Source organism: Theropithecus gelada, chromosome 12 (genome assembly GCF_003255815.1).
Source record: "Theropithecus gelada isolate Dixy chromosome 12, Tgel_1.0, whole genome shotgun sequence".
NCBI classification, from domain to species: domain Eukaryota; kingdom Metazoa; phylum Chordata; class Mammalia; order Primates; family Cercopithecidae; genus Theropithecus; species Theropithecus gelada.
In genome coordinates, this window is record NC_037680.1 from 93,224,561 (window position 1) to 93,294,036 (window position 69,476).

Genomic DNA, 69,476 nt, shown 5'->3' on the forward strand with positions numbered 1-69,476 from the left:
ATCTATTGTTGCATGTTTGAATATTAATTGAAACTGACAATTTCTATTGCTACTGGAAAAACATCCTACAAAATAAATGTGATAAATAATACTTACATAGTACTTAAATATTTTAGATGTTGTTTTTAAGTCTTAAGTGCTTAAAATATTGTTATTTATATGCTCACAACAACCCTATGAGGTAGGGATTATCAGTGTCTCCATTTTATAGATGAGGAAACTGATACACAGAGAGGTTAAGAACCTTGGCCGGATGGGCCGGGGGGGTGGCTCACGCCTGTAATCCCAGCACTTTGGGAGGCCAAGGTGGGCAGATCACCTTAGGTCAGGAGTTCAAGACCAGCCTGGCCAACATGGTTAAACCCCATCTCTACTAGAAACACAAAAATCAGTCAGGCGTGGTGGCACACACTTGTAGTCCCAGCTACTTGGGAGGCTGAGGCAGGAGAATCACTTGAACCCAGGCGGTGAAGGTTGCAGTGAGCCGAGATCACACCACTGTACTCCAGCCTGGGTGACAGAGCAGGACTCCATCTCAAAAAAAAAAAAAGAAACTTACCCGAGTTTACACAGCTAGTAAATGGTTGCATTAGTCAGGATAGACTAGCCTATACTACAATAACAACCTTCTCAAATCTTAATGGCTTAAAACAACAGAGGTTTAATTCACACTCATTAGCTATTCAAGGCAGGAGGCTCTAATCTCTAATCCATACAGTCACTCAGGATCCAGGCTGGTGGAGACCCTGCCATATTGCAGCCTCACCATTTAAAACATGAAGAAGACAGAAACTGAGGAGTCATGTAGGTTTTGTTCCATTGCCTCAGACTAGGACTAACACGTCACTTCATCTCACTCACAGCTCACTGCCCACAGCTAGTCACTTGTGACTGCGAGCTAAGCTTCTGTGTGTGAAGGAAGGAAAAGAGGATGGGATAAAGGTGAACATCAGCAGGCTCCACCGCAGTAGTGTGAACCAAGACTTGAGCTAGGTCATGCGGCTTCAAAATCCTTGCTCTTAATCACACCAAACTGCCTCTGTGAATCATCATTTCCTTCATCCAGTGCCCAAGAACATGCAGTCCGATGCCCTCATCCTTCAGAAGAACTTGAGTAAACTCAGAGAAATTAAGTAGAGTGCCACAGCATGCCCAAGGCCACACACCCTGAGGTTGGCAGTAGGTCCTGAGTTAGAGTTGTCATTTCTTGGTTCCTTGGAAGTAGTGGAAAGGTAAGGTTTTGACATACTAGTTGCATGACCATGGGCAGGTCACTTACATTGTCTAAGCATCATTTGACACTTGTAAGAATTAAATGAAATAGCACCTGTAAAGGTGTCTGCATGGACTTAGCACTGCTAGTTTTGTTCCTTTCTTCCTGTTGTCACTGCACTTCCCTGCCTGTTACCCAGGCCATGCAGACCAGCCAGGCCTTCGACTTAAGAGTGCGGATAAGATTCCAAACCCTGTGGCTGGTTTCCATGCTTTCTTCCAGGCTTCTGAGGACCCCTGTGCTCTGGTTTCTTCTATTTCTTTTCTGTTACTTTTCTGTTACTCTAGAGCACACTTGCTGGAAGCAATATGCATCCAGTTCTCCCTCTCTTTCCTCATTACACTTTGGGGAACAACTCCAATCCCTTCCAACCAAGTAGTCCCTTTGAATTTCTCCTTCCTCTGCAAACATCTTCCCATCTTTACAGAGGGAGGGACGTAGTGCTTTCCTGACCTCACCCTAAGGAACTCTAAACATCATACCCTACTCCTGCAACATGCCAAAAGACATGGGCGCCTCTCATTTGCCTAACGCAATCATAATGGCAGGACTGTCTCTGGCTGAAGGTTGTATACCAGGCAGTGGGTTAAGGATTTCACCTTGTTTTATTTACTCTTATTTAACTTTTTTGTTATTTTTTAAAATTAGAGGCCGGGCGTAGTGGCTCACTCCTGTAATCCCAGCACTTTAGGAGGCCAAGGCGGGTGGATTACAAGGTCAGGAGATTGAGACTATCCTGGCTAACACAGTGAAACCCCGTATCTACTAAAGAATACAAAAAATTGGCTGGGCGTAGTGGTGAGCACCTATAGTCCCAGCTACTCGGGAGGCTGAGGCAGGAGAATGGCGTGAACGCAGGAGGCAGAGGTTGCAGTGAGCCGAGATCGTGCCACTGCACTCCAGCCTGGGCGACAGAGCGAGACTCCATCTCAAAAAAATAAATAAATAAATAAATAAAATAAAAATAAATAAATAAATAAAATAAAATAAAATTAGAGACAGGGTCTCATTCTGTTACCCAAGATGGAGTGCAATGCTGCAATCCTAGCTCACTGTAACCTTGAATCCCCGGGCTCAAGCATCCTCCTACCTCAGCTTCCCGGGTGGCTAGGACTACAGGCACCCTCCACAATCCCTGGACAATTTTTTAATTTTAATTTTTTCTAGAGATGGGGTCTCGCTGTGTTGCCCAGGCTGATTTTGAACTCCTGGCCTCAAGCAATTCTGCCTTGGCCTCCAGGATTGTTGAAATTATTGGAATGAGCCACTGTGCCAAGCCTAATTTACTCTGTTTTTTTTTTTTGTTGTTGTTGTTGTTTCGAGACGGAGTTTTGCTCTTATTTCCCAGGCTGGAGTGTAGTGGCACAATCTTGGCTCACTGCAACCTCTGCCTCCAGGGTTCACGTAATTCTCCTGCCTCAGCCTCGCCAGTAGCTGGGATTACAGGCGTGCACCACCACGCCTGGCTAATTTTGTATTTTTAGTAGAGATGGGGTCTTACCATGTTGGTCAGGCCAGTCTTGAACTCGTGACCTCAAGTGATCCACCTATCTCAACCTCCCAAACTGCTGGGATTACAGGCATGAACCACAGTGCCCAGCCTAATTTACTCTTTGCAACAAGTCTCTGAAACAGGTACTATTATCACCCCTTATTACAGATGAGGAAACTGGGGCTGAGAGAGGTTAAATAACTGGCCCCAAATTACATAGCCAGTAAGCAGAGGAGGTGGACATGAATCTAGGCAGCTTGGTCCCAAGGCCCTTTTTCTGCTTAACTCCTACCTGCCTCCAGGGCCTACATTCTATTCTGTTTCTTTTCTTTTGTGTCCTTTCCATTTGGTCACTGTGGAGTCATCCAACCTGATCAGCAACTTCTAGATGGCAGGGCTACACAAAGCCTAACCTATCATCTGGGAGGAGGCACTTGGTTAAGATTTTCTGAAGACAAAGATGATGACAGTGATCGATTGAGTGGTTGACCTGCCCCTTGATGGTTGTTCAGAAAATCACCACAAAGCACATTTTCCATTCTTCATCTTTTCCGTAATGATGTTCCCCAGATTTCCATTAGGGAGTTTCTTTCCAAGGATCTGGGTCAGAAAAGCCAGAGGTCCTCGGCCCTGTTCATTTTGTTTCAGGGTTCACCAAGGAGGAGGCTATGCTGGTCTTTGGCAAATCCCAGGGGAATGTATAAAAACTAGAGGACATTTCCTCTGCTCAAGCAATGCTCTTATCCTTTTGTGCTTCTTCCCTTCCTCTCGAAACAACCACTAAAACTCAAACTCAAAACTCCCCCATGAACAAAAAAGCATATGAGCCATTCATGGTGGCATGTGCCTGTAATCCTAGGTACTTGGGAGGCTGAGGCAGGGGGATCATTTGAGCCCAGGAGGTTGAGGCTACAAAGTGCTATGACTGTGCCTGTGAATAACCACTGCATTCTAGCCAGAGTGACATATAATAACCCCATCTTTATTTAAAAACAAGTATGATGGCTGGGCGTGGTGGCTCACACCCGTAATCATACCTAGACGTGGAATTTCTGGGTCATAGGGTACACATGTGTTCAGCTTTAGTAGACACAGCCAAAAAGTTTTGCCAAGTAAATGTATGAACGTATACTCCTCTCAGCAGTACCTGGGGTTCCACTTGCTTCCTATCCTTGCCAACAATTGGCACTTTCCATCTTTTTTTTTTTTTTTTTTGAGACGGAGTCTCGCTCTGTCCTCCAGGCTGGAGTGTAGTGGCCGGATCTCAGCTCACTGCAAGCTCCTCCTCCCGGGTTCACGCCATTCTCCTGCCTCAGCCTCCCGAGTATCTGGGACTACAGGCGCCCGCCACCACGCCCGGCTAATTTTTTGTATTTTTAGTAGAGACGGGGTTTCACTGAGTTAGCCAGGATTGTCTCGATCTCCTGACCTTGGGATCCACCTGCCTCGGCCTCCCAAAGTGCTGGGATTACAGACGTGAGCACTTTCCATCTTTTCTCAATTTACCAGTTCTGGTTGAACACCTTCTTTATTCACAGTGGGCTATTCACAGTGGGGTTTATATATGTATGATAACATAGGAGGAATTTTTAAAATACAATTTCAACTTTTATTTTAGATTCAGGGGGTGCATGTGCAGGTTTATTATATGTGTTGTGGCGTGATGCTCAGGTTTGAGGTATGAATGATTCCATCACCCAGGTAGTGAGCCTAGTAGCCAACAGTTAGTTTTTCAACCCTTTCCCCCTCTGTCCCTCTCCATCTAGTAGCCCCCATTGTCTGTTGTTGCCATCTTTATGTCTATGAGTACCCAGTGTTTAACTCCCACTTATAAGTGAGAACATGTGGTATTTTCTGTTCCTGTGTTAATTCGCTTGGGATAATGACTTCCAGCTGCATCCATGTTGCTGCAAAGGACATGATTTCATCCTTTTTTTTTTTTTAATGGCTGTGTAGTATTCCATGGTGCATATATACCACATTTTCTTTATTCAGTCCACCACTGATGGATACCTAGGTTGACTCCATGTCTTTGCTATGGTGAATAGTGCTGCAGTGAACATATGAGTACATGTGTCTTTTTGGTAAGATAATTTATTTTCTTTTAGCTATATACCCAGTAATGTGATTGCTGGGTCGAATGGTAGTTCTGAGTACCTTGAGAAATCTCCAAACTGCTTTCTACAGTAGCTGACCTAATTTACATTCCCACCAACAGTGTATAAGTGTTCCCTTTCCTCTGCAGCCTTGCCAACATCTGTTGTTTTGTTGACTTTTTAATAATAGCTATTCTGACTGGTGTGAAATGGTATCTCATTGTGGTTTTGATTTGCATTTCTCTGATGATTAGTGTTGTTAAGCATGTTTTCATATGTTTATTGGCCACTTGTATGTCTTCTTTTGAGAAGTGGCTGATCATGTTCTTTGCCCACTTTTTAATGGGGTTATTTGCTTTTTTGCTTGTTGAATTGTTTCTGGACATTAAACCTTTATCAGATGCATAGTTTGGAAATATTTTCTCCCATTCTGTAGGTTGTCTGTTTACTCTGCTGATAGCTTATTTTGCTTTGCACAAGCTTTTCAGTTTAATTAGGTCCCACTTGTCAATTTTTGTTTTTGTTGCTGTTGCTTTTGAGTCGTCATAAATTCTTTCCCAAGGCTGACGTCCAGAATGGTGTTTCCTAGGCTTTCTTCTAGAATTGTTATAGTTCGAGGTCTTACACTTAAATATTTAATCCATCTTGAGTTCAATTTTGTATATGGTGAGAGGTAAGGGTCCAGTTTCATTCTTCTGCATATGGCTAGCTAGCTATCCCAGCACTATTTATTGAATAGGTACTTTCCCCACTGCTTATTTTTCTCAACTTTGTAACATTATGTCTGAGTTTTCTATTCTGTTCCATTGGTCTATGTGTCTGTTTTTGTATTAGTGTCATGCTGTTTTGGCTCCTGTAGCCTTATAGTATAGTTTGAAGTCAGGTAATGTGATGCCTCTGACTCTATTCTTTTTGCTTTAGGATTGCTTTGTCTGTTTGCACTCTTTTTTGGTTCACATGAAAAATACAACAATTAGCTGGCCATGGTGGCGGACACTTGTAATCCTAGCTACTCTGGAGGCTGAGGCAGGAGAAGTGCTTGAGCCTGGGAGGTGGAGGTTACAGTGAGCCGAGATCGCACCATTGCACTCCAGCCTGGGCAACAGAGCGAGACTCTGTCTCAAAAAACAAAACAAAACAAAAAACCCTGCTTATTGTAAGTTTTTATTTATGTGAAAACTCATCCACACCAGTAGAAGTCAGGACAATGTTTATCCTTGCAGGGCATAGGGATAATAACCAGCAGGGGCATGAAAGGGTTTCCACATGCTGTTAATGTTCTTTTCTTTATTATTAATTTATTTAGACAGCATCTCACTCTGTCATCCAGGCTGGAGTGCAGTGGCATAATTACAGCTCACTGCAGCCTTGACCTCCTGGGCTCAAATTTGACTTTCCCACCTCAGCCTCCTAAGTAACTGCGACTACAGGCATGCACCACCAAGCCCGGCTTATTTATTTTTATTTTTATTTTTTTTGTAGAGACAGGGTTTCACCATGTTGCCTAGGCTGGTCTTGAACTCCTGGGCTCAAGTGATCTGCCTGCATCAGCCACCCAAAATGTTGAGATTACAGGCGTGAGCCACTGTGCCTGGCCAATGTTCTTTTTGATCTGGGAGCTGGTTATATGGTGCCGTCAATTTGTGGATATTTATCTAGTTTATCTACTTTTTTTTTGCATGTGTATTTCAAAACATTTTTTAAAAACATTCCTCTCCTGATGACTTGGACAAAATCTCATCTTGGGTCGACTTAACTTGAATGCTTCTTTTAGATTGTCTCATCTTTCTTAACTTGGGGAGAGTTTACCAGCCTCAGAAGTTTCAGCAGGCAACATTATCCAGCTCAAATCAAATAACATTGTTTTGTTTTCATTGTGTTTATTTTTATGGTTACCATCTATAGATGACCATCAATACTGCATTTCCATTTATGGTAGTGATACAAAGTTTCTTTTAAAAACGATTGTAAGCAAAAAAAAAAAAAAGAGTGAATTGCCTTACTTTAAAAAAATTATGTAAATATACAGATGGTACCTAGTTACAGTAAACCATGTAAGGGTGGGGTTTATAAAACATGGTTGAGATGGAAAAAGGCAGGGATTAAGGGGAAGGGAGAAAACCAGTCTTAGCCTGTCCCCATCTCTCAGCCAGTCCTCACTGCTGGGCACAGACAGGCTCTGAAGCCTGAGGACATAACTTTGCAGAGGACTCATGAGAAATCTAAAGTGAAGAATGCTCCAGGACCAATGGGATGGGCAAAGCAAGAGACACGGGGCAGAGAACCTGGATTCACTCAACAAATATTCTTTGAGCATCTCTGTGCAGGCACTGTTCTAGCCCTGGGCCTACAGTAATAAGCAAAATGGTTAAGTTGAGGCCAGCCAGTAACCAGCTCTGGGTCCTGGGCTGAGTCCCGCTACTTCTTTAGGCTTCAATGGATTGAGGATGCTCTGTGATTCAAGCCTCCGTAGCAGCTGGCCTGGCTCAGGAGAGGTTAGGAAAAGCCTTAAAAAGATGGGATTATTTTGTTACGTGTTTGTGTGTATTTAGGGTGGGGAAGGGTAAAATTGGCCATTAATCTGGGAACTAGGAGAAAAGAATTGGGTGTGGCCTTCAGGCTCATTGGAAAGTGAAATCTCATTGAGTACTTTGCATTTGTCAAGTCAGCATCACTTTGCCTGCTCATCTCCACTGCTCTTGGCTAAAAGATCAAGAACTTTAAAGGAGGTGGAAAGAGAATGAATCTCAAAAGGTAAGTGAGCAGCTGCATGTGAATGAATGAATGAATGAATGAATGCCAGCCACTCTTAGCCTCTTAATAGACTCATCACAGCCTTTCATCCCCAGCTCCTGGGCATTGCAATTAAGACAGAAAGAGAATGAGGGGCCCTGCCAGGAATATTTTGAGAGATTGAACTTTTCATTCACTCAACAAATATTTATTGAGTGCCTATCTGGTGCCAGGCAGTATTTAGAACTGTGGGCTGTCCAATTTGCTAGCTACCTGGCCACACACGGCTATCAATCATTTGAACTTTGGCTATTTCAAACTGAAATGTGCTGTATAGCATACACGTCGGAACTTGAGGATTTAGTATAAGAAAAGGAACGTTAACTCTCATTAATTTTAGTGTTGATTACACACTGAAATGATACTATTTTGGATATACCGCCAAATTAAGAATATTATTAAAATAAATATCACCTATTTCTTTTTACTATATTTTAATATGGCTACTAGAAATTTATAATTGCACATGTGCTCAAGTTTGCGGTTTGCAGTAGATTTCTATTGGACAGTGCTGTTCTAGACCCTGTCCCTACCCTGCAGGAGCTCAGTGGGTGGGGCCAACAGAAACATCTTACAAAGCAGGCAGGAGACACCAGGGAGAATGAAGCTGGAATGATCACGATCCTTCCTGTGTTTTTTTCATTTTTATTTTTTTTCAGATTGGTACTGTACATAGTGCTTTTTACTTTGTTACTTTTTTTTTTTTTTTTTCAGATCGGCACTCTACATAGTGCTAATGATTTCCAGAAGTCCAGCTCTGTCCGTGTCTTCCTCTGCTCAAACATGGATGCTGTATCCTTACTGCCTAGCATATTAAGCCAAACCTCCATACAGTCAACTGGATTTTCCTGCCTTCCTGCTGCTCTCTGCAAGCATCCTGCACTCTGGCTGAAGTGGACTGACTTTCTGATCCCCAGCCTTATTTTCCCATTTCTCTCTCTGTGTGCGTGTGCGTGTGCGTGTGCGTGTGTTTTGAAACTGATTCTCACTCTGTCACCCAGGTTGGAGTGCAGTGGTGCGATATTGGCTCACTGCAACTTCCAGCTCTCAGTGATTCTCCTGCCTCAGCCTCCCAGGTTGCTGGGACTACAGGCGTGCATCACCATGCCCAGCTAATTTTTGTATTTTTAGTTGAGATGGGGTTTCACCATGTTGGCCACGGTTGGCTAGCTGGTCTTGAACTCCTGATCTCAAGTGATCCACCCGCCTCGGCCTCCCAAAGTGCTGGAATTACAGGTGTGAGCCACCGCGCCCGGCCCCATTTCTGTGTTTTTGCTTCAGGTGTTCCCTCTGCCTGTGCCCTTGCTAACAGTCCATTTCCTCTGGTAGAATTACAAGCTTCAATTTCAGTTCCCACTCACCCAAGAAACTCCCCTTTCCTCAACCACCACATCACCTCTCTACCAAAATATTTCTTTTATTCAAAGCCTCTGATAAACATTTATTTATTTATTTATTTATTTATTTATTTATTTATTTATATTATCTTACCAAAGTCTTTCCCCATAACTCTTCCCAGCTTAGTGTCTTAAGACCAGGAACTTGCCTTCCTGGAGGCATCTAGGTCACCTTCAGAGTCAGGTGGCCACTGGGTTAACTAGCTGTTGAATCGAATCAAACAGGCTCTGAGCCTTAAAGTTAGAAAGAGCCAGAGTGGAGGGGTCTGGTTGGGGAAGAGGGGCGCTGAGGTATAGGGAGATTAAACCTGCGGTGGAGGCAGCTTAATGGTCCATCTCTCACCCAGGGAATCTCTCTGACAGGGGTCTTTGTTAGGGTCACAACCCAGGAGATGGTTGATGATTATGGCTGAGTCCAGCCTGGAATGATGGGGGTTGGGGGCGGCTTGGGTAGATGACTCAGTAAACCAAACAGAACAATGAAAGGAGGTCATCCTTGTCCATCTGCATTATTGAAGACAGCCATAAATGGCCTTACCCCAGAGCGGGTCTCTCACACCTGGAGAGCTGATTGACCTCTCCAAGACCCCTGCAAATGGGTGTTCTGGGATCTGTCCTGCAACAAGTGCCTCGAGATTTGTAGGTGGGGGCCCAGGGTGCTAAGGGATTATTTCAGCAGGCGGAGAAGGGAGGGGGTCTGGGGCAGAGGAAGGGGGCAGGTTTTGCGGGGCATTGCACTTAGGGTTCTCATAGGTTGTAGTCACGAGCTCCCAGGTTTGCAAAACTGCAATAGTCACTAAGACCATTTGGGGCTGTTTGGGTCTAGCCTGGTCTAGACGGGTCTGAAACTCCGCAGGAACCACCCAACAAGAAGTCATTGTTCCAAGCCACGTGTCAGTGGCGGGTGATACCAAGGGATGGAAGGAGTTGGTGTGAGCCGACTGAAATCTACTGGAAGGTCAAAACGGTGCCGTATGTCCTTTGTGTTCACCAGCGGTTAGCCCAGTGCCGGCTACATGGGAAGTGCGCAAACGAAGTCCTCGCGAACTGAACTGAGAGCAGACAAAAGCACGCGCTCTTTTCCACCGCCACGCCGGTCCTATCCAAACCCGCGAGTTATCCGTATTCTCCTCCAGGAGTCAGAGTCAGGGCCAGAAGAGTGTGGAGGGACGTTGCCCGGGAAGAGTAGGCGACCCCCAGAGCCCGCAGCCAACGCTGGGGTGGGCGAGCGGGCGTGCGCGCACGCACTTGCCGGCGCGAGGGAGTGTCGGGGGGAAGGGAGTGGTCTCCAAAAGGGGGAGGGGAGAAGGCAGGGGGCGGGGAGAAGCCGGCCCTTTAGGACCCGGCTGCGGCGGCGAGGGAGGAGGAAGAAAAGGAGGAGGCGGCTCCCGCGCTCGCAGGGCCGTGCCACCTGCCCGCCCGCTTGCTCGCCGCGCCGCACTGCCGACCGCCAGCATGCTGCCGAGAGTGGGCTGCCCTGCGCTGCCGCTGCCGCCGCCGCCGCTGCTGCCGCTGCTGCTGCTTCTGCTGGGCGCGAGTGGCGGCGGCGGCGGGGCGCACGCGGAGGTGCTGTTCCGCTGCCCTCCCTGCACACCCGAGCGCCTGGCCGCCTGCGGGCCCCCGCCGGTCGCGCCGCCGGCCGCGGTGGCCGCGGTGGCCGGAGGAGCCCGCATGCCATGCGCCGAGCTCGTCCGGGAGCCGGGCTGCGGCTGCTGCTCGGTGTGCGCCCGGCTGGAGGGCGAGGCGTGCGGCGTCTACACCCCGCGCTGCGGCCAGGGGCTGCGCTGCTATCCCCACCCGGGCTCCGAGCTGCCCCTGCAGGCGCTGGTTATGGGCGAGGGCACTTGTGAGAAGCGCCGGGACGCCGAGTATGGCGCCAGCCCGGAGCAGGTTGCAGGTAACGCGGGCTGGAGCAAGTAGTTGGGAGAAACTTGGAGGGCAGCGGGGAAGCCCGACGGGCGGCTGGACCTCACGGACTGTTTTAAGGGCGGCAGAGCGGAGACTTTGGACCAGATCAAGGGGGACTGTTGCGAGCGGGACCGGGAAGTCAGGCCCAGGGAGGGGAACTGGAGTTAGAGCAAGTGGAAGAGCCGTGGCGACTCATTTGGTGGGGATGAATGGGGAGAGGAAAGGCATCCCTGTTGCCATAGTCTTACCCGCGTGGAACGGACCCAGACTTCTATTCTGGAGGAGGGATTTGCTGAGAAGGGGGACGGTGGTCAGATCCATGGGAGTAGGAACTCGAATCTTATTTGGGGCACTACTTGAGGACCCAAGGGTCCTGGTGGGATCGCTGCTGGGAGGCCGAGGCTGCGGGGTGCCAGTGACGCCAGGAACCTTGGAAGAGGAGGTAAGCTAGGAGGAGGCACGGGCGTCCCCGGCGTCCCAAGGGACCCTTCCTTCAACTGGGGTTGTGAGTTAGAAAGAAAGGACTTGGTACTTTGTAGGATGGGTCGCTTAGGAGAAAAATGAAAACGAACCCTACTGTTTCTCCCTAGGGAACGAGCAGGGCTCTTGCTACCACGTTGAATGGAAAAATAAAAGGGAGGCATTTGGTAGGAGACCCCTAGCAGCTGAATCAATGTAACTTAAGCCGGATCGCCAGCTGCATTCCCGGGACGGGGGCAGCCAGGCTGTGCAGTTTCGCATCTGGGCCCCAGATCGAAAGGCAAGAGAGATGCGTTGCCACCCCCCACCCCCGCCCGTATCCTAAATTGAGGGACCCCTTCCTGTAGGATAGAATGGGGACCCGATATTCTTTGTTCGGGGGCCCTCATCCCTCCCAAAAAGTTATTTGAGGGACACAACCAGTCTCTAAGGAGGTCACTTTTTTTTTTTTTTTTTTTTTTTTTAAATTACGAAAGCCTCCTGCCCCAGTGGTCGGGAGGAAGCTGTAATTATTTTCTTTCCTCTTGGAGACAGTGGTGAAAAGTGTCCGCTGCCTGCTGCTGTTGCTGAAAAAGCAAGTGAGTCTAAGTTTATCAAACTTAAAAAGAAAAAGTGAAAACAAGAATCTTGCTTTTTAGCTTCTGAGGTCTTCGTAAGTCCCCCACCCCATGCACCAGCCCGCCTCCCTTCTCCTGGTCTGCTATTGTTTTTTCCCCTGTTCTCCTTGAGAATGGAATTAGGGGTCAGAGTTGAAATCTTTCTTCTGTTTCTTTAGCACATTTTGATCTGGAGTACAGAGCAAGTTAGGGCTTCCTCTGAGTGGAGCCTCTCAGTCCCTTTCTTCTTCCTCGGCTCGCTTCCTTCCCTAGCCTGCCTGCAAGTTAACCCTTCCCTCCTGCTTCTCTTAGAAAGTAACAATGAAAGGAAAAAGCCCCCACGAAATCCTTTCACTGCGGGGTGCCTGTCCCCTAGTCCTGCGTTCCTCCTCATCACCCCTTGTGGTCCACCGGGGAGGTGCTGTGCAGTTTCTGAGCTGAACTCTGACAAACTAAACATCTTCCTCAGCAGGGTGAACTTTTTGAAAGGCCTCTAAGTTCATAGGATGGTTCGGCTGCTGACGGTTTTAATAAAGTGTGTGATGCCTTTCCTTCTTTAACGTTTTACTTTTTTTTTTTTCTTCTACTCTTCGTTCGTTTCACTCTAAGCCTGAAAACCAATTCTACTTCCCAAATCCCTGAAGCCGGTTAGGGTCTTTAGCCAGGAACAGATGCGGCAGATTTTCTCCCATTCACTTTTCCCTGGAGCCTGAAGGGGGTGGGGGGGAGTTGTCAGGGGAGGCCAGGGACAATGGGGTGAGTTCATGGGAAGAATGTCACTCTGGATTTTCTGCCTGGTTATGGGACTCCCTTCCGCCAGCTTGCCCCAGCTGCCTTCTCCTCCCCAGTGCCCAGACGCCTTCCGCATTTTTGTGCACCAGCCTGGGAAGAGGGGATGTTAAGCAGGGGTGGAAGGTGGGGGGCGGGGCTGGAAGCTGAGTGGGTGCACTCAAAAGAAGTGACCAATGTCAGGGGTGCCTGAGAAAGAGTCGGGCTGGGGGAGGGGAGCACTTCGGGAAGGAGCCTGAGGGTGCAGGAGGAAAAGGGGTCAAGGTTGGAGGCTTTTGTGCCGGAGAGGGTCTTAGGCTGGGGCAGAGACTTGGGGTCACTGGATGGAGAGTGCTGGGTCCGAGTTGGGTGGGGCCTGGCCCAGACGGAGATCTTAGCACTGAATCCTCTGCCTCCCATTCCATCTCCCGTCCCCTCTTCTCTCCCCTCCGAAGAATGAGCACCCCCCTCCAGCCTGCATTCCTCTTTGAGCAGGTTGCTTTTGAGAATTTTAAACATACCCTCTTATTTCGAGGCAGCGAACCTCAGCAGTTCCGGCTTTGCTGTTAGCTCTTTTGTCTTTGTTCCCGGGACTCAGGGGCTGTGTTGCTGCTGGCTTCCTGGGGATGGCAAGGATGCAGGGGTGGGGGTGGGCACATCAGTGGGTGGAAGGAGTGGGTGGTGGTGAGCCTGTATCCCACGGGGATGGTGGGCTGGGGCTTGTTGGTTCAAAGAAACTGAGAAGTCAGACTTGGGGGAAGGGGTGGGTAGGCCTAGAAGAAAAACCGAAAGGAGACCCTGAGATCTGCTTGAAGTTGGGACTCTAAAAGCATGTGTATGTGTTTGGTGGTGGAGAGGACAGAAGTGCCTAGAAATGTCAGGGTCGAGGAGGGAACAGGGTTGGGCCAGGCCAGGCCCTTTCAGAATTAAGGCTGGGCTAGACCGATTCCCTCAGTATCTCCCCAGCCTCCTTCCCTACCGTGTACAATGCAGGGGATTATACTGAGGGGCGGGGCCGCCCGAGTGGCCGTCTGGCCCGCTGCACATATAAAGGTGCTATAGAAATGTGTAGTTATTCAGAGTCCCAGGGCGGGCAGACAGGCAGGCAGGCAGGCAGGCGGGCGGGCGGGCGAGCCTGGGGAGGCTCTGCATCTGCAGTTGCCTGGGAAGAATAAAGGGGGGAAGAGGCGAGCACTGATTTACAGTGGTTCAGTGCAGCTTCAAAAAAAAGGGGGAAAAAGCAACGGGACTTCTGGCTCAGAGTACTGCTTTGCATCTCGTCTTGCATAAATTTGCATACTGAGTTCAAAGTCGTAAAATAGACTAGGGAAATGAGTGGGATCTACTGTCACTGATTGTTAACACCACTACCTTCCACCTTCCTTCCCCCCATCTGGACAGAACTCCCAGCGCTAGTTCTGCTAAGCAGTGCTGCCTGAGTCACCAGTCACCACTGTTCATGAAAGAAGGAGATGGGGAAGCGCCTGTCTAGGAGACCAAGCAGGGTGTGGCAGTGTGCACCCTGGCCTTGGAGGCAGGGCCTCTCTGAAGGGTGTGGCCGGACAGATTCTGGACCAGTGAGGCAAGTGGCGTGCTTTCTGACGCCTGGGGCTGCCATTGCCCATGGTGGACTGCAGTTTGAGGAAGCTGCGGAATCCGGGTCTTTGTTTGAAATTTCCCGACTCGCCTTCCATATACGCCCAAAACATTTACTGCGATAGGTCCCTTTGTGTGGTCATAATGACCCACTTCTTTAGATGAGATATTTGAGGAAGGTTTGAGAACAGAAAAAATCTATGTAACAATGTTAAGGAATCTGAGAAAAATGGGGCACAGGAATCTCTGGGTTAGAATAGGTAGTAGAGCCTGGAAGCAGAGAAAAACCCATCTGTTGTATTCCCGAGGGTCTGTCTACACAATGGCTCTTGGCCAAGTGGACTATTGAGTTTCCTGTCAGGCAGAGGGAAGAGGGAGGCTTAGATAGTACTCACTGTTGGCCTACTTCAGTACTGAGCTTTAAGACTTTCAGGCAAATCATTCCTTCAGGCTCAGGGCTGGAAATTAGTTCTATAAAAATGCCATGGGGCCGGGCGTGGTGACTCAACGCCTGTAATCCCAGCACTTTGGGAGGCCGAGGCAGGTGGATCACTAGGTCAGGAGTTCAGAGACCAGCCTGGCCAATATAGTGAAACCCCTTCTCTACTACAAATAGAAAAATTACCTGGGCATGGTGGAGCATGCCTGTAGTCCCAGCTGCTTGGGAGGCTGAGGCAGGAGAATTGCTTAAACCCAGGAGGCGGAGGTTGCAGTGAGCTGGGATTGCACCACTGCTCTCCAGCCTGAGCGACAGAGCAAAAAAACTCCGTCTCAAAAAAAAAAAAAAAAAAAACAAACCCACGGGTTGGCCAGGCGCGGTGGCTCACGCCTGTAATTCCAGCACTTAGGGAGGCTGAAGTGGGCAGATCACCTGAGGTCAGGAGTTCAAGACCAACCTGGTCAATATGGTGAAACCCTGTCTCTACTAAAAATGCAACAATTAGCTGGGCATGGTGGCACGTGCCTGTAGTCCCAGCTGCTCGGGACTCTGAGGTAGGAGAATCGCTTGAACCCGGGAGATGGCGGTTGTGGTGAGCTGAGATGGCACCACTCCACTCCAGCCTGGGCAACAAGAGTAAAACCCCGCCAAAAAAAAAAAAAAAAAAAAAAAAGCCATGGGTTACCTGAAAGTAGGAGCATATCCATTCACTCATTATCTGACCTTTGAGAGCTGACTTGGAGAGAACTGTTCTACAGTCATCAGGTGGCTTCCAGTTGGTTCTTGGCTGGGCTGTTCATTCCCATAGAAAATGGGAGGTACAACTGTTCAATTTGTTTTGTTTTTGTTTTTGTTTTTTTGAGATGGAGTCTCGCTCTGTTGCCCAGACTGGAGTACAGTGGCACGATCTCGGCTCACTGCAGCCTCCACCTCCTAGGTTCAAGAGATTCTCCTGCCTCAGCCTCCCGAGTAGCTGGGAATTCATGTGTGCACCACCACACACAGCTAACATTTTTGTATTTTTAGTAGAGGCAGGGTTTCACCATGTTGGCCAGGTTGGTCTCAAACTCCTGAACCTCAAGTGATCTGCCTGCCTTGGCCTCCCAAAGTGCTGGGATTACAGGCATGAGCCACTGCACCTGGCCACAACTGTTCGATTTTGATATGAGGAAGTTCTGAAAATTCTGCACCAAAGGGAATGGAGAACAGGTAAATACCTACGATGCCTAGCAGGACAGTACAGGGGGCTGCTGAAAGGAATGAAGGAGGAGCAGAACAGAAAGGGGCTGTGAGGCCACGTCCACGTCTGTTTTTGTTGTTGGTCGTTCCCATGTACTAAAACACTGTACCCAAAAGAAAAAAGCTTAGTTTTTTTTTTGTTGTTGTTGTTGTTGTTGTTGCAAAGAGTCTGTGTATCTGGGAATTGTTATTTTCATTTGTATTTTTCTTTTTATTTATTTATTTTGAGATGGAGTTTTGCTTTGTCACCCAGGCTGGAGTGCAATGGCGCCATCTCGGCTTACTGCAACCTCTGCCTCCAGAGAGTTCAAGTGATTCTCCTGCCTCAGCCTCCCAAGTAGCTGGGATTATAGACACCTGCCACCATGCCCGGCTAATTTTTGTATTTTTAGTAGAGATGGGGTTTCACCATGTTGGCCAAGCTGGTCTCGAACTCCAGATCTCAGGTTTTCCTCCCACCTTGGCCTCCCAAAGTGCTGTGAGTATAGGTGTGAGCCACTGCACCTGGCCTATTTTAATTTTTTAAGGAACTCTGTATCTGGGGAGTGCATTTTGTCTCAGCCTTTCTCTCTGTGTTCCCGACTCCCTCTTCCCTCTCCTGCCTTGTCCATGCTGTCCTCTTGGTCCCTGCAGACCATTCTTTCCTCTCCCACACTTCTCCCTTCCATGCCTTTCCCACTGCAGCTCAGCTACAACACCTGCTTGCTAGGTAGGTGGGTGGGGCTCAAAAATGGTGTGGAAAATATAGTGGTCTCAACCTCAGAGATCCTTCCAATCAGAGGGATATTATGTAGGTGACTGGAGACTATAATGCTTGAAAAAACTGGAATCCTTAAATGAGGAGGGTGGTTGACTGGCCTTTGAGGGAAAGTACTCCTATAGGCCAGGGAATGGGGATTCTCTCCTATAAGGGTTAGCACTAGCGCGGCTTCTGCTGAAACCAAGGCATAGAAGAGGGAGATGCTGCCTTGAATTCATGAGGGAAGTTGGTGACCTGGTTGGCAGATATTCTAGACCCCTCTGCTTCTCCTGTCCCTGGCCAGCATTTCACTGAGATGGCAGGCAGCTGCCAGGAGATTAGTGGTGCTCGCATTTGTCCTCACCCTATTATGAACTGGCTTCTGTGCCTACTTTGTCTTCTGTCTTCCACCTCCCTGCGAGGGAGGCCGTTCTACCTCCTTTTCACAGGTGTGGACACTGGGTGACTCAGCGATACCAAAGTGCTGAAAGGCTAACCTGGGTACCTTACCATTGCACCCCTCTACCTCCATGGCTGGACAAGGAGTTGGGCTGTTGGCGGAGAAAAGCTTTTGACCGTATTGGCCAGTGGTTTTGTTCCTGGACAGCTGCCATGTGCAGGTGATGTATGGGGTACAGTAAATTTCTGCCAGATTTCAATGATGTAGATTCCCTTGACTCCATGGAGAGTCACAAGTCCTGGAGCTTGGGGACCTCACAGTTGTAAGTAGCCAGCATACAGAGGTCAGTCAAGAGGGACAAAAAAGTCACAGGGTGGGCCTCTTGAGAGAAGAGCTGCTGGGTAGCAGATGATGGCGCAGGCAGCCTGGCCTTTGCTGTCATATTGACCTGGGTTCCATTGCAGACCCGTCTCTTAATACTTCAGTAGTTAGTAAGGCTCTTCCTCCAATGCCAGTTCCCTGTTGGTAAAATAGCAATGATTTTACCTCTTTCCCAGGGTGCGTGTTAGGGCGGCTGTGATAATGGCAAGTACCTGACACATAGTAGGTTCTTGTACATGTTAGCTGCCTTAACAGTCTTGGCAAGCGATGTCTCCTCCTTGACAGTTAGCTAGCCTTTAAAATGAAAGCCAGACTGGAAAGGTCAGGCACGCCACTCCTTTCTGGAGGTTCAAATTCCAGGTGGTCTACCATGTACTAATCACCCAAGGTAAGAGATTTCTTCTTGCTAAGCCTCAGTTTTCTTATTTGTAAATCCGAAATTGATAATACTTCATTGGGTCAGCTACGCAGATGTGCGTAAAGCTATAAACTACATATAAAACCTAAGCTCTTGCATTTTGGTGATGAGTCACTTGATTTCCATCTCTTCACCTATGAATGGAAATATCCATACCTCTCCAACCTACTTTCACGGGGCTGTAGCGAGGCCGCTTGTGGAAAGGGCAATGAAACTGTGTTTTAAATGTGATCCACCTGCCTCGGCCTCCCAAAGTGCTGGGGTTACAGGCGTGAGCCACCGCACCTGGCTAGGCTTGCATTTTTAATTGATTAGTTGGGCAGTGCTCTTTGGATCCCATGTCCTAAGGTCTAGGACTGACTGTTTCTGGTATGGGAGCTTCTCTCTGCAGTGTCTAGAATGGGGGTTGGAGGGACTATGGGGAACAGAGGTGGCCCCAGAGCTTGGACACGTGGGTTCTCATGCTGGCCTTGCTGTTCATAAGCAGGTAACCCAGGGCTGAGTTCCTCCTTCACCTGGCCAGCCAACCTAGAAGACCTAGGCTTCTGGCTGTCAGTGTCCAGAGAGCTCTGGAGAATCCCTGAGACTAAATCTCCTGGTGGGGGAAGGTCCTCTCTGTATAGATGGCCCTCCAGGGGAAGTCTACAAGGATCCAGACTTCAGAATAATAGGGTTAAGTATTAGCGAATCCAAGTGGTCCTAGCACATTTAGCACATATGGCATGCTCAAGGGTGTGCAATTGTGCAGTCATCAAAGCCAGTGAGGACCCCCGATGCCACCCATTTCCTGCACCAGGAAAATGGACCTTTCACATCTCCGAACCTGGGATGCCAGAATGCACTGAACTTGATCCTGGCAAAGAAACTGGAAGCTCTTTCCAAAAAAGTGATGTTTTCTTGCTACATTGTCTCCAGAGTTTACTCCTGAGTTGGGGAGCAGCATCTCATTTTGCAAGAGGCTGATGGATTCTCCATAGAAACGCTGGGTTGGGGGAGTGTCTTCTGAGTACTGGGGTTCTACCTAATGTCTGATTCCATCTGTGGTACCAAAAAGCCCTCTGAATGGCAGCCTGTCTGTGCACAATGATGCCGAAGACTTTCTTTTCCAGCATCTAATGAGGCAAGGCCCCAGGAAAGCAGAGAAGGTAGATGCTTCAGTCTCGGAGGGTCAGAATACACTTATGGTGAAATCAGGGCTGGGGACAAGGCACAGTACTGCCACTGGGAATCTGGGGTGGATGATCATGTTAGACCAGGGGTGTCCAACCTTTTGGCTTTCCTGGGCCACTTGGAAGAAGAATTATCTTGGGCCACACATAAAATACACTAACACTAACCATAGTTGATGAGCTAAAAAAAATTGCAAAAAAAAATCTCATAATGTTTTAAGAAAGTTTATGAAATTGTGTTGGGCCACATTCAAAGCTCTCCTGGGCTGCAGGTTGGACAAACTTGTCTCAGACTCTTGGAGGGCTTCCATGGTGGAGGCAGGAAAGGAAAAGCCCCTTTTACAGATGGGATAGTAGGTCCAGAGAAATGTGTTGGTTTTCAGTTCCAGAGTAATTTCATCTGCTCCCACCCTCCACACTCACAAAGAGCAGGCTGGATGGGATGTCGATTTTTTTTTCTTCTCCTGAAGAATGGACCATCTCCCTATGCCTCTCCTCCTTCTTGGCTGCTAACCCCTGACTCTTCCCTCCTCCTTCTCCGGCCACTCCTGTTCCTTAACAAAGCCAGGGAAGATCTGGGCTGGCTCAGCCCCTGGGTGTCAGTCAAGACTCAGAGGGAGACTTTGCTCAAAAAGCCAACTCTCCCGGAAAGAAATACAGAGCAACTGTAGTCAGGAATTTTTCTCTTTCCTTTTTTCTGTGGGTGGGGGGAGGGACACTTGGCAGTCCTTGGGGCCCTTCTGGCTGCCAGCCCCACATCTCTTCCTGGCTGTTGGGAGGCAGGGCAGGAGGGAAGATTGGGGAGAAGGGGGCAGGGGCTGGCAAACCACCAGCTACTGGGCAGTGGAATTTGCCCATAGGCCCTGGTGGAGTTGGCCTCTAGTGAAGCCTGGGGAGGTTTCTAATTAGTGGAGGACTGTGAAGGTGTGGCAGCCTGTGTTCATGCAAGGAACTGAGCTGTCTGAGCCAGGAAGTCAAAGGGAAGAGGGGGACTGAGCCCCGGAAGTCCTTGGTAGGTTGGAGGTAGGGAGGAAGTTGTGCCTACTCAATGTGTTCCACTCTATTAGAAACTGAGAAGAGGGGGGTGTTTCAGCTGGAAGGATTCAGGTTGGTCTCTGCGGGTGGAGAGAGTCAGTCATTGGCACTAAACAAAGGGTGCCACCTCAAAGAATAAGTGATATAACAATGATAAACAAAATGGCTTTTTTCTAGACATTGTGTGCTTCTACCAGAAAGCTCATTTTGGTTTTTTTTGTTTGTTTGTTTTATATTGTTCCCCCCTCCCACTTCCTGCCCCAGCTCTGTTTTAGCCTCAATTCTCTCCACTTAACAAATGAAGAAATCAAGGCTACATTCAGGTTCAACTGCCAAGGCAAGCACAGACCAGATTGTAGTCTGGGTCTCTAGATTCTTCTTCCAGCTCTCCATTTCACCAGACTCACACATGCAGAAAAGCAGTGAATTATATACTGCTTTCTGGAAAAGCTCCTTTTCCCTGGGAGGTAGTAATTAAGGCATATCTTCTCAAAAATGTTCCTTTATGCCACTCTCTAGGAAGTTTCTTTTAGGTCTATTGTCTTTACTTCTGGATGGAGGTGCCAAGTTGCCTCTGGGTGGTGAACTTGTTTTCTAAAATGCCCAAAGCCAAGAAAAAAATGAAAATGGCAATTCCCTTGTGCCCTGTGCCCTGCCCCTGTGACTTCCTGATAATGCTGAGCAGTTGCTGTAGCAACAGTGGCAGGAGGTGTGTCAGGCAGGATAAAGGGGGTGGGGTAGGACGGGTTTACTGGATCAAAGAGGCTTTTGTGGTTGGGCGGGGCTGCTGACGTGACTGATAGCCTACTTCTGGGGAAAGATGGGGTCCCATAGAGATGGGGAGGGGAAGAAATTAAGCCCTGGGGCTAAAAGGTCTTGCCTGAGAGTCTTTCCTTAGGTGATGCCAAGTGACCAGGTGCCATCTGGTTGGTTAACAACCTGGGCTTGGTTTTGGCCACTGGCTACATGACTTTGTGCAGTTGGCCTCCAATTCTCTAGCTCATTTATCAAGTGTGAAGGGGGTAAGAAATTATCAACCTCATGTGCCTGCTTGATAATAACGGTAAACATGCAAGCCACATAGCACAGAAACTCGGATAATCAAATGAGGTAGTGCAGGTTCTGATTCTTGAAACACAGAACAGGAGAATGGCAGAAACCTGTTTTTGGATGTTTTCTGATTGGTCATTTCAAGAATCCTGTTAGCAGGTGTGACTTTTTCCCTTGAGTGTGACTTACCTGGATAGCTGCCACTTTGCTTTGGAAAGCCTTCAGTGAGTCCAGAGAGGAGTCAGTATTTGAGTTTTCCAGGGGGCAGCCATGACCATGGTGCCTGTGGTTCTACCAACAGCTTAATGACCAACCATGTCCCATTTATACCCCAGAAGTTAGGACTCCCACTTGAGGCTCTGCTGGTTGTCTCTGGGTTGGTTCACTGCCTCTTAAACCATGAGAGCATAGCCAAGGAAGGTGATTGATATGATATACTATCAGACAAAATTAGTGAACTTTAGTTGAAGGCAGAGAAAAGCATGGTGACCTATTTAAAGACACTTATTTATATTCAAGACACTTCTTGTGCTGGTTTGAGAGTGGCCAGCAATCCTGAACATCTTTGCAGGTTTTAAATTTCTTTTTGCATCCTGTGGGTTCAATTTGTCAGGCCTGGAATATCTGAGAGCAGAGTTATGGGGATGGAGAAGAGGACAGTGGAAGGGGAGGGTGATGGGAAAGGTTGGTAGGATTCAGCCTTTGTTACACTATGGGAGTGGGGCTGTGGGACTGCATCATCGAAACTGAGTTGTTTGAATGTGGGAGAAGCATGTGTCCTTCCCATCCCATCTCATGGTTCTACTTGCTCACTGCCTTTCTTGACTCTTAACCACTCTTGCTGATATGGGCCCTAGATGGTGAGGCAAAGACCAGAAGAATGAGAAAAAGACTTAATGTAACAGGGTACTCTTGGGCAAGTGCTAGATGCTCTTTGATAGTGTATTAGCCTGTTTTCATGCTGCTGGTAAAGACATATCCAAGACTGGGAAATTTACAAAAGAAAGAGGTTTAATAGACTCACAGTTCCATGTGGCTGGGGAGGCTTCACAATCATGGCGGAAGGTGAAAGGCACGTCTCACATGGTGGCAGACGAGAGCTTGTGCAGGGAAACTCCCCTTTATAAAACCATCAGATCTCATGAGACTTGTTCACTATCACGAGAACAGCATGGGAAAGACCTACCCCCATGATTCAATTACCTCCCACTGGGTCCCTCCCACAACATGTAGGAATTGTGGAAGCTACCATTCATGATGAGATTTGGGTGGGGACACAGCCAAACCATATCAGATGGTCACCTTTTCTAATGTGTAAACATTAAGTATATGCTATGTGTCAGCTGGGAGAACATATGATAAAGCAGTTGTCATACCACCTATAACACATGCTTCTTCATGCTGGAGGGGGACAAGAAAAGCATTTTAGAAAGGTGAATAAAAAAGAAACCAAGTCAGTAGAGATGTATATACATCCTATGCAAATAAACAGGTAGCTCTTTTAGTCTTTTGACCAAGGCTCTTGGGAAGAGCTTGATGTTAAACAATGAAGTCCCTTCATGGTGAATAAAGTTACAAAAGTAAGAGAGTCAAGTTGGACAGGCTTCTCCTTCTTCAGTCTTGGAAGAAAAAGCACGGTGTCTTCCTTCCAAAAATGTAAATTGAGGACACGGAATGTCTTCTCTCCTGTCCTCCATTCACTAAGTATGGAGGGCTGTATGGAAGCTAAGATCAAGTTTATGTCTTCAGGAAGCTTCCATCCTTAGAAGGACTAAGAGAATGCACAGATCTACAGCTTTTTGGCAATGAACTCAGGCTAGAGTGCTGTGAAGAAAGTTGGGTCAAATTACCAGAGGACTTTACCCAGCAGTGCTTTTCTTTTTAAAGTTTTTTAAAAATTTTTATTTGTTTTGTTTTACTTACTTATTTTTTTTGAGATGGAGTCGCCCTCTCATGCCCAGGCTGGAGTGCAGTGGTGCAATCTCGGCTTACTGCAAGCTCCGCCTCCCGGGTTCTCATGATTCTCCTGCCTCAGTCTCCCGATTAGCGGGGACTACAGGCGCCTGCCACCATGCCCAGCTAATTTTTGTATTTTTTAGTAGAGACAGGGTTTCACCGTGTTAGCCAGGGTGAGACTTGTTAGCTTTGGCTTCCCAAAGTGCTGGGATTACAGGCGTGAGCCACTGTGCCAGGCCCTTATTTATTTGTTTTTTTTGAGACAAGGTCTGACTCTGTCACCCGGGTTGGAATGCAGTTGCACGATCTCAGCTCACTGCAACCTCCACCTCCCAGGCTCAAGCCCATCCTCCCACCTATAGCAGTCCTTTTCTTCAATGCAATCTAGTGGCTTTTGGACACTTGGAAGCCATATTGTTCATCCTTCTTCCTCCTCAAAAGGTTTCTCCTAAGTTATACCAGAGGGAGTCTGTGCAATTTCTTCCCATCTGCAATTTATCACTTGTTTTGTTCTTTCTTATGAAATTCTTGGAAGGCTTCTAACTTGGATCTCTCCTGTTTTAGTTTAAGGCTGTTTTCTCTCTGATCCTTGGGGAGACAGAACAGCTCTTTCCCTTCCCTTGGGTTTTCCTGGTCCTTGGACACCTCCACCACTCAGCACCCTCTGGCAGCACTGGGATGGGCTTGTCCCTTGGCTTTCAGTTGTCGCCTGAGTCATCTTGATTACTTTATCTCCCCCTTCTTAATTCTGTGACCCTCTTCTGCTATCTTTGGGTCTTCTTTCTGACTCATTTCCAAGTTCTTCATGGCATAGAGAACTGGCCAGGAGCCCAGGGCTAGGTTCTGACTGGTACACAAGTGACCCTGGTAACATCATTGCCCTGGCCAATGAGAGTGGTGGTGACGTCCATGTCACTATTGTTTGGTCCTCTTCCAGTAGGGCTTCAGGAACACTTGAGGTTACTGACAGCTCTGCTTGATGAGGAAGGTGAGGGGTGGTTGGTGTGAGAGGTGACTTTATTTTTTTGAGACGGAGTCTCACTCTCACCCAAGCTGGAGTCAGTGGTGCGATCTCGGCTCACTGCAACCTTCGCCTCCTGGGTTCAAGCGATTCTCCTGCCTCAGCCTCCCGAGTAGCTGGGATTACAGGCATGCGCCACCATGCCCGTCTAATTTTTGTATTTTTAGTAGAGACAGGGTTTCACCATATTGGCCAGGCTGGTATTGAACTCCTGACCTCATGATCCACCTGCCTTGGCCTCCCAAAGTGCTGGGATTACAGGCATGAGCCACTGTGCCCAGCCCTGAGAGGTGACTTTTTTAAAAGAAGATTTAAAAAATGCAGAAAAGTACAAAGAACAATGTAATAACACAAGTCTACCACCCAGAACTGTGAGTGGTTGATATTTAGCCCACTAGCATGCAGTACTTAGTGTTTATCTTTCTTAGCTAAGTAGATTTGCATATGTATGATAGATGACTAATATGCCTATGTTTCCATATATTGCATCTATATGCATATATGTGATAGAAGACCAATATTGTCCAATATTGTGAAAAAAATTGAAAATGTACATGGAGGTTTTCTTTTCCCTCTTAACATTAGATGTCTGAGATCTAATGTTGACATTCATAGGTCAGAGATATTCTTTTTAACTGCCATATATTGTTCCTTTGTATTACCCTACTGATTTTATTTATCCATTCAGCCGTTGAAAGACTTTTGGATCTGGTTGCTAATAGTGTTTTTACAACTACAAATAATGCTGTAATGACCATTTTTGTACATGTGTCCCTGTGCACATGTAGAGAGAAGTAGAATTGCTGGGTCAGGCACATTCTTCCCATTCCCATAGTCCCTGGTTCAAGTTTGAATCAAAGCACAGTCTACTCACTTGGGCCTCAGCAACTAGGTCACCTTGCCAGGTTCCTGGATGGCTTTAGTTGAACCCGAGGAGAGATGTCTGGGACCCGTGGAAAGGCGTGAAAGCTGATAGTGCTGTTTGCCATCTTGATATCAATTTCTCTGGCTCTTCAAGGACAGCGTGGCTCACAGGGCCCCAGAGGACCTTGGCTGAATTTGAGCATGTTTTTGTTTTCTCAAACTGTCTGCCTCAGCCCTGATCCTCCCCAGGTCTTTGCAATTCCAGGAATGACCCTGATGTTTATAAAGGAGCCCTTTGGAGAGTGCACACGCAGGGAGGCTCTGGAGAGGCTGTGCTGTTTCTGCTCACTCGGGGGGAGCCCGAGATGAGATGGCAGCATGAGAGCATGCTCTAGAAACCTCCATGACGCCTGGCCAGGAGAGGCCCCTCTGCATGTATCCAGGCAAGCATATGTGTATGTTTACAAACCCATGAGTGGATGAGCTCACAAGGCTGTGTCTCTGCAAAGCGTGTACCTGAGACCACCTCTCTTGAAAAGAGGAGGCATTGTTCTCTCCTCACCAAGAAGTTCTTCAGGAAACCCAGACAGAACAGAGAGAATCACAAAGGCATGGGGGCCTGGCAATGCCAGAGCTTGAGAGGAGAGGTATCACTCAACATACAGATTCCTTAGTCCTTGCCTCTGACTTTCTGGGGCTGGGGTCCAGGGCTCTTATTTTTAGCAAGGTCGTCAGATGATTTCTGATGAAGAGCTGTGTTTGGGATCCTCTGACCTGGTCTAATTCCCTGAATTTACACACGAGTACGCTGACACCTGCCCAAGTTCAACACCCTGCTTAGCATCACTCAGAATCCTAGGGGTGGTGGCCAAGTCAGGATCGAACCTCAGTCCTTCCTCCCACACTAGGACTGCTTGGCCAAGACTTGAAACCCAAAAGCTGGTACTTCAAAGGAAATCCAAAAAGAGTTTGCAGAGTGGTTTGATGTGGAGGGGATTCATCAGCCTGGTGGGGCCTCTCTGCCCTCCCTTGGTGCTGCATCATCTCCTGTAGGTGTTCTGTCACCGTGGAAGGGCAGTGGCCAGTGCCTCTTAGGCTTGCCACTCAACACAGAGGTCACTGAGCTCTTCAACACTCAGCTGGGCGATTGGCCTGTGGTAGCTCCAAGTGGAGGGAGATGATTCTCAGAAGAGAAAGGCCAGTTCTTGCACTCATTTAGTCTTCTAACCTAGGGAACTTGTGGATCTGAAACATCTGAAAAGGCTGTTTGCAGTCATTTACTACCACAAAGGAAACTCGGAGAGGAGGGACCACCTGTTGTTGGAAAACCATGCTCAGGAGTGACTGGTCTGTTGCTGAAGGATGGAAAGATGTCAGGTGTTGCATGGCTGGCTCCCTTGCAGGAAGGAAGGGCTCAGGGGGTGAGAAGGAATAGGAAGGGAGTTTACAGTGAATGAAACTGGGTATCCTCAGGAGATAGAAGGATCAATCGGGAGGATGTCATTAACCAAGCTGGAATGTGTCCTGGGTGCCAGCTTATACCATGACAGACATCTGTGCACACTATTCAGAATTCCAGTGTGAGAGGCCACTGCTCCCTCTGACCTTTAAAAAAAAAAGTCAGGGGAAGACACATGAACAGTGTTACTCACCCACAAAGTCTCAGGACCTCAGGTTAAACTTTAGCTAAAAAGGTAACAAATAGAACCCCCATGTTACTCTTCCTTTTTCCTAACTTCTGCCTCCCTCTCTACCTCTAGCATGGCCTGAATTACTAATCCCAGCCGGTTGGTGGGCTGTGCTATTGAACATAGTGGCCACATGATAGATGGAGTTTGGTGACCACCATTAGCCATCCAAAGAGGACTGGCTTTGAATTCTCTCCAACAAAAGCTGTTTCCTGTATGTGCTGGTGTGTTTGTGAGCCCTGTCTCAACTGAGCATGCTTGGTGATTATGAGCCACTGCCTGGCCTCCTTCCCTTTGTCCCTCCCCCTAAATTCTGTAAACAAAATTAAAGTAATTTAGGCAAATTCATTCTTGCTTAAGGACTTCCATCAAATGGCAGAGAGCTTTGATATTTAGCAATATATAGAATTTATGCAATCAAAACCAAGCTTTAGAAGAAATATGCAAATAGATCATATGGCAGAACTCTCTCATAACTCATTTTTTCCATGCATTTGGCCATTCTGCGGATCAGACATCACCTAGCCTTCTAGCCTTCTGCTCACATGGCCGATATAGCTTTTATTTACCCATTCAAGAAATTGATTGTCCACACATTTCTTTTTTTTCTTGAGACAGGGTCTTGCTTTGTCGCTCAGGCTGGAGTGCAGTAGTGCAATCTTGGCTCACTGCAAGAAGTGAACTCTGCCTCCTGGGTTCAAGTGATTCTTGTGCCTCAGCCTCTCAAGTAGCTGGGACCTCAGGCATGCGCCACCACGCCCAGCTAATTTTTGTATTTTTGGCAGAGAAAGGTTTTTGCTGTGTTAGCCAGGCTGGTCTTGAACTCCTGGTCTCAAATGACCTGCCCACCTCAGCCTCCCAAAGTGCTGGGATTATAGGTATGAGCCACCATGCCCGGCCACCACACATTTTTTTCTAAAGCTTGGTTTTGCCCAAAATGAGAGTTTGAGGGGTAAAAAATCATGTCCTGTTTAACAGCAGCCATCATTTTAGCAGAATTGTTAATATCATTTTTCAGACTTGAGAAATTAGAGCTCAGAGAGGTTAAAGGTTCTGACTCGTGAGTGAATCTCAAGGGGCAGTGCTGGCATTCAGGGTTCTTGACTGCTGGTGTTCACTGCTCATTCCAGTTTGTTAATGAATCGTCCACTGTTACGGATCTTAGTGGAGTTGTCTAGAGAGCAGGGGGAGGAGGATGGTGGTTAGTATTTAATTCTATTGCCCAACATATGTCAAGGCTAAGTGCCTTTTGGGAGAAATTAACGAAGACAGAGCCATATGAGTTTTCTGCCCAGCTAGGGTGGAACCAGGAAGCTGCAGCCAGCCTTCATTCCCCTGACCCATTACTCAGAGTTAACTCTTGAAAGGCTTGGAATGCTATTACCTGTTGCAAGAGGTGAACACCACTGGAGGAATGATAGGTTCAAGGTTGGCTTAGATCATCTCTGTGGTGGTACTCTTCCCCAACCCTGCTCTTACATTTCAAGATAATCATGAGATAGGAGGAGAAAGTCATTCTTCAGAATAAAGAAAAGAAGAAAGAAGGGAGACACATTGAACTGTTAGGAAGATGTGATTGTTCTAGGTAGGGAAAAGCTCTCATTTCCTCACCAGGTCTGGATAAGGACCGAGGCCACACACTCTGAGCAGGAAGGACCAGGGAGGTGCTTTTAGATTCTTGGGGCTTAGTTTCCTAAGCAAGCTTTTTCAGGCCTCTCTTAGATCAGGAATCACCAATTTCCAAATACAGCACTGAGGTCAGAACGTTGTGCTAGGAGAAAATGAGATTTTATGGGAGTCAGTTTCTATCGAACACGAGTTTGATGAGTAAGATCACTGATGCAACAAACAGGATTACATTGGAAAAATGGGCTATGCCAAAATTAAGTCTGAAAACCTGGGTATGAATGCATGGAAGTGAACAATAAAGGCTCTTTCTCTTGGGCTGTCAGCTTCCAGCTGCTCTCCTTGGCTACATTAGTAAGGGTGGGCCAAAAGACAATGTAGGGACCCCATGATAATTGTGAAGCACTGCTGATATGGCAGAGAGGTTGTGTTTGCTCCTGTGAATTCAGATGCTAGTCCATCTGGGCTCAGGTTTGCCATCTGTAAAATGGGACAACAGTCCATTTCTTTTCATCCCATCTGCCTTCCTCATCTCCAGCTCTCCTCTAGGGGTCTTAGGTAGAAAGGTATGGCAATCTACCCAAGGCAGGGGTGGGAGTTCTCCCCTGCCCTTCAAGCCCCCAACTAATGGCTCTGGAGTTGTCTGTCATCTCCCTGACTTCTCTTTGGAAAAGCTTAACCTACTGTATGTGGAATCCCTTGCTTCTGTGTTGACCCGTTTCCCCAGATGCTATGTAGGGGAGAAGAGCTAGTACTTACTAATCTACAGGGAAAGTCTCTTCAGGGGCCTTGTAGGTTTCTATCAACCATTTCCAAGCCCATGAACCTTTTCCATTGATATCATTTGGGTTGCTAAGAACCATTTCTTTTTTTTTTTTTTTTTTTTTGAGACGGAGTCTCGCGCTGTGTCACCTAGGCTGGAGTGCAGTGGCGCGATCTCGGCTCACTGCAAGCTCCGCCTCCCAGGTTCAGGAGAACCATTTCTTATAGTGACCTTTGCACCATAGCCCATGGAGTCACATACATAAGTGGTTGCTTAATAAATATTATTCTGAACTTAACTCTCTTAGGCAGAAAAAAAAAATACAACTTGGTATTTTTGTTCTGAGGGCAAATTCCATCTCTAGCTGGAGTTCAACATCTGGAATGTTTTCCTGTGGATTGTTCCTGCAGCCTATAAGAGGATATATGGGAGGAACTTGGTAACGTGTGATGCCCTTGTCTGACTGGGGCGGGGGGCACTATGTGGGTACTTCCCTGGTAGGCAGGAAATGGAAGTGGCTAAGAGCTAACCCCATGCGCGCCTAACTGTGTGCCAGGCCCTCACTGTAGATGCAGGCAGCATCTCTTTGGATCCTCCCAGTGGCCCATAGGAGGTGCATCCTGTTTGTCCTCTTTTTACAGATGAACAATGGAAGCACAGAGAGCTTAAGGAACTTATCTGGTGCTGCACAGCTCAGTAGTAAAAACTTGAATTCCAACTCAGGCAGTTAGATTTTGGAGTTTGAATCTCTTTGGCTGGGAACAGTAACAAGGAATGAAGGCTTTTCTCAGCCTACAGTGCTTTCTGATCTCTGCCGAGTCAAGTCTTTCATTTCCCTTCCCTGGACTTCTACTTCAAGATGTGGAGTTCAGATCTAGCCACTGAATTTGAGTCCAGAAGCCTGTTTCGGAGAAAGAAACAGATGCTGACGCATGGTCTTGTTAAACCATCTTTAAAAGACCTTGCATAAGCAAACCAGGCCTGTGGATTTCTTCATCTTATTGGCGTGTTCATTGGCACTGCTGAGATCAATAAAGAAATGGAATGAAACATACCGTTGAATCCAGGTGGCCTCTGTGAGGGTGGACAAACTTGACCTTCACCTCAGAGAGGTTGGGACATCTCAGGACAGGAAATCAACTTTGTCCTCCTGGGGGAACACTGCCAAGTTGACCCCCTGCCTCCTGGGACCTGGAGCCAGGTTTGCATATGACATCTGTGGGTTATTTTTCATTTTAGAGACAGGGTCTCACTCTGTCACCCAGGCTGGAGTGCAGTGGCGTGATCATGGCTCGCTGCAGCCTCTAACCCCTGGGCTTAAGTGATTTCCCACCTCAGCCTCTCAGGTAGCTGGGACCACAGGTGTGCACCACCATGCCTGGCTATTTTTTACTTTTAGCAGAGACAAGGTGATATAGTTAGGCTTTGTGTCCCCACCCAAATGTCATCTTGAATTGTAATCCCCGTAATCCCCACATGTCAAAAGAGAGATCAGGTGGAGGTCACTGAATCATGGGGGGCGGGTCCCCCATGTTGTTCTCGTGATAGTGAGTTCTCAAGAGATCTGATGGTTTTATAAGGGGCTCTTCCCCCGTTCGCTTGGCAATTCTTCCTGCCACCTTGTGAAAAGGTGCCTTGCTTCTCCTTCGCCTTCTACCATGATTGTAAGTTTCCTGAGGCCTCCCTAGCCATGTTGAACTGTGAGTCAATTAAAGATCTTTCCTTTATAAATTACCCAGTCTCGGGCAGTTCCTTATAGCAGTATGAAAATGGACTAATACGGTCAGGTGTGGTGGCTCATCCCTGTAATCTCAGCACTTTGGGAGACCGAGGTGGGCCTCCTGTGGCAAGGAGTTCAAGACCAGCCTGGCCAACATGGTGAAATCCCGTCTCTAGTAAAAATACAGAAATTAGCCAGGCATGGTGATGCATGCCTGTAGGTCCAGCTACTTGAGAAGCTGAGGCAGGAGAATTGCTCAAACCCAGAAGGCAGAGGTTGCAATGAGCTGAGATCATGCCACTGCACTCCAGCCTGGGTGACAGAGCAAGACTCTGTCTCAAAAAACAAAAAATCAACAAAAAACCATATTTTATAACTTGTTTAATAAGTGCAAATATATTCATATTATATATTAAGACTTTTTAATCTAAAAGTAATTTTTTTTCTGATGTTAATAGAAATAAAAATATGTCCTAGACACTGTGCCTCCAGAGCCTAATGGACAAGTTGGCCCTGCCTGGCGCCTTCAGGCCCAAATGCACATTTATCTGTGTGTGCCCCTCTCCTTTTTCAAATGTGTTTCCAGACATTGCAGAGGGCCTTCTTCTGAGGATTAATGTTGGATTGACCTCTGGGATGCAGCCAAGGGATGCTTCTTTGGCCTCTGTCTGTGGTACAAGAGGGCTTAATGAAGAGGGGGAGCTGCAGGCTGAAAGTCCTCTGGGAGGCCCAGAGAAGACCCTGTGCCCTGTCCCCAAGAAACTGTGGGCTAGTGTGATTGCAGATGGAAGGGTAGCGGAGGGGTCTTAGCTGTGGATGCGGAATATAGTGGAGCTAGACTAGCTTTTTATGGGGCCTGGAGCCATTTCAGCAATTGGCTATCAACTTCCAGATGTTGGGCTAAAAGCCTAACTCCAGAACAGTGATTCTCACCCGGGGCGATTTTGCCTCTCTGGGGCCATTTGACAACGAATGAATACATGTTTTTTGTTGTTCCAACCTGGGGAGGGTGCTGCTGGTTTCTGGTGGGTAGAGGCCAGGAATGCCGCCCAACATCTGGAGTACACAGTTAGCCCCCTGCAGCAAAGGATTATCTGGCCCACTATTAGTAGTGCTGAGGTGGAGACCCCGATCCCAGAGGATGTTCCAGGCATCGAGTTTGGGTGAGCAGAGCCTTCTCAGAAGCTCCTGGATAGAGCTACACATGAGCCACCTTTCCCTTCTCCAACCAGACAACATGTCATTCATTATAGCCATAATAGAGACTGGCTGCTTGCACCCAAGCCACTTCCCAAAAGGGTAGAGCCAGGTGAGCCTCTGAGCATCACAGACTTCGTGTCCACAGAGTGGAGAGTTCCAGAAATGGTGGCAGGGTGCAGTACCGGCAGACTCCCAGAGCCCCTGTCTTCTCTAACACCCTCTGAATGCGGTATCCAGGTCTCCAGAAATCCTTCCTGCTGCTGTGGGCAGAAAGCTGGGTAGGGTGCAGTAAGCAGGGTGACGCCAAGGGTGATCTCAGCTACCAAGGGCTCGGGTGACGGCGAACTGGACGTTCCCACTTCATTTTATCTTTCTCATTTTGATCCTGAGTAGCTGGGATGGAGGCAAAGGGCTCTTCTCTATGTTCCGATGCAGGGGTTGAGCGTGGGAAGACTTTCTAGCTTCTTTGCTCTCCTCCTGTGTTTTTGGTGCCTAAAGAGGGGAGGGGCAGGGAGCCTGAGATGGTCCCACTCAGGTCTGGGGACAGAACCGTGTCTGGGAAGGGCAGTGGGACAGAGGCAGGGAGGCTGGGGATGAGTGCGTGCGCTGCACGGGCGTCTGTGTGCTGCATTAGAGGTTAGTGTTGAGATGGAAAGTTGAGTGAACCTGACCTCTTCTGTTTGTTGTCCAGGTTTGTCTGATCTCAGACTTTCCCCGGACTTTCTCTTTCACCCTTTTGTTCCTGACCTCTGGGGTCCATCTGAAGAGGGAAGGGGGGCTCTTCTCCATGGTTGCTCCCCCCAACACCACCCGTCTAGGAGGGTGTGGACCTGCTGGCACTGAATAAATCTGTACTGCACGATGGGGTGACTCAGTGTCCCTATTCTTGGGAACCTGGCAGGCAGCTGAGCAGGGGGACTCACTCAGCCTGCTTCTCTGGGCCCCTGGGTGTCTGCTGCTGTCCATGTGGAGGAGCACAGGGGGCAGGGCAGGATGGATGAGGAAAGCTGTGGGCTGGTGTCTGGGTCTGATTAGACATGGTGGGGCAGGACTCCAACCTAGCCTGGAGGTGCACGCTAAATCGGCCTTTTCCTGCTGGTGGTGCTGGGCTGCCGGGCTGCTGGAACAATTTAATCTCTGCTGGCTTCATTTATGCTACAACCCAGGCTCCCCAGAGCCCCTGTGGGAATCGCCATTCTAAATAAAAGAATTTTCCAGGTTTCAGAGGTTTTTTATACATTTAAATGTTTCGATTTTTTTTTCTGACGTTCAACAGTTTTGGATAAGTCTTTTAAAATGATGAATAGGTAGACTTTTAATTCCCTCGCCCTTTTGATGTCCCAAGATCATCGTCATCAACATAATTCTTGTTTTGGGCTTATAGACACGGAAATCCCTAGACACGGAAATCCCCAGGGGTCGTTGAGGAGTGTGGCATTCATTGTTTGCCACGCACAAAATGTACCCGGAGTTTGTGTGTTTTGTTTTCTTAGTGTTCTCTTTCCTCTCTGCCATTTGATCCTTCTTGCCACCGTCCACATGCATTCCTTCTTTGTCCCTTCAATTTTGTTGACTTTCTTCCGCGGCAGCCTTGGAAAGCAGACACCCAGAAGCCAGGCTTCCTGGAGCAGCACTGTTGTGAACTGTCAAGGCTCTTCACGGGATGACTCTCCCCTCGTCTTGAGTGGAGAATGCCAACATTTAAACATGCGCAGCCATGGACACGGCTATGAGGATGTTCAGAGCTTACTTTCCTTGGTTTCCCTGTTCTCGGTTGGGTTCCATGCTGCTGAAGTAGTAGATAACTGGGGCATTCGTCATCACCATTAGCGTAATAGCCACTAGCAACCTGCATATAAAATTTCTGTGCTCCAAGTCGTCTTTTATTTATTTATTTATTTATTTATTTATTTTTGAGCAGTGTCTTGCTCTATTGCCCAGGCTGGAGTACAACGGTGTGATCTCAGCTCACTGCAACCTCCACCTCCTGGGTTCAAGCGATTGTCCTGCCTCACCCTTCCGAGTAGCTGGGATTACAGATGTGCGCCACCATGCCCGGCTAATTTTTTTGTATTTTTAGCAGAGATGGGGTTTCACCATGTTGGCCAGGCTGGTCTTGAACTCCTGACCTCAAGTGATCCACCTGCCTCAGCCTCCCCAAGTGCTGGGATTACAGGTGTGAACCACCGCACCCGGCCTAAGTCGTCTTTTAACTGCTTTTCTTTCATCATAACTCTAAACAGCTCTTTGAAAAAAGAATTGTTATTATCCAGCAACCTACAGTTAAGAAAGTAGAGGCACAGAGAGCGTCTGTGCAGGGGAGAACATGTGCAGCTGGTATAGAAAATGGCAGAGCTGGGATTTAACCTGACTACACCCCTTTAACCAGTGCTGCTATCCTGGGGACGGCGTGCTGGCTTCTAAAGGATGCTGCCGCACTGCAAGTGAAGACTGATTAGTTATCAGGCTCGGAGGGAGGGGAAGGGACGGGGCAAACCTCCATCAAATGCTCCATATGCCGGGGCCTATGCTGGACACGCCTTGACAGCAGGTGCTGCTGGAGTGCCAGCACCCGGTGCTGTCCCTGGCATGGAAGAGGTGCCCCCTCCTTTAGTTGGTGAGTGAGTTAATACCCTTGTATAGAATAGGAGTTATTCATTTGTGTTCTCAGGGCTGTAAGTTTTTGAAGATGCATTAATGGGGAAGAGAAAATGTGCAAGATTGGTTGAAAAACACCCCTCTGCACCCACCCAGATCTTGTTGGGACCTGCAGGAGAGCAGCTCTGGGTGGGATGGTCTGGGGCTGTTTGCTGTATTCCAAGGGGCTGGGGCTGGGGCTGGGCGGTGTGAGGCCCTGCCCTTCTGGAGCTTGCCGGGGCTTGTCACCTGGTTACAGCTCTGCTGTGCGATTCAGATCGCCTCTGCCTCCCTTGGCTGGACGTGCGTCAGCCAGAGTGAGACCGTGGCAGGCTGGAGCTGCTTTCAAGGCCTCCTTCACCTGGGCTGTGCACACAAAAGGTTGAAGAAAGTCTAAGGGGACTTCATGGATGCTTCTTGGACAGACATCACGAAGCTTCGTGCCCTGCAGTAAGCTGAAGCTATGAAGTGGAAGGAGTCATAGTCCCTGTTCTTGGTGCTCTCAGTATAATGGGGTTGGGGTGGGCTGCATAGACAGACTTGGGAACGAGGGAACATCAGTGGGGCAGAGCTGTAGCCGCTTCGGAGCAGCACTATGGGACCTCAGGCGGGGCCAGGTGGGCAAATGCAAAGTGACAGCAGGGACGGTGCTGGGACCAGGTTCTGGGTGGCGATGTGGCCTTCCACTTCTTTGCCATACACGCTGCAGCCCAGTGATGTCTGTGGCACAAGTTTTAAAAAAACTCAACCAATTGGTGCTCTTCCAGACCAAAAATGAAGAACTTTAAACTGGAGGTTATGGTGGGAGAATCTGGGGGGTCCCAAAAAGGACTTAAACCCAATCCATGGTCAGGACCTTTCGAATACATTCGTCCCTCTGTGCGCCTCTGTTCTGCCCCAGCCTTGTAAGAGGGTCCCTGTCATTCTTCTAGAGCCAGACAGCCTGAGTTCAAATCCTGAATCCATCACTTTTCAGATTTGTGATCTTGGTCAAGTAACTGACCTCTGTGAGCCTCAAATTCTCTGTCTCTGAAAGTTGGGGAGGGTGCTGGTAGTACCCACCTAAGAGTTAGGGTGAAGCTGAAATTGATCATCCGTGTAAATTGCCCAGCACGGGCCCTGACAGGCTATCAGCACTCATTAGCCGTGCGTTATCTCCACCCTCATCATCGTTACAGTCCAGGTGGCTCCCGGAGGGCACGTCTCTCTGGGAAACTGGACCTGGAGCTCTTCTTCCTTTCCTGTCTCGGCAGACAATGGTGATGACCACTCGGAAGGAGGCCTGGTGGAGAACCACGTGGACAGCACCATGAACATGTTGGGCGGGGGAGGCAGTGCAGGCCGGAAGCCCCTCAAGTCGGGTATGAAGGAGCTGGCTGTGTTCCGGGAGAAGGTCGCTGAGCAGCACCGGCAGATGGGCAAGGGTGGCAAACATCACCTCGGCCTGGAGGAGCCCAAGAAGCTGCGACCGCCCCCTGCGAGGGTCAGTGAGGGTCAGGCCCGGTGGGAGGGGTGGGAGGACAAGGAAAGTGGGGTCTCAGCTGGAGGAGGGCATCCCAATAAGACCCTCGGCTGGTGTGACCTGTGGGCAAAGCACCTTTCTTTCCACAAACGTAGTTGTGGAACATAGTGACCTTTGGGGCAATCAGTATCTCTGGCTGTGAAATAGACTGGACATGTGGTTTCTTGATGTTCTTTCCTTCTGAAACCTCCACATTTCTGTACGGTTTTGGAACATAGACAAAGAAAATGAATCCCAGAGATGAAGACAGAGTCCCTGAAACTTGCTTACTCTTTTTCTTTTTTCCCCTGAAATGGGGTCTCACTCTCTTGCCCAGGCTGGAGTATAGTGGTGCCATCACGCCTCACTGCTGCCTCCAACACCTGGGCTCAAGTGATCCTCCTTCCTCAGCCTCCTGAGCAGCTGGGACTATAGGCATGTAGCACCACACCTGGCCAATTTTGTATTTTTTTTTTTTTTGTGGGAATGGGGGTCTCACTATGTTGTCCAGGCTGGTCTCAAACTCCTGGACTCAAGCAATCCTCCCACCTCGGCCTCCCAAAGCGCTGGGATTACAGGTGCCTGCCACTGCACCTGGCCTGAAACTCAGTCACTCTTGTTGCCATATGCTTCTCTCACTGAACTACCTCCTCTCCTCTTTCCTTCCCAGTTCTGCCATCTTGGGTCCTGGCCCTGGTTGGTTTTATGGAAAGAAATGGAGCTTGGGCATGGGGTGGGGGCATAGAGACTCTGGAGACCGCCACTTGGATCGATATTTGGAGGTAGAGCCCGTTCTGACACATGAAAGCCACGGTCACAGAACAAGGAGAGGAATGAACGTTCCCATCCATACAACTTTCTTTAGGGGCTGGGGTGGGGCACCCAGCATGGCAGGGAGATTCCCGGGCAGGCTGTCAGAAGTCCCTGTGCCCCCTGCTGGCTGTGCGACCATGGGAAAGTCCCCTCCCCGTGCAGCAGCTTCTCCCTGAGCTTGCGCCTGGCGCGTGCTTCGTGGGCCTGCTGTCCTCACTCTGGGCGTCTCCTGCTGTCTGTGTGCTTAGACTCCCTGCCAGCAGGAACTGGACCAGGTCCTGGAGCGGATCTCCACCATGCGCCTTCCGGATGAGCGGGGCCCTCTGGAGCACCTCTACTCCCTGCACATCCCCAACTGTGACAAGCATGGCCTGTACAACCTCAAACAGGTGAGTGTGGGGCCAGTCCGGGCCAGAGCGTCTCCTCCTCAGCCCTGGGCCCCAGATGTGGCTTGTTTCTGCCCCACCCGCCTATAATCCTCTGAGGTCTGAGCTGAGTGAGAGACTCAGACTCCTGTCACCATGGGAATTGGAGCTGCCAGGCCGGGGAGGGTGCGGCTTTTCTCCCTGCCTGCGACGGATCAGTTGCTGGCTCCACTCGCCCAACCACCCACTGGCCTCACTTGGAGTCTGGGTTAGGAGGAGGCTCTTGGAGAAGGGAAGTGGCTTAAACCAAGCATCTTAGCTTTGATCGGACATTGGCATCACCTGGAGCTCTTCCTGGGCCCGCCCCCAAATTGCCACGTGGTAGGTCAGGTTTGCAGCTCTAACAAGCCTCAGGTGAGGCTGATAATCTGAGAGCCACACTCTCACCATCATTGATTTCAACCATTGGCCGAGTTGCCTTCATGGTTTCGAAGTATCTCAGGGAATGAAGAGTCAGGGATGGAGAAATGCTGTTGGAAAGATTTTGAAAAGCCATCTAGAACAACACTGTAAATACATTGGAGAAAATGAAGTTTAAGTAAACCGCTCAGGAGCCCTTCTCCCTCCTCTTTCCACCTTCTGTTCATACACAGTTTAATAGTCAAGTGTGCATATGCAATATTTTCCCTGTAACATACTTTTCTTTTTCTTGTTTTTGAGATGGAGTCTTGCTCTTTTCTCCCAGGCTGGAGTGCAGTGGCGCTATCTCGGCTCACTGCAACCTCCGCCTGTCGTGTTCAAGCAATTCTCCTGCCTCAGCCTTCTGAGTAGCTGGGATTACAGGTGCCCACCACCACGCCTGGCTAATTTTTGTATTTTTAGTAGAAATGGGGTTTACCATGTTGATCAGGCTGGTCTTGAACTCCTAACCTCAGGTGATCTGCCCACCTCGACCTCCCAAAGTGCTGGGATTACAGGCATGAGCCGCCACACCTGGCTGGGCTTTGGGATTTAATAAAGCTGCCCTGGTGGTTCTAATGGCAGTCTGGGCTGACCTCAAGTGTGGATGTGTGGAGCCAGAAGGTGGGAACAGGGCTCTGCTGATGGCCGAGGGGTCTCACCTCTCCTCCACCCTCTTCACCATCCCGGCACCTTGACCCTCTAAATATTAGTTAGTATTAAAAGCTATTTGTGTACATGCCCTCTAAATGTAAGCCGCCTAACTCCATTTGGAGCTCAGAAGAAAAAAAATCTCGATCACTTCTCATGGAAAACAGGCTGTCTGCTGCGTCTTTGGGTAACTAATGTGATTTGCAGGAGTAGTTAGCTTATGCATAAAACAGAGACCTTGGAGTGGGAATGCCTGGGGAATACCTGGCTTCCATCTCAGCTATGCTTCTTACCAGCTGTGTGACCTTGGGCAAGTTGCTTAGCCCATCTGTGCTTCAGTTTTATCATCTGTAAACCAGGGATAATGATGGTATCTAATTCACAAAGTGGTTGTGAGGATTAAATGACTGTATTTGTTAGAAACTGAACAAGCGGTGTGTCTTTGCTCACTGAGTGCCTGGCACACACTGATTTTGATCGCAACATGAGGGTTTGCACCTTACAGTGTGACTAAGCTTCAGCAGGCTGGGTTCCCTCCACTGGATAGGACCTCCCTTGAGACTGGGGACTGAGTCTTTTCGTCTTCGGGCGTCCTGAATGGCCTTGCTAATCAGAGGGGTCCCTGGGCGGGCAGCGTCAGCGTCACGTTGGAGCTCGCTAGCCATGCAGAATTTCCAGCCCTCCAAGGACCTCCTGAATGGGAATCTGCATTTCATCAAGGTTCCCTGGCGCATATTTGAGGTTGCAAAGCTCCACCCAGCAGCGCGTGGGTAGCTGCAAGGGGTGGCTGCTCAGTGGATGCCGGGTTGAGGGAGGGAAGGAAAATTGCTGGATGCGGGCTCCTCCACGCTCTTCTCCTCTCTCCCCAGTGCAAGATGTCTCTGAACGGGCAGCGTGGGGAGTGCTGGTGTGTGAACCCCAACACCGGGAAGCTGATCCAGGGAGCCCCCACCATCCGGGGGGACCCTGAGTGTCATCTCTTCTATAATGAGCAGCAGGAGGCCCGCGGGGTGCACACCCAGCGGATGCAGTAGATCGCTGCCAGCCGGTGCCTGGCGCCCCCGCCCCCACCCCTCTCCAACACCGGCAGAAAACGGAGAGTGCTTGGGTGGTGGGTGCTGGAGGATTTTCCAGTTCTGACACACGTATTTATATTTGGAAAGAGACCAGCACCGAGCTCGGCACCTCCCCGGCCTCTCTCTTCCCAGCTGCAGATGCCACACCTGCTCCTTCTTGCTTTCCCCGGGGGAGGAAGGGGGTTGTGGTGGGGGAGCTGGGGTACAGGTTTGGGGAGGGGGAAGAGAAATTTTTATTTTTGAACCCCTGTGTCCCTTTTGCATAAGATTAAAGGAAGGAAAAGTAAAGTGTGTGTCTTTTGCTTGAGTCTTTGGGGTCTTCCTTGGAGAGATGCGGAGCCTGGCCTAGGTTGGCCTACCCACCAGCGTCCAGCTTTGCCCCTGGCTCCTAGGAAAATGGGAAAGGCCCCGTCTCCGTTTCCCATTCATGAAATGGCAATAAGAAATAATAGGAACCTCCTGAATCCAGATCAAACCCTCCAGTGCAGCCTTAGGACTCTCAGGTGAGGCTTCTGCCCCCGTGCAGCCCGTGCCTGGCACTTTACAGGGGCAGCATGAGTCATGGGGTGGGGGTCAGGGGAGACGTGGAGCGTGGGTCCAGCTTCCTCCCTCCCACACTCAGATAACACTGCAGTGGGAGATAAGGAACAGGAAACGTTGGGATTGGGGTTGTCTGGCCCCTGAAATAAAGGAAACCCCCTCCTGCCCAGGGTGAGACATTTCTGTTCAGCCCCCAAAGAAAGGGAGTTGGGCTGTGGTTAACTGGCTTATTCATAAAGATGACACCACTGAGAATTCAGGCGACCAAATGATTTGGTCTCCAGACCAGCAATTATCAATTGAAACAAAGTGCTGTGATTTGTCAAGGTGTGCAGGCTGAGAGACTGTGGAAGGAGACAGAATGCGTTCTGTTTCCTTAGCAGAGTTCCACATCAGAGCTCACCTACCTCTGCCACTCTGTTCTTCTGGCCTCTCAACTCGAGTGAATTCCAGGGGTCTTATGCACCCCCACCCCTGCCTTTGCGACGTGCCATGGGGGGAGAAAGCTCAGCATTCGAGGCCCACAGTCCCTGCCCCCTAACCTTCCTCAGCACGTGGCCCAGGGCCTGGCCTCTCCTGTCACTCCCCCCTCCTGTGGCTGGAGGCTGATTCCTTCCCACAGAGGAGGGGCTCCCCAGGGGCCTGGCCCAATCCATTACCTTCCAGACCTTCCATCTGGTGAGTGTGGGGAGGCGGAGTGATGGCGGCCCCTTTACCAGGTGTGACATAAGTGTAGCTGGAATGCAAGACAGCTTTCGGAAATGGCACAAGATGAGCTTTCTTGGAGTGCGGGAAAACCAGATCCCCAAGAATAGATGGAGTCCTGCCAGGAGGGTGTGTTCTAGGCTGCCCCGGGCCAAGGCCAGCACTTGGCCACTGCCCCAAAAGTATTCATTCAGTGGATCCTTGTGCATCCATGAAACAGGCACTATTGTTAGTTACACTTTACAGATGAGGAAAGGGTCCCCAGAAGTGCCCAAACTCTCCTGCCCTGGGTCTGGGGACCCCTAACTCCAGCGCGTGGCACCCACCCACCCCTGAATTATACTAGCCCTGTGGGTGGAAGCAGGCGGGATGCTTGGAGAGGGCCTAGAGGGCTCTGGGCACTGAATGGACCTGGGGCCTGAAGCTCAGCAGTCCCTGCGTGGGGTCTGACTGGCTTTCATTCAGGGCATGCGTGTTGCAGCTGGCCCTTCCCCCGGTCCTCTCAGTTGCTGCAAAGAGCAGTCAGCACCGCGGCTGCTGTCCCCGGGTGGAGCTGCTATCCCTGGGTGGAGCAGCCCGTGCCTGCTCTCCTGGGAAGCCTGGTGTTTCTCAATCTTGGTGAACATTTGACTCGACGGGGGCACTTAAACAAAAACAAAAACTCATGCCAGTACCTCAGCTTCAGACATTCTGATGTAATGGTCTGCCACGGAGCCCAGGCAGGTTCTTTTTCCTTCCTTAGGTTCCATGGTGATTGTGGACCAGGGATAAGGCAAGAAGAATGCCGTAGTCAGGACACCTGGGCTTGGATCCTTTCCCACCACTTCGTTTTCCATCGCCTGGGGCTATGCCATCCACCTTCTCGCATCTGTCTGTTGGGGATGTTATCAGCCTCAAATAACAGGGTGGTATTAGTGTGAGACTAGATGTGAAGGTGCTTTGAAAACTATAGGACTGTATAAAATGGGAGGGGTTACTATGGGACCATTGTTGGGTCAGCTGTTTGCCAGACCTCACGCCCCAGGGTTGCCACCTTGTCCCTTCTTTGAACTTTTGCAGAGGGCTTCTGAGGATGCCACAGCCTCCTTGCCCATTTCCCCTCCATTACCGTAAGTGCTCTTGTACCCAACCCTCTGAAGAGGTAGCTTTTATGGGTGAGTGGGTGAGCAGCACCTCTGCTGTGGCTCTAGCTGCAGGAACCACACTAACTGATGCGCAGTGCGAGCTAGAAACCTTTGCCGAGAGGAAGCATCATTGCATCCATGTGGGAAGATGGCTGGCTGGGCGGGGATCTTGCAGATGTCAGGCACATCTGCCTCTTTAAAAGTTAAGCAAACACCGGGGCTATACTGCCACTGTGTGGCAGCTTGTGGAACTGCAGCGGAGCATACATCTGGCCTTGGAGAGTCTGTGGCATTGAAGAGGAGTGGTCCAGAAAGAGTCAGCTGGAGACCTTGTTACTACTGGCCCTATCCCAGACCCCCTGAGTTAGAAGCTCGGGGAGGAGCCTGGGAGTCTGCATTGAAACTTGCTTCCTGTGTGGTTCTTATGGAGAACTGGTTGACTTCATTTATAGGATCCAGGGCAAAATAAAAATATGGAGTCTCTTATTCAGAAATTACTAAGAATGTGAAGACAGAAATAGCAGAACATTAAACCAAGCGCCAGCCCTGTGTGACTGCACAGGTCATGCCCATGGGGCTACCCCTCTTCTTATGCCCTCTATATTTGGACAGTCACCACTGTCGTCCCTGAATCTGTTCGATGTGTCCTGAATACTAGCTACATAATAAGATGTGGTGGTTAAAAGCGTGACCGTGGAGGTGAGGTGGTCTTTGAACAGAATTGGACTCTCTTGAGTTATGTGCTTTTGGACATATTTCTAATCTCTGTGAATCTCATTTACTTCCTCTTTAAATATTGGGATAGTTTCTATCTCAAAGATTGGCTTTGAGAATATAAAATCATTTCTGTCACATGGTAAGTGCTGCCTAAATATAGCTCTCGGCCTGGCATGGTGGCTTACACCTGTAATCCCAGCACTTTGGGAGGCCAAGGCGGGTGCATCACCTGAGGACAGGAGTTCAAGACCATCCTGGCCAACATGATGAAACCCCGTCTCTACTAAACACACACACACACACACACACACACACACACACACACACACAAATTAGCCGGATGCGGTGGCGGGCACCTTTAGTCCCAGCTACTTGGGAGGCTGAGGCAGGAGAATCACTTGAACCTGGGAGGTGGAGGTTGCAGTGAGCTGAGATTGCACCACTACACTCCAGCCTAGACAACAGAGTGAGACTGTATTACACACACACATACACACACACACACAGTAGCTCTCACTGTATCCCGGCTCAGTGTTAGGATGTCAGGCTATGAAGATGATGGAGATGAAGAAGATTACGGCCTTTGTCCTGAAGGACTGAGATTCTTGTGGAAGGAAACAGCCTTGAAACCCAGAGATGGCCCTCCATGGATGGCGGTACCCCTCCAGCAGGGGATGTCGGGCAGTTAGGAGGAATAGTTAAGTCTGGTGTCAGGGAAGGTGTCTCAGAGAGGGTGAAGGCAGAGTTGGAAGGAAGAAGCTGAGATTGGGGAGAGGAGCGGGAGGACGTGTGTGCATCACACATGCATGTGTGTGCAGGTGTGGGTGTTGGGGGCTGGGGTTCAGACAGAGGGAGCAGCATGTGCAGAGACTTTATCTTATTTTCATGTCTGTATTTATTTATTTTTAGAGACAGGGTCTTACTCTGTTGCACAGGCTAGAGTGCAGTGGCATGGTCATAGCCCACTGCAGCTTTGAGCTCCTGGGCTTAAGCAATCCTCCTACCTACCTCATCCTCCCAAGTAGCTAGCACTATAGGTATGCACCACCATGCCTGGCTAATTTTTATTTTGTAGAGACGGGGTTCTCACTATGTTGCCCAGGCTGGTCTCGAACTCCTGGGTTCAAGTGATCCTCCCACTTTGGCCTCCTAAAATGCTGGGATTACAGGAGTGCACCACCATGCCTGGCCTGCAAAACCTTCAAGTCATGACTGAACGATGAACGATGACCCTGGACACCAGCGCATGGCTGGGGATACGTGTGGTGAAGGGAGGCGGCAGGTGGAAGAGGAGCGAGAGGAAGAGGAAGCCAGGGCACATCAGGAACGACTTGGGGTGTGTTGCTGAGGGATTTGAACTCTGGACCAAAAGTTAAGTACCAAGAAAGGAAGTTAGGCAGAGGACGGGCATGATTGGATTGGTGTTTAGAAAGTGAACTGGGCCGGGCACAGTGGCTCATGCCTATAATCCCAGCACCTTGGGAGGCCGAGAAGGGTGGATCACTTGAGGTCAGGAGTTCAAGACCAGCCCGACCAACATGGTGAAACCCCATGTCTACTAAAAGTACAAAATTAGCTGGGCATGGTGGCACTTGCCTGTAATCCCAGCTACTTGGGAGGCTGAGGCAGGAGAATCGCTTGAACCCGGGAGGCGGAGGTTGCTGTGAACTGAGATTGCGCCATGGCACCCCAGTGCAAAACTCCATCTCAAAAAAAGAAAAAAAAAAAAAAAAGAAAGTGAACTGCAACTGTGATGTCCAGCGTGGAGGACAAGACATGGAGTGGGAGTGGGTGGAACATTCCTGCAGGAGGAATTGCAAGGATCCAGGGGAGAAGTGAGCATGATTTGAATGAATCAGGGCCAGGGAGATGGAGGGAAGGGCTGAGGGTGAGGGTGGTCTGTGAGGTCACTGATTCCTGGCACCTGGTGGCTTATCGAATGGAAGGGGTAAATGAGGAGGCAGGACTGAGGCCGGGGGTTGGGCTTGGACAGCTCGGTGGATGCAGTGTCGTTCTCTGAGACAGCAAATAGGAGGAGGAGGAAGAACGGGGAAGAAGAGGAGGGGGCTAAAGAAGAATTAAGAGAAGGAATAGGGATGGCTTAGTGGGGAAGATGATGAGTTCAAATTGTGTTGTTACTGAACTTCTACTTTGTAAGGCATATGATAAAATGATAAGAGAGGCCAAGTGCCTGAGCTTACAGGATGAGTTCAACATGGAACAAATGGTATTTGAGTTGCTTGAGGGACACTGGGTGGAGAAGACACCCCTGACTTTCCCTCGTTCTCATCTGATGTCAATTCTTGAGCAGGTCCATCAGTTCTGTCTGCAGGCCATGGTTCATCTCTATTCCCTCCCCCTTTCCTCTGTCACCAACACAGGGGAGATGGGATGGTTGATGGGTGGGGGGCCGACCAGCAGGTGGGGAGCGCACAGGAAGCGGCTGTCTTTGGGAATAGAGGAGGACTGGCAGGGCAGGAGACAAGAGTGTGGTGGGTGGTTTTGTGGGTAGCTTTGTAGGGGTTGGAATGGGGAGACGGGAAGGTTCTCACCTGCTGGCCTTGGTTTTCTCTGATAGGGAGAAGGTAAGGGTGTTTGCTAGGAATGAGGGAAGGTGGTACAATGCATTGGAGAAATGAGGGCAAAGTGGGGGAAATAATCCGATTGGGGCCCCTAATAGGTTTCCCAGGCAGGATGTGGGGCCCTCTGAGCCTGGGGATTCTGGGGGGATGTCAGCTCACCCAATAGTGTTACTCTTCCCTGCGGGGCTCAGCAGTGCCATGCAGGAGGGACAGTGCCGACCCGACAGGGCTGAGGTGCTGCAGGGCAGGGGAGCCGAAGACAAGCTGACACCAAGCGTGGAGCTGTGGGCTTCGGTCTCCTTAGGCAAAGCAGCAGAGCTAGAGAGAGCTGATGGATTGAACACTCAAGCAGGGGCGAGCAAAGGCTCTCTGTCTCTCTTAGGTAAAACCGTCTCCGGTCTCTTGTCTCATTCTTCTCAGTCTCGTGATAGACTACGATTAGAATGGAAGAGTGGGGTTTTCAGATTTTAAATGTGGAACCTTGGGGGTCCCAGAGCTTAGAGTGTGGCTTAAGTGGATGGAGGGAAAGGCAGATGGTGTGTCGCAGCGCTGGGACCAGCAGCATACCACTGGGGAGAGGGAGGGAGACAGAGTTTCTGGGCTGCTGAACCGCGAGGACCCCAGGGGAATGGTGCTGTCGCTAAGGGGCTGTGTGGGTTGTCCCACTGAGCACGGGTGGTACAGGGTGGTGGGGGGACAGGGGTGGAGTAGTCCATCCAGAGCCATAATCCTTGATGGCCACGGGCTGTGAGCAGGGATTCACAGATGTGGGTTATATGTGTAGGAGGAGATGAAAGGGGAAGAGAGGACTACAGTGGAGAGGGATAGGGTTGTGCAGGGGGCGGGGTGTGACAGCCTCCGGGGAGGAGCAATGGGGAGAAGGATCCTGGCTGGCACCTGCTCCAGGCAGTGTGCGTGCAATAGTAGGGTGAGCAGCTTCCCCTGGAGAAGCCAGGAGACAGTCTGGGGGCAGGAGGTGCCACATGGGAGGCTTTCCTGTAGTTCCTCTTGCTGTCCCCCTACTCGAGGCACCCCTGGAAAGGAAAGCAGAGAAGGTGCCTGTTCCCTCTGTGCACCTCCTAATGCATCCTCCACCTCCTCCTCCTCTACCTCCACTGCTGGGCCCCGGTAGCCTGAGAGAGCGGCATGGGAACCTCCCTGGCTTCCCAGGTGACTACAGGGCGGGCTGAGTGACAGGCGTCCAAACGCCGTGCTCTTTGGCTGGATAGACTACTCTGTGAACCTGAGGGACCTGGTGCTGACAGGTGTCAGGCAAGTGGCTCAGCCACCCCAGAAGGAGGTGTGCCTGGTGGCAAATCAGGCCACTGGCAAGGCAGGGACTTCCCGGTGACTCCACTTGTCCTGTGACTAGGACAGGACGGGACACATGGTTTCTGGGCAGCCTCAGCCATTGAGCTGGGCAGAGTGAGGATGCCACCGCCTCCATCTCCCCTCTGTGCTCCCGGACCTGAGGCTCTGGGGGGTGCGGTCAGTGGGGTGCCTAATGGGCAGTGTGCTGTGCAGCTCTGTGAACCGGGAGGAGCTGTAGGGGAAGAGCCTCGGGACGAAGGGGCCTAGGAGGGAGGAAAGCAACAGGGTGAGGCAGCAGAAGGTCGGAGGGTGCAAGAACTGTGCTCTTCAGTGCCCAAGGGTTGACATCAGGGGTGCCATCTTGGGTTTTCCTCTTCACTGGGCACAGACAGTGGTGGAGGTTGGGTAGGAACCAGAGGGAGAGTTTATCTTGGCCAGAGGTTCCCAGGAGTTATAAGTTTACAAGGCAGTGGGAGGAGGGATTGAGGAACATTCTGGAAATGCCTTCCTTAAAATCTTCTCCAAGGAGCAGAAACTTCTCATTTGTCTAAGGGTGGATGAAGGCCACTTGACTTCATAGCAAGGGCTGAGATGGAAAGATGGTAATAATCGTTAATAGAACAGTAGGGGAACACGTGCCGAATGTTCCCAGTTCTCAGGGCTTTGGGGACATTAACTGGCTGAATCCTCACAGTAGCTCTATGAGGTTTTACCCACAAGGAAATGGAGGCCTGAGGAGGTGATGTAGGCTGCCCTGGGTTCCGCGACTGTGGTGGCTTTCCAACGGATGGGGAAGGGGCCACTGGAGCTCCAGTGGGAGGGCTTGTCTTGGGGGACGGGGGATGGGGGGTTCTCTCTGGACGGAGCAGTCGCTCAGCCCTGATCCCGCCGGGGGCCTTTCTCCATCCCCTCCCGGCTGTGGCCCGAGGAGAATCGGGGGCTCGCCTCCCCTGCTGCCTGCCTTCCCTGAGCCCTCGGAGGAAGCCGACGTAGGCTAACTGAATGCATAACTTTATTAAATAAATGCTTTGTCATGACAAAAGACAAAGATCAAGGAGTAACATAAATTATACGTTGAATAAATAGTATACAGCAATCTTCACTTTTTAAGAAAATGTGAGATCCTTTGTTGGTGTTTTATTTCCTTAAGTACAAAATGCTAAACAGGAGCCGAGCTTAAGCTCTTCCGCATTCAGATGGTTTTTTCGTTTTTTTTTCTGCTTATTTTTTCTTTCTCACAAACTGGTTGTATTTGTTGATTTATTTTTCCATCCTTTTCACCAGTAAATATTATCATCATTTATTTTTGTTTTTAAAGTTGAAACCAAAAAAGAGGAGAGAACAGAGTTATGGTATGAATGTATGTAAAACTACAGAGAACTACAGTAATATGTACTGTGGTTATTGCTGTCTTCAAAAAAAACCAAAACAAAACAAAACAACAACAACAACAACAAACAACCGGTAGGCAACTCGGAATCTGAAGGAATCTTGTCTGACAACTGTGCTATCCATGTGGGCTACTGTGTGACAGTGGCAGTGGAGAGGAGACTCCGGCTGGTGACTGGGGACCGGTGGAGTGGGGTGAGCAGGCACAGGGAGGCTGGGGTCCCCTTCCCCTCGGACCCCCCACCTTCCCTTTCCCCATCCAAAAGGATTTCAGGAGAGGAGGCCAGAGTCTGTGAAATGACTAAACTATATACTCCATTAGAAAACCAAGAAAATATGTTTTAAAATAGAAACAAAAGCCTAAGAGAAAATAAAAAGTGGAGAAACAGTGCAACATAATTCTTGCACTTTAGTGGTTTTAAAAACACAGACAGTACAAGGCCCAGGTTGCTGGTTGGTGAAACCCCCGACCCTCGTCCCTCCTCCACTTTGCAAAACGGAGCCTCCTTTCTCTTGGAAGCCAGACGTGTCCTCTCTGATGCTATGGGGTTTCTTCTCCTTAGAGCTCTTCTCTGAGGTTCCCATCCTGGGCTGGAGCCCTCTCAGGGGTGAGTGGATGGGTCCGGGGTACTGTCCCACCTTAAGGGGGGCTTGGCGGTTGCCGTGGCAGCCCTGTCTCGCTAAGCGCTGGGTGGTGGGAGCAGGGTGGTTGAGGCCCACCCTCTAGGGGAGGCCAGCCCTGTGGGGGTACCATGGAGGCCACAGAGGTGGTGGGGGGGAGATGGGGTGAGAGAGAAGAGGCATGATCAGAAAAGGGCCTCCCTGGACCTCGTGTGCCTGCCTTCCTCCCCGTATGGGGCCAGTGTCCCCAGGCCTGTCTGTCTAGGCCTGGCTGTCAGAGAAAGGTTCCAGTCTCTTCCTCCCCACATGCCCTGCTTTGCCAGGTGGGTCGGGGCAGGCTGGAGGAAGGAGGGTCAGTCCTGGCTGGGCTTCCCTATCTCCTGGCAGTCGTGGGAAAGACAGAGGATCTTCACCACTGCTGGAGTGAGGCACGAGTCTAAAGCGGATGGGAGAGACCTTCTGTGGGTCTCTTCTGTGGGTGTGAGTGTGGGAGTGGGCAGCACTTACACCCAGAGCCATGGATAGCCTGGAGTCCAAGGTCTCTGGGTGAGCAGGCAGTCAGCCAAAGGCCAGCCTGGAGTCAAAGAGAGCCCTGCTTAGATTGCCATGCCCACACCATTCCAAACCTGCCTACCTTGCACCCTGCCACGGGGGAAGAGGTGCCGTCTTCCTCCAGTGCTTCCCTTCCCAGGGTCTCCCACTCTGGGCCCAGCCAGACCTCCCATTTGGGAGGCTTAGTTCCATGTGTCCATGAAGGCCCAGCTTCTCTAGGGAGTGACCAACTGGCCATGAGAATCCCCTGCATGCAGAAGAGACTCACAGGTTTGGGTTACCAGGCACGAACTTTGGAAACCGGAAGAGTCTGGCACACTCACACCAGGCTCTAATCCCCCACCTGATGGCTGGCAGCAAAAAGCCAATGTGAGGGGCAGAAGCCCGCCCAAAGTCCAGACACAGTGGGCGAAGAGAGAGCCCCTCTCAGGTCCAGGCTGGGAGGAATGTGGGGGGAGATTGTAGTTCCTGGCTCAGTCTTTTCTTAGGGGAGTGGCACCCCAGCATCCACTTGGCAGATCCTAGTTGGATAACTGCTCAAGATGCAAAGGAAGAACGGGTGGAAAGAACAGTGACGTGGAAGAGGTTTGGGATACTGGCCTAAGACACACAGAAACGTGAGTTGGGTTTAGGGCACAGCTGTGCAGAGAGATGGGGCGTGCTGACTCGGCAGGTCAAGTCCTTGTGGCTGCTGGCCCTATCGGGCCCCTTTGTCTCATGAAGATTGAGCACTTCTCCTGTCCCCAGTCAACTGTCCTGTCCAGGGGCATAGGAGATAGCCCCCAAGTTCTATAGCTATAGGGTTCCCATCAGTTGAAACAGATTTGCTTTTTCACTATTCCTCTTCGTAGCCCCAAATTCGTTGTTGGAGGCAGTCTCCACTGTGTCATGCCATGAGCAAAGAGTGAAGAGAGCTGTGTCCGCAGCACAAAGGGGTCTCCTTGGCCAGTGTCCAAGCCCCCTTTCCTGGATATCTTCAGCCTTAAAGAACAGTCACAAGGCCACCCACTGGTTGAGGAAGTCATTGGAGAATGGGAGTTTTCTTGGTTCGGAATCTGGCTGTCGAGTGACAGCATCCCTGAATCATGCGTTCCCTGCTTGTTCCGGCCCTCCTTCCACCCTCCACCCCAGGGAGGACGCAGGGACTGGCCAGAATGGAGGAAGAGCCGGAAAGACTCGTGGGCCTCCGTGCCTCCTTGCAGGCTGAAGGTGGGCAGTGGAGCGCATAGTCTTGTCCCTTCCAAAGCATGGCCAGTTTCGACTGATTCTTCCTATCTGGCTTCTAAAGTCTAGCATCCTCCTAAAGTTACCCACCTTCCCTGGCTCTGTGGCCTGGATTAAGTTCATTTCTATTTTGCAACCCATTCCCCCATTTTCCTCTCTTTCCTCTCGAATCCCAGAAAACATACAGGGTGGGGAAGCTAAAGAAGTTTCTATTGGCTTTTTCCCCTTTCTGCTGCTTTGTGCCAAAGCTAGAATAGAACAGTCCCTTCAGCCCTCTGTTCCTCCCCACATCTACTCTGGCCAGAACCGTCAATCTTACTGTTCTCCTGCATCTAAACCTTTTTGCCACCATCTCCCTCTGCCATCTCTTACTTTAGTCTCCCTCCTGCTCTGCCAGTGTGGAGAGTGAGGGAGGCTTCCAAAAATGCACGTTCTGTTCAGATGAAAGGAAAAGGCTGGGGCGGGACGGGTGGATCCGTCATGGACCTGTTGGGCTCATGTGGTGTGATGTCCGGAGACTGTGATTTCCTGAGGGTTTAAAGACTAAAACGGGATGGACTGAGGCGCATGCTGTTTGCACCACGGAGGACTGGCCTCTGCCTGGCTCGGTGGGTGCAGAAGAATATACGTGGGGAATCACTGTCAAGTCCAGCACTGTGCCCCACAAAAAAGCTGAGTTTATTGCTCACGGGAAACTCTGCCTCGAGGCAGGCAAAAATGCTATTATGGGTGGTTGTATTAGGAGAATATGGGTTTTCTCAGTTTTCCCAGCATGAGGAAGCTCCTCAATGCCCCTATAGGAACTACTTTGAAAAGTTAATGCAAACTTTTGAAAGAAAAGAAGAAAGAAAAAAACAAAGAAAAAATAGATTTATATGCCTATATATGACTATATGGAGTCTTGTAGATAAATACAAGCCCACTTTTTTTTTTTCAGCCTATCCTCCCCCACAGAGGCTGCTGTGCTACTTGTAAATTGAATTAAATGAGGGCTGAAACCGCACGCATCGGCATGTACTGTAGTCACCCTGGAAGAACAAGTCTTTCCAATTTTGGGGCATATATTGATTTCTAAAAAAGTCTGCCTGGGGAATGAAATATGCACACGAATTTCATATTCATAGATCTGCTTCCAAAAACCTCTCTATCTAATATCGCTCAATTATGAAGTTGTTTTGCTTTCAGAGGAATGGAATGCATTTTTGTTTTTATAAATCTGGGGAGAGACAACAGTCTGCCCAGGTAAGAGGAGAGGAAGTTCAGGGGTCCAGGTGTCCATACTGCTGGCTAGAGAAGGAGACAGATCCGGGAGAGGCCCTGGCATGTTTTGCCTTTTCCTTTCTCCCCCTGACCAATCCATAGTGGGAAACCTCAAGAGTGTCATTGAATGCCACATCCTGGGCTGCATCTTCTAGCGGCCACCTCTCCCGACCCCAGGCCAGGGCTGGATGTGAAAGTTGGGCCCCTCCCTGGTCTCGGTGCCTTTCCTTCCTGCCCATCTGCTTGTCCTCCTTTTCCTAACTCTATTCGTCTTTCTCTCTCCTCTACACAAACACTTCCTTCCCTTCTCTTCCTCTCATTCTTCCTCTCTTCCCTTCTCTGTTCATTCAACTTGCCTCAAAAAGAAAACCATTTTAAAGGGGGGTGGTGTCTTTTTAGCTTTTTGCATCTCTGTTGTTGCCATTTTCGAACTTGAGCCCTTGCTAGAGATTCCGAGGTCCTCAGTTTCCTCAAATAGATAGATATATATTTTTCCCTTAAATGAGATGAAATGAGTGGCATCCTGGGGTGGAGGGAGGCGCTGGCTGGAGTCGGGGCTGGGGGTGGGAGGGGGTGAGGGGAGGGTTTCGGGGGGACGCATCACTCAACGTTGCTGCTGTCGAAGGTGTGGCACTGAAAGTCCCCGTCGACGTACTCCATGCCTGGCAGTTTCATTCCGTACTTGTCCACACACCAGCAGATGCCACGCTTGCGGCCACGGGAAGGTTTGCACTGGGGTGAGTAGAGCAACAGGCTGTGAGGACGCCGCACCCTGGGGCTCTGCTTCTTCCTGTCCTGCCTCTTCTCTACCCCAAGACAAGACTCTCTCATCTCCAGAGAGTTGAGGGCGCTAGACCCAACCCTTGGGTTTCTAGTGTCCCTGTTTCATGGAAAGACCCAGGGAAAAATGTGAATTTAGGCAGCCTACCCTTGGCTAGCTCCTTCAATCCCTTTCTTTCCTTCTTTTTCAGAGATGGGATCTTGTTATGTTGCCCAGGTTGGTCTAGAACTCCTGAGCCCAAGTGATCTTCCTGCCTCAGCCTCTGGAGTAGCTGGGATTACAGGCGTGAGCCGCTGTGCCTGGCTTACAGTCCCTTTTAAAATATTACCCATTCGAGTCCCCCCCAGCCTGAAACTCTGCAGGGATTCTCAAGAGAGTTATGATCCAATAATAATGACGATGGCAATAGTAATAACAGGAGGAGGCATCATTTGTGGTGTTATCCTGTACCAGACACCACTCAGCGTTTGGTATGCAGTAGGTACTGTTCTAAGTGCTTTACAAAGATCAATCACTTACTCCTCATTCTCCGTTTTACACAAGGGTGGAGGCACAGAGACATTAAATGATGAGTAAGGGGACACAGCTAGTAAGCGGCAGAGCCACGATTTGCCCCAGTGTGGCCTGGCTCTTACATTTAGATTATTGGTGTCCTTAAAGCAGCATCAGGGTCACCTGTCCACCCCAGAGTCCACCCTAGGTCTACCAATCAGAAACTACAGGGGTGGGGCCCAGCCTTCAGCCATGCCCTCCAGGGATCAGATGCCCTTGGAAATCAGAACCGTTGCCCAAAGGGGAGCCTGGCTGTGACGGGACGCGAGCTGATTTCAGGTGGTACACAGAGAAAATACGGCTTAAACTCCTGAGTGTGCGGTACACCAATGATACGTGCTGTGCGATAGTGTTACAGAGTTTCCTCTTGCAATAAATTCACCTAGCTAAGGTGACCTGTGGAAAGCATAGTGGATTACGGCATAAGAGGGAATGAGGGAATGGATTGCAGCCTAGTAGGGAATGTGGAAAGTCATGATCGTGGTATATGAATGGGTATCTGAGGCCCGGGAAACAGTAAGCGGTTAACGGTGGAAATCTTAGGCACTTGCCCAAGGTGGAGTTTCCTGGCAGGTGCCATTTTCGGAGCCATCTGAGCCTGGGAGCTCAGGGCAGGGGACGTACCTGCTTTCTCTTGTAGAATCCTTTGCGGTCACAATTGGGCAGGTACACGGCACGGGGCACCATGCGTGGGCTGGCTTTGAGCTCCTGCAGGGAAGCCTCCATGTGTCTGCGGCAGGGGCCCTGTGTGGACAGGAGGGTGAGAGGCATGGCGAGACCAAGGGAAAACCACCCAGCTGCACTGACGAGTGGCCCAGGGGGTGGGGGCCGAAGGGTCTCGGGAGGAAAGTCACCACCTTTGGTGCTAATCATCTACTGCCAAAGCTCTTTCCTTCCTGTCACCTGTCACGTGCGCTGGGATCACAAAGCCTGCCTTTGGCCAGGTACAGAGCCATACTTTCTCTTTTGTGTTCCAGGTCACCCCCTCCCCTGCAGCTTTTCTCTTCTGCTGAGTAACCATGTCCAGAGGTGCCCGTGTCTAGATGCTCTAGGAGAATATTCAGTCTCTGCCTTGGACTGGACACAGCTGCAGGGCCCAGGTACCTGGTGCATGGCCGCTGAGCTGGCACACACTCTCCTCAAATGAGCACTGCCTCTATTCCCACTTACTGGCACAAGCCCTTCGCCCTGACAAGTGTATGCTCTGGAAACTCTCCTCCCACATCCTAAGCTGAGCCATCATGGTTGGCTGCAGGTCCTCTGCCGGGTCTGGCCTAAGCACCTCCTGCTGCCATGAATGTCCATTTAGATGCAGGAAAAGGTCAAAAGCCGGGAGGGAATGAGGGAATCCCCGAGATGTACCTGCTCAGACTCCTGTCTCATCTCAGGTGCAGAGATGACCCGGGGATGGGCAGTGTTCTCAGCTCCCCCTACAAACTTGGACTGGGTCAGCTTCTTTCTGCGGTCCTTCTTCACTGCTTCAGCCTTCAGCTCGGAGATGCGGGTGTGTTTGGGCCGGAAGATCTTGGGGGAGTAGGTCTCCTCGGCCATCTCAGAGGTGGTGGGCTCCTCGTGCTCACGGGAGTCTCTCTCTGCAGGAGAAGGAACCGGAGGGTCAGCCCCCGTGGGCCAAGGTGCACACGGCCAGAGCCCAGGGCTGGGCAGTTTGGGGTGAGGGGAGTCATAAAGGCTGAAGCAGATGTGTCTCTGCCCTCCTGGGGCACACCCTGAAAGCAGGGGGATAAGAACCAGGAAGCAGAGCGAATGCTCATTTAAGTGGTGGGAAGTTTCTGGCATGCTTGGAGTCACGCAGAGAGTGCAGGCAGAGAGACCTCACAGAGGAGAACTGAGAGACTGACGGATGGATGGGTGAGGACAGAGTGGACCTTCTGGGGGCAGGAAGGAGGAAGGGCAAGGAAAGTGGCCCCTGCAAGGATGAAGGTAGTAGTGAGCGGTTTGCTTGCTGGGGGATGGCCAAGTAGATGGGACATGGCTGGAGGTGGGACTGAGAAGTAGGAACGTGGGAATCTGGGTCCACGGAGGAAGATGACACAACCAGGGCGTGGATGAGAAGGGACAAGTCTGTCCTGTTAGTGAGATCTTTGCACTTTCAGAGCTGCTGGATGTCGAGGTCTCTTTGGACCTGGGGAACCTGGGAGGAGGGGGTCCTGGGGTCTGGAGCAGCAGGGTGGCGAGGACCTTCATACACAGCAGGAGGAGGGGAGGGGAGAGGAGAGCCAGAAATGTGGGCCCGGAGGGGACTGGCGTGGGGCCAAGTAGAAGTCAGAGGCCTCGCTCCCGCTCTGGCTCAGAACTGGTGCCGTGCTCGGGGGCCTGGGAGGCTGGGACGTTACTCAGCTCCGGACTGAGAGAGGCTGACAGCTGGCTGAGACCAGGACAGTTATATATAGGAGTGGCTTGGTGACAGTCTATACTTAGCTGACTTTTGACCTTTAGAGAAGTAAGACTTTGTTCATGTATTTGTTGATCCTTAATTCTACCCGTCTGGCCTTTCCTTGGTGTGCAGATTTCCCCTAAATTCTTATCTCAGAGGCATCCATCCCTGGGTCCCCTTCTCCTCTCAGCTCCTTGACCTCACCCAGCCTCAGAGGAACCAGACTGGGGGAACTTTAGATTGTTGTTTCCAGGCGGGCGGGGTGTGGCCACAATGCCCCACAGTGGGACCAGGTGCAGGGGTGAGTGGAGGTGGGGGGCCCTGTCTTCATTGCTTCCCTCTTTTTTCAAATACTGGAAAGAGAAAATAGAGCTTTGAGTGATATTAAATAACCAAAATGAGAAGAAAGAAAATTCTGTTCTCCACCCACTCCATGATCGCTGGGATGCCCAGGAACAGTGACCGCCAGATATCTGGGATGGGGAACAGAAGAAGTGGGCAGAATTCAAGGAAGTGGGGGTGGGGAAAAGAGAAGCTTTTTGAGAAGACACTGTTTTATGCCTCTGGGCAGGTGTAGAACCTGACTTCTGAGCTTGCAGCCTTGGGCAAGTTCCAGGTGTGAGTTAGGAAAGGCATTTGAACACCTGGCCTAACCTGGTCAGGATGGCAGGTGGCAGGAAGCAGCCAAGCATCTGTTTCTCTCTTGGCTCAGGATTTGTCAAGTCTCATGAAATAGGTATTTGATCTTTAAGGCCTTGGCAGAGAAGGTCCCTGCCCTAAAGAAGCCTCCAAGGGTTCGCAGCATTCCTGGTGGTGAGTTGCTTTGGGTATTTATTCACAGGAAAGGAAGGGAGGTAATTACTGGAGAGGAAGATCATGACTCGGAGAAAACAAATAACAAGGTGGTGGGCGGGCTCTCTCTGAACAAAATTCAACCTGAGATTCCTGGCACCCCTTCTGGCCTCTCACCCCCTCTTCCCAGTTGTGCCTTGATGTCCCAGTACCCCGATTCTCCTCTATCAAACTCTGATGTGACAACTCATCAATAGGGTGACATCCCTGGTAGGTGGAAGGCAGGATTTTAGGGATTAGTTAAAAGGGTCATGTTCTGGGGTAAACTGACTTTTCTTGGTTGTAGAGCAAGTGAGATTGGCAGGAGGGAGGGAGAAGCAAGGCTGGTTTGGGGACTCTGTACAAATTGAAAGGCTGGGGTTCCGTTATCTAGTAACACAGGCCTCGCCTGGAGGCTCGGATCTTGGAGAAGAGGGAGTAAGGAGAGGGAGTGCTAACCATTGCACAGAAAGGCTTTCGGACCCGTCTTATTGAGGGACTGGAGCTGCACCACTCAACCTCAGCATCACCAAGCATTCTAATCCTCAAAAAGTAGTTGACTACTGTGGGGGGAGGGGCAGGCAGGAAATGGTGGCTACTGAATGCCTGGGGGCAGGGGTGTTCAGATTGGAGAAGCCTGGACCCCTTCCCCAAACAAGATTGTAACTGGATAAAGTGAGGGCAGGTGGGGGAGTGGGCTGGCTGCTGACCAGCGCACTCACGCGTCTCTGCGTCTCCTTCAGTGGGCTGCCCCAGCCTGGCCTGGAGAGGCAATACATTGTCACCTCTTCAAGGGGAGAGAGCCTGGGAACCTGGCTCCTCTCCTGTGGCTGGTGTAGCAGCTCCTGGAATCCTTTCCGTAGGCCATTTAGCCAATCCCCTGTGTCCAAGCAGAAATAAGCATCTATCTCTCTAGTCCTTAAGGACATCTGAAATGGGGGTGCCATTCCATCCTCCTCCGGCTACCTGTTGGGGGAGGCTCTGTCCATTTGGTCAGAGGGTGCCCTTCTCCAGCTGTCATTTCAGCTTTCTCCCTCTCTTTGGCCTTGGTGGACACAGAAGCATGGTGGCCCACAGCCTTCCCTCAACAGCTCTTCTCAAGACCCTTCCCATTTTGGGACTTTTTCTAAGTGCTGTGGGCTGTCCTTAACCTTGAGTCACCCTTTCTGGGAGGGGATGGGGCTGTTGACAATGGTTTGACAAACCTTGGGGTAAATTTATTTTGACCTCTGTTACTCTTTTCTTTGAAAGTGTTCAAGTACTGCCCCAGGGCCAAGCAACCATGATGCTAGCATACAACATGTAGATTCTGGTGTCTCTCTTCATTTAAGGAACTAAGAACGCTTTTGCAAACTCTCTCCTTTTCCCAGCCTCCCCAAGGCGAGTCTCCTGAGGGCACACCTTCCCCAGCTTGCAAGCTTTTTGGCCGCTTCTGAAGAGCAGGCTTAACATTTTGTTGTGCCTCCCAGTTTCTGGTGCCACTTAACCCCATGGGACCTATTCCTTAGGCAGCAGCAGAGTCCAGGGTCGAAGATACTAATCAGGGTCTTGTGGTCACCTGTAGGCTCCAGAGAGACAGCGGAAACTTGGAGGGGAGCCAGGGCAGAGCCACGGAGATTAAAGGGCTGGAAAGTAAGACCGGAGCTGCGTGCCAGAAGCAGCTAGCCCGACTCAGCTGCTCTGCGGCTGAGTCATAAATAGGCTTTCAATTTTGGAAGGGTTTAAGTTTCAGATAAAACAAGAAGGAACAAGTAGACTGGCTACTCTTGAGCTATTTCATCAAGAGAAAATGAACTGAGGTTGCAGAAGGGATCTAGGCAGGATACCCAGGAGGACTTCCTGGTGAAGATTGTTCTGCACGTGAACAGCAAAAAAACTCAACAGTCAGCACTGGAACCTGTTTGACAAACAGGTCAATATCTCCATGTGGCCAGCAGAGGGCGTGGGAGACTGGCACCCACACAGCATGGGCTCACTTCTAGGGACTGGAAGCGTTTTTAAAATCTGGAATTTGGAATTAAGCGCGGTGGCTCATCTCTAATCCCAGCACTTTGGAAGGCCAAGGTGAGTGGATTGCCTGAGCCCAGGAGTTCGAGACCAGCCCGGGCAACATGGTAAAACCTCGTCTCTACGAAAAAAAAAAAAGTACAAAAATTAGCTGGGCATAGAGGTGTGCGCCTGTAGTCTGAGAAACTTAGGAGGCTGAGACCAGAGGATTGCTTGAGCCCGGGAGGTTGGAGGTTGAGGCTGAGGTGAGCCATGATTGCTCCACTTTGATAGCTCCACTGCACTCTAGCCTGGGTGACACAGTGAGACCCTGTCTCGAAGGAAAAAAAAAAAATCCGAAATTTGGGTGCCTCCCTCTCCTACTTCTGTAATAATCACTCGAATCCCTTCCTTCATTTGTGTGTCTGTAGCATATATTTAAAGAGTCAGGGAGACAAACAAGCGAGGCCCGGAGAGAACCATGTGTGGGAGAGTGAAGGCAGGTGAGGGAGAGGGGAACAGGGCTTCTTTCTGCATGGCATTCTGCTGTTTCTGTAACCTGCAACTGGAAAACGATCCAGGAAGGAAGAGAGACATATTCCAGACTTCCCCACCCATGAGATGCTGTTCTGAGAGGGTTTTGCAGAGGATGGGAAATGTGGAATGCTCAGCATCCATTTCTCCTGCTGGGAGCTATGGAGGCTGGACCTTTACCTTCATAATCCTATTCAATGACTAAGGGAGGGGATGATGATAATATTATCTAGATACAGTATTTACCTTTGGGGTGGGATCTAAATCTCTGGCTTCTATATAATACCTCCAGTCCTTCCCACTGGCTCTCCAATGCCTCTAGCCCCTGCCACTTTTGGGTGGCCAACTCAGTTCCTCTTTCTTTTGTAAGGCGTTCCCCATTCACCCCAGTGCAGCAGCATACACAGAGGCACACGCAGTACATCGGCCTCTCCCCACGGTAACATGAACACGTGCTTAAGGACTGCACCATTCTCTATGTCCTGGCAAACACAGAGAGTGTCATGGTGCAAGTCCAGCTGCTACAGACCCAGAGGCGTCTTAGGGTGAGAAATACTACAGTCTACACAATTGCACAATGCATGTACCGTGCCCAAGCTCAACCACTTTCTCCAAACCTGCCCTTTTGCCACGGCTGTTCTCTTCCAGCAGAGGCAGGCACATGGTCTTCTGAAGGGTTCTGGCTCCACCTTGCTTGCTAGTCATAGCAATGGATGGATCCAGGTGGAGACCTGCCTGCCTAAAATCTAAACCCCCCACCCCTGGACCTCTTAGTCACACCCTGGTGCCATTAACAGCCTGCTCCTGGGCTGGTGTTAGTTTATCACTCTATCTTGCTTGACCTAATAATCAATTGTAAGAGAAAACTAGGTGACCCAGATATTGTGCCTTAGCTTACAAAAATCGAAGAAACAGAGGCATCCTTGAAATTCACAGTCCAGGAAGAGTGTGGGGCTTTGCCAGACCTGGGGAGATTCTCCCATCTCCTTTTCTAGACAGAAGATAAGATGAGGACGCCTAGAATCTCTCTACAAAGAATGAAAAAGGGATCTGAATTTCTTCTGGGTTTCATTCTAGTCCCCTCTGTGGAATTTAAATAGCCAACTTCTTAAGGGCAGAGCTTTGTCATTTCTCTTTGTCTCACCAGCATATAGTATTCAATAAATAACCTTTAAATGGAGAGATGTGTAAATCTGCCCAAGAGGCAAAGAGAAGTAGGTCTGGAAGTATTTCTGTAATATAAGCTGGGGCGTAGAGCCCAGTTCATGCCTTGGGAGGTTACCTCATCCATGCCCCCGCCCTGAAGCACAATAACCCTGCCGCAGGGGACAGGGAGGCAGACCCATCTCCACTTAGAGAGCTCCCCCTGGGAGTCCTTCCTCTGCCTAACCCCATTCCTTCATGCGGCATTAAGGGCACTCAGTCTCCTTCCCTAAAGATATATAGAGAAAAGGCGGCCCACAGCCCTCCACAGTGTAGATGCTATAGGTGGGAAGGTGACATCTCACAGAGTAAGGGGCTGGGGTCCCACCTACATCTGCCCCACTGTCCAGGGACCAGAGGTAAAGAGAGGCTCCTTGCTTTTTTCCAATGCCAAGCTAGGATTTGGGGTTGTGACTCTGGCTCACATTTCTTGGTCCCGAGGAAGCAGCTGGCAATAACTGTACACATAGGAAATACACGTGTATGCACAAGTCCCTGAGTGAGAATCTCTAGCCAAGCTTTTGGAGTTGGGGAAGGGGAAACATGCTCAGTAGAAGTGTCTGTTCCCTATACATACCCCAAATGAGAAGGTAATGGTGGGGGGATAGGTGGGGAGCAGCCTCTGGAAGAAACGCTGGGCTGCTTTTCTCCTGGCCACTTTCCTATCAGGACCCATCACAGCCAGTTCAGAACATTGCCATCTGCAGCCACATTCCTCCAAAGTCCTGCATGACCAGAAGGGGGCGGCAGAGAGCAAGCAAGGTTTACTCTTCTCTCCCGAGGCCCCCAAGAAGGTGCCCAGGCTCTGCTAGGGACGAAACAAGGGAGCCCTGTCTGTCAACGAAAGCTGAGACTCCTCTTTTTTGACTCTTTGGGAGCAAAAGGAAAGAGTGGGGACAGCAGTGCCCTTCTCAGGTGAGAGAGGGGTTTGATGGTAGCCACTAGCGACGTGGAGATACATACTGAACACGTGAAATGTGGCCCAGGGACCTCAGGGATCACGTTTAAAAATTTACTTAATTTTTATTTAATTTTAATTAGTTTAAATTTAAAAATGGATACTCAACTCAGTTATTGGAAAGATTTTAAAGTATGTTTGGAATGCCTCAGGTATGTGAATCTGCTTTTTCAACTGTAAATTTTATGAAACCTAAATACAGATCAAGTATTTCCAATGAAAATTTAGTGTCCGAATTGAGATGAGCTGTAAGCATAAAAATCATACTGGGTTTCAAAGGCTAAATATGAAGGAAAGAATGTAAAATATCTCAATATAATGGCTTTATTTTGAGCATGTGGTGAAAGGATATTTTGGATATATTCAGTTAAAATGTGTTATTACAATTAATTTCCCTGCTTTTTAAAATCTTTTTTAAAAAGTTGTGGCTACCAGAAAGTTAAAAATGACAAATGTGGCTTGTATTATGTTTCAATTGGAAGTGCTATTCTAAACGATCTGAAAGAAGAGTCATCCTGGCTGAGGTGACAGAGGGGTGTCACAGTCCCAGTTCAGGATAACTGGAACCCACATAAAACAACTCAGAGAATCAACAGAGGTCATCTGAGGCCTGGCTCTGAGTGCACATTCAGTGGGACCTTATTTTAGGCCAGGGAAAGGGGCCTGATGGTTTAGGTTGAGGGGTCAAACATGAGATAACTGAGTTAGTTTAAAATGTTCCTATAGTTCACCTGGCAGGTCTGACTTACTGGAAAAAGGGGCCTATCTTATCTGCCTCCTTCCTAAGCATCCCAGAGGAGGAACTGCCACGGCCTCCAGGATGTATTAGAAAGGCTCTCAGCACTTCCTGCAGCAACCGGAAGTCCCCAGCTGCCCTCTGGAAACGCATCTGTCCTCTCTTGCTGAAAGATCTCAGAGGCACCTGCCCATGAAAGCCAGGGGGCCCTCATGCTCTCTTCCTTATCAGCTTTGGTAGTGCATGGTTTTCCTTCTCTCCTTCGGATGCAGAAATTCCCTAGTTACTGCACTCGCCCCATCCAACCACATCCTCCCTCGATCTCTGCTTTCTGTTGGCACCACGTGAGGACTGTGCTGTTGGAAGCGGGCCACTTCTCCACCGTGTTCTTCAAGACTACAGGCCGCTGCACAGCCCAGAGGCAGCCAGGGCCTCCCTGCCTCTCCACATCAGGAGAGCTTCCTGTAATGTAGAAAATGAGGTTTGGCGCATGGACCTGAAAGCTGGACTGAACACTCCTCCTTCACACCCTCCAGGTCTTCTTTCCCTGACAAACCACTAGCCTAAGCCAGGCTTGTATGCAAGACTGTGTAGAAAAAGGGACAGAAGTGAGTATGAAAATAAGAGAGTGTGGCCCTCTCTCCTTTGGGGAGGGCTTTGGGGCCGCGTCACTCCTTTTCCTACTGCCCCTAAAACAGCGCCTTCAGATTGTGGGTTATGATGTCATGGGGTGATAGCATCTGGCAGTGTTTGCCAAAGGCCTCACTGCAGGTTAGCTCAGGCCCAGGCACGAGCCCCAGTGACTAGCGAGAAAGCCAGGAATGGCTGAATGCAGTGCCGGAGCCCCTGCGGGGAAGAGCTGAGTCCCAGCCCCTTTTCTGCCTCTAACCCTGCTACCACATCTTGGGCATGTGACTCCCCACTCAGGGCCTCAGTATCCTCATCCTAAAACGAGGACCTTGACTGTGATGATGGGTGTGGGTTCCTTCCAGCTTTAACATTCTTTGGCCAATACCCAGACAATTCCTGGAGAGACACTAGGACTGAGCTAAGCTGAGTGGCCAGGCACTAACCAACCTGGTTAGGTGCTCTAAACCAACAGCATAGTGGCCAAGGTGGGAATATAACCTCTCCCCCTCACAGAGATGTTTAGTCACTCCTCTGGATTTATATTTTTTAAAAAAAGAGAGAGAGAAATGACATCATAACAGAATTTATGGAAATAAATGAAACTGGAAATAAAAGGGGAGGTTTTGCTGGTATTGCGGAGTAGGGGGTAGAAGCCTACACTGCCTTCCTTGTTTATTTGATTATTTATTTTGATTATTATTTATTTGATTATTACAAATATGTAATCAATCTTACTGTTTTGAATAACATGTCCAGATTGCAATTTAAGGATGGTGTCTGGGAATTGCAGCTTTTGGACCAACTGTAGAGAAAAAGCAAATGTAAAACTAAACAAACCCCTCCGAATCCCCTGCTTGACTCAGCGCAGCCATTCTCCCGCCCTCTTTCCTTCTGCTCCAGCTCCTGGTTGGTACCTGCTCTTTAAGATCTTCTTCCAATTTCTGGATGCAGTGGGTCTGGAGTGTGGTGATCTCTTCTCCAGAGTTTTTGTTTTCCACACACTAAATATCTTAAAAGTTTCATAGGCATTGCTTAGGTACAAAGTAGAAACTTTACACAAGTATTACCTCCCCTTCCCGCTGGCTTCTTCTTCGCTCCATTAAGGGGGCCAGGGCTTCTGCAGGAAATTCCTGCTCCCATGCCCTTTGCTGTAACCCTCACGATGACCTCTGGCTCCTAGGGTCAGCCTGGTCCTCCCTCTGCAGCTGCAGGCCCACCTGCCTGCTCAAATCCAGCCCAAGCCCTGGACTAACTCACAGCTGCTCTGACTTAAAACTCAAGCCCTCAGGGGATGCCTTAGAGTTGGGGTGGGGGTTGGGGGGTGGATGGAGAAGGGCGGAGGAAAGAGTAGGAGGGAGGGGTGAGAAGGGGGAAAAAGAGAAATGGAAAGAAAATGAGCTTCACTAGGGCTAACTCTGCTTGTTCTTCCAGTCTGAGCTGACACAGCAGAAAGGGGTGGTGGTGGGCGGAGGTGGCAAGAAAAGTCCAGTTAAAGCCCCATCTCATCTTCCCAACTCCCGTTTTGGTTGGCTCAGGGTACGGCCATCCTCTCAAAGACTTGTTTCAGAGGGAGGGGGTGCGGGTGGGAAAGGAATTTGGCTCCTTCAGTTTTCCATGATCTTGCTCAACCCAGACATAAATTTGGCCAATAAACCTAACTCTGGAACTTGACTTCAACATGGCATTTTAGACCAAGCTTGGAGTTGAAGCCAGGGTGATGGAGGCCAAACCCCTCAAAGTAGCAAAGGCTGAATTCATTTTTATTTAGGTAATGCTTTTGCTTTCTTTTCCAGAAGTCTATTTTTTGTCCCACGGTGTCTCATTTCTTAATGACAGAACAGAAACCCAGAACCCACGGTTCCCTACATCTCAAACTGAATGTCTCACCAGCACAGAGGAGACCTACCTGAACCCCAGTATCTGTGCTGGGGACCAGCTCATCAAACCTCATTCCCCACCAAAAATGCCGGAAAGCAAACCCAGCACTTCCTGGACTCCCTCCACTCACCGCTATTTACTGAGCTTTGCCCAACAAATAACTCCCGTCTTTCATCTCCCTCCAGCCTCACACACATTCTTTTTTCCATATCTGTCTCTGCTCCTGAACTGGTCGGAATGAAATGCAGAGCCAGGCTCGCTCTCAGCACCCGGCTCTCGGGCCCACTCCCTCTGCAGCTGCTCAGCAACCGCCTAGCAAAACACCGTCTCCTCCGCCCTCTCCTCTCCCTCCCAGAGGCTTTGGCTGCCTGCCACCTCACTCTCCTCTGCTCCCCATTTCTGCTTCCAGAAATGCACCTTTTTTGGGTTCTACATATGTTTGGTTACATATAAATATATATAATATAGTATATAGCATATATACAATATATAATACGCATTATATAGATATATCGTGTGTGTGTGTGTGTGTGTCTGTGTATGCTGTAACTGCGGGAGGGAGGGGGAGAATCCATATCTGCAAGCTCAGATTTTGGCGGGGCGGGCGGGGGGAAGACGAGGGAGGTGGGTTGGGAAGCAGGAATTTTGGCTAAAGGACCAAAAGGGCACTCTCTCTCTCTGTCCATTTCTCTCTTCTTAAGAACGGTCTGTACACCATCTCCAACTTTTTGGAGACCCGCCCAATGGTTGTCCGGCTAAAACGCCCTTTCCAGGAGCGCCCACTCCCATCCCATCTGTTCGGGACGAAGATGTCGGCACCAGCCGCGGTGGAGCGCCGCCAACCCGCAACAGCAGCCGGCCGGGCACCTGCCTTCGGCGGGGTGGAGTCGGAGAGGAGTGCTGGGGAGGGGGCGGGTAGAAGAGGCTGCTTCGGGTTGGCCCAAAGGCACTCAGAAGGTGGGGGTTGGGCAAGGGGCGGCAGGGAATTCTACAAGGGATCTTGCTTGGGACTGAAGTGTCGTGTGTGTGTGTGTGTGTGTGTGTGTGTGTGTGTTGTGTGTGTGTGATGCGCCCTCCGTGCTCGCCTAGCAATTGAGCGCGCGTGCGCCCTGCGTGCACACCCTTCACACTAGCCACATCACACTACACGTTTGGCAAATAATAAGTGGAGCCAGGATGCTGCTGAGTGACACCTTACGTACTTTCGGTGTGACTGGATTGTTACCCAGGGCGGTCGCTTCCCAGCCAGGAAATCAATTAATGTTTTCCCCTTCCGCTAGGCTTTTCCAAATCCACATCCCCCAAGATGAAGGCAGGCAGCACCACCTTTGAAAAGTGGAGCTTAATAAAAATAACCTCACAAGCCGGTCTCTGGGGTTCCCAGGGCCTGCGCGTCCTCCCCTTTTCCTCTTTTTGCAGGCTGCAACCTGGAGATCGACTACCTCTTGCAAAGCTGGAGGGGCTGGCGCCTGCGTCACTCAAACCCTGCCGGGTTTGCGGGGACAGAGGCTGAACACAGGAAGCTCTTCGGCTCCTGGCAAGCGCGGACGCACTCCTCTCCTGCGCTATAGTGACTGAAGTTTGCACTTAAGAAAACTCATGTTAGGGTGCTCGTGAGTAATGGAAAAGGACAGAGAGGGAGAAGGGGATTGCCCCCGTAACTAAACTGTCCCCTTAACTAAACTACGCCAATTAAACATTGTTTAGCCAAGTTTTAACCTCTATTGGAGAGACTCAATAGCCAGTTTGACGTCTTAGAATCCAGACTTTTATGTAGTTTATTTAACTTTTTTTTTTTTTGACTAAAGATCAGGTAACTCTTTCCAAAAAGAAACTCAGTCTAAGGGGGTAGAACTGTTCTGATTGAACAAGTAGCTGTGTCAATCATTTCAACCCTAGACTTCTGGCGCCGAGAATTTGGGGGCGGGGCAACCCGGGGGCGGGGCAAGCGGAGGCTAGGCTCCCAGTGCGTGGCTTTTCTGTCTCCGCCCCCTGAATTTTGCATTCTGCGTTTCCAGGGCCCCTCATGCACTTACTGCACACCCACTTCTGATCTGGTTTAGGAGACTGGGGAGGGCGGGGCGGGGGGGGCATTGCGGAGGGAGGAATTGCGGGGCGGGGGTGGAGATGGTGGTGGTGCCGGGAATCTGCACAGGCGAGGAAGTTGAAAGGTCTGAATCTCACATCCCCTTTTGCCTCCCAGCCCTATGTCCACCTTTCATCCTAGGTAAAATCTGAATTGGAGAGGGGGAAAAAGGAATTAGATTCAGAAACGAACACCAGGCACAGAATCCCAAACCCTTCCTTCCTACTCTTCCCCATCCCCACCCCGCACCCCCGCGCTCCTAAAGCATTTTTTCCCTTCCTGGGATAAAATAAAAGTCATTTTGCAGTTAAGTATGTTTTACCATCTACCACAGGCAATCATCTTCAATCAAAAGCAATGGTTATGCACATGGGAGGGGCTTCACGGCTTCCACCCGAAAGGCATTAGTTACCAAGAATGTGGGGTGCTTGTGGTGTGTGTGTAGGGGTGGAGGGATAGAAACGCACGGGGGTGGAGGGGCCAAAAGGGACAAAGGTGGAATTAGCTCAGAAGATGGGTAACGCCTCTCTCTCCAGGCTGCAATTAAAATAATATTTTAACAAAAGAGATTTTTTTCCAAGTTCAGAAAAAAACGTATGCGGGGCGCGAGGTGGGTGCAGGAGGGAGTTGATAATGTAACATACACTCTTTCATACTGGAGATAGGGTACCAGGGGATTTGGACCTTGTGACCGAATGGGAACTCAGAATCAGTATTCGGACAGAGTAGGGAGGGTGGGGGAGGGGGCGGGCAAGGTGTAGGTAGGAGGTAGGAGGAAGGAGGAAGGAGAAAGAGCGAAAGCTGGGATAGACTTGGCTAGACAGTTCCCCAGGGTAGCAGGATCCTCCAGGGCTCCAATTCCGAGGTGCAAGGACCCTCCCCGACTACTCCCGAGCTGCACCCCAGCTGGAAGCCACTTGCTGCGCAAAGCGCGCGGGCCCAGCCGGTCCCGTGTCCCCCGCCCGTGCGCCGCGTAACTGACTGGCACACTGAGCGCGCTCACCGATCTTGACTTGCTCGCGGTAGCTCTTTTCGTTGAGGCAAACCCCGCGGCCGTGCAGCAGGGCGTGCAGCGGCTTCTCCTCGTCCTGCCGGGGGAGGCAGCGCAGCCCCTGGGCGCAGCGCTCGGTGTAGACGCCGCACGACTGCCCCTCGGCCAGGGCGCAGGTCATGCAGCAGCCGCAGCCCGGCTCCTTGACCAGCTCGCAGCCCAGGGGGCTGGGGGGGCACATGGAGAGGGCTTTCTCGTCGCAGGGCTCGCAGTGCACGAAGGAGCCCAGGCTCTGGGCCGGCCCCGCATAGGCGGCCAGCAGCAGGAGGACCGCGGTGAGCAACATCATCTTCTCTTAGTCGCCCCCTTTACCTCGGGGTGGGGCAGGAGAGCGAGAGTGCAGGGATAAAGGGGCCAAGAGGGCGCCCGGAGATTTTTTTGTTATTGTTTTTGTTTTAAAATTTCTAGCAGGTAGAGCAGGTGCCCTCCCCCAGACACTTGCAAAAAGGTAGAGAGAGATGGAGGACTGGGGTGCCCGCAAGCAGGTCCCAGCTGCAAGAATTAAAGCCTTGCAACAGGTTGGGGGAAGCAGGGCAGCGCCAGGTGCACCCAGTGAGCGGAGGCCGGAGAAACCCTCAAGCCTGAGCGGGTCAGAATTATAGGGGGAAAATAGCCACAAAATTGTTCACCCCCAAGCAACCACCGAAATAATGAGCTCGGAGGCAGTGGAGATGGCGTTGGGGTTGGGGGAGAAAAATGGACTTATCTTTAAAATTTTTGCTTAAAATCTAAAACACACCCCGCTCCTTTCTAACCCTCAGCTGCCGGCGGTGCGCGGCGGCGCGGAACAGGTAAGAGGCGTTGGCTGCAGCCGAGAGGGTGGGAGAAAACGTTGAAATCAAGAAATTAAAAAAAAAAACCAAAAAACCCAAAACAAAAAAACCCCAAACCCTAACACCTCTTTTCTCCCACTTTGCCACCTCCTCTTCGAAATTCGCAGGTTCTACGCGAAGTCCGGAGAAGGGTGAAAACGGAGGAGGGGTAATGGGGTAATGAAAAGGAGCAAAAAAAGGAAAAAGCCCACACTGCTTTGCAGCTCTTTCCTAGCTCTTTTCCCCTGCAGAAGTTTCCAAAGAGACTACAGGCTCCGGGCGAGCAGGCGCTTTTAAATAGCCGGCCCCTGGCTGCCAGCCAGTTTGTAGCTGCAATTTGAGCTTCCCAACACCCAACTCAGGCAAGGATGCCAAGGAGCTTTGCAGTACAAACTCACACGGGGTGGGGGTGGGGAGAGGCCTTCTAGACACAAGGGGGCTCCCCTTCGCTCCCTGAACAGCGCTCTCCTCTCCCCTGAACAGCGCCCTCCTCCCCGCGGAATGTAAGAAAGGGGCAAGGGGGACAGGCTGGGGCTATCGAGTGTGGGGAGGAGGTGGAGGGGCCAGTGGAAGACAGAGTTCTTCGGAGCAGGGTGAACACAATGAGGAGAGTAACTTGGTCTCCCCCTCCCTACTATCCCTTAACTAGTCAAGGCACAGGCTGAAGGGAGACGTATTTTCTTATTAGCCAACCGGATATACCATGCCCAAGAAATCTTCCTAAGCTTCTGCAATTGACTGTATGCTGGTGTGTGTTTCCATGTCCGTGTGTGCGCTTGGGGGACAGGTACTGTAGGATGGCCAGTGATGGCTGGTGAGCTAAATTTTTTTTTTAAAAGAAGAAAAACTGAATTTCTCCACTAAAGGTCTGGAGAAGAGGATTTAATCAGGGGGTTTCTGTACTCATGATGAGGAGGCGACCACTTTCCTTCAGCTACGTTGGCCAGGGAGGTTCTCTCTCTCTTTCTCTCTCTCTCTGTGTGTGTGTGTGTTGTATACCTGCAAGAATGGACATTCATACATTTTAAGAGCAGTGAGTTGCAGAGATGGACACTTTGGAGGAAATCTAAGTCTGAAAACCTTACATGGTGGCCTAAAGTGTCCTTGTGTGTGGGGTTCTTAGAGGAAGAAAGGTGGATTGGAGTGACACTTCCTTCTCTGTCATTTTGCAGAGGTATTTCTATTGGGCAGGGCCACATCCCGGAGGGAGTGGGTGGCAGAGTAGCAGGAGGAGACCTTGTGATAGGTTAGTTGGTGCTTGTAGGCACATCCCAGGAATATGAGCTGATAGGGCCACAGGACCTGCTGGGAAGAAGTCCTGACCAGGAACCGAATCATGCCACTAGAACCTCTTTCTTTAGTAAAATGAAAGAAAACTAAGGCCTCAAAAAACGAAGGTGGTGGTTTTA

General features: G+C 50.0%; 2 protein-coding genes across 6 annotated transcripts; one reads left to right on the forward strand and one right to left on the reverse strand.

Annotated features, from left to right (window-relative positions):
- The first annotated feature begins 9,760 nt into the window (after positions 1–9,760).
- On the forward strand, positions 9,761–39,897 carry IGFBP2 (insulin like growth factor binding protein 2). 4 transcript variants are annotated; one of them, XM_025404939.1, is made up of 4 exons: positions 9,761–10,271; positions 35,998–36,227; positions 37,307–37,447; positions 39,403–39,897. In XM_025404939.1, the coding sequence occupies exons 2-4, from the start codon at positions 36,054–36,056 to the stop codon at positions 39,565–39,567; spliced, it is 480 nt and encodes a 159-aa protein (XP_025260724.1). In that variant the 5' UTR covers positions 9,761–10,271; positions 35,998–36,053; the 3' UTR covers positions 39,568–39,897. The 4 variants fall into 4 exon arrangements, with proteins under 4 accessions (XP_025260724.1, XP_025260725.1, XP_025260723.1 ...); XM_025404940.1 differs by having other exon boundaries at positions 9,823–10,009; XM_025404938.1 differs by lacking the exon at positions 9,761–10,271 and adding an exon at positions 10,395–10,948.
- A 7,686-nt stretch (positions 39,898–47,583) lies between these two features.
- Positions 47,584–68,376, reverse strand: IGFBP5 (insulin like growth factor binding protein 5). Of its 2 annotated transcripts, XM_025404935.1 has the most exons (5): positions 67,208–68,376; positions 54,330–54,559; positions 53,592–53,711; positions 52,244–52,366; positions 47,584–50,131 (listed from the first exon to the last, which is right to left on the reverse strand). In XM_025404935.1, the coding sequence occupies exons 1-5, from the start codon at positions 67,542–67,544 to the stop codon at positions 49,946–49,948; spliced, it is 996 nt and encodes a 331-aa protein (XP_025260720.1). In that variant the 5' UTR covers positions 67,545–68,376; the 3' UTR covers positions 47,584–49,945. The 2 variants fall into 2 exon arrangements, with proteins under 2 accessions (XP_025260720.1, XP_025260721.1); XM_025404936.1 differs by having other exon boundaries at positions 47,584–52,366.
- Positions 68,377–69,476: the final 1,100 nt, after the last annotated feature.

What these genes read in the sequence shown, in the direction of transcription:
- IGFBP2 (XM_025404938.1), top strand. Translation starts at nt 10,507, where the DNA reads ATGCTGCCGAGAGTGGGCTGCCCTGCGCTGCCGCTGCCGCCGCCGCCG. An exon ending in CAGCCCGGAGCAGGTTGCAG is followed by an intron (nt 10,949 to 35,997) that starts GTAACGCGGGCT and finishes CTGTCTCGGCAG; the next exon opens with ACAATGGTGATGACCACTCG. An exon ending in TGCGACCGCCCCCTGCGAGG is followed by an intron (nt 36,228 to 37,306) that starts GTCAGTGAGGGT and finishes CTGTGTGCTTAG; the next exon opens with ACTCCCTGCCAGCAGGAACT.
- IGFBP5 (XM_025404935.1), bottom strand. Translation starts at nt 67,544, where the DNA reads ATGATGTTGCTCACCGCGGTCCTCCTGCTGCTGGCCGCCTATGCGGGG. An exon ending in TGAGACAGGAGTCTGAGCAG is followed by an intron (nt 53,712 to 54,329) that starts GTACATCTCGGG and finishes CTGTCCACACAG; the next exon opens with GGCCCCTGCCGCAGACACAT. An exon ending in ACACCTTCGACAGCAGCAAC is followed by an intron (nt 50,132 to 52,243) that starts GTTGAGTGATGC and finishes CTGTTCTTTAAG; the next exon opens with GCTGAAGATATCCAGGAAAG.